This window comes from Oryzias latipes, chromosome 2 (assembly GCF_053564925.1).
Source record: "Oryzias latipes strain Hd-rR chromosome 2, Olatipes_Hd-rR_3.1".
Classification (NCBI taxonomy): domain Eukaryota; kingdom Metazoa; phylum Chordata; class Actinopteri; order Beloniformes; family Adrianichthyidae; genus Oryzias; species Oryzias latipes.
The window spans coordinates 1,310,664-1,380,833 of record NC_136238.1 but is presented as its reverse complement, the minus strand read 5'-3'; the positions used below and the strand labels follow the sequence as shown (position 1 = coordinate 1,380,833).

At 51.5% G+C, this 70,170-nt stretch overlaps 1 protein-coding gene and 1 pseudogene across 4 annotated transcripts; one reads left to right on the top strand and one right to left on the bottom strand.

Moving 5' to 3' along the window:
* The first annotated feature begins 36,191 nt into the window (after positions 1–36,191).
* Positions 36,192–66,914, top strand: LOC144990071 (uncharacterized). Of its 3 annotated transcripts, XM_078942611.1 has the most exons (5): positions 36,289–36,464; positions 36,835–36,936; positions 41,154–41,280; positions 64,463–65,044; positions 66,063–66,914. In XM_078942611.1, exons 3-5 carry the CDS (start codon positions 41,278–41,280, stop codon positions 66,897–66,899), a joined length of 1,422 nt encoding a protein of 473 aa, XP_078798737.1. In that variant the 5' UTR covers positions 36,289–36,464; positions 36,835–36,936; positions 41,154–41,277; the 3' UTR covers positions 66,900–66,914. The 3 variants fall into 3 exon arrangements, with proteins under 3 accessions (XP_078798734.1, XP_078798737.1, XP_078798740.1); XM_078942608.1 differs by lacking the exon at positions 41,154–41,280 and having other exon boundaries at positions 36,192–36,464; XM_078942614.1 differs by lacking the exons at positions 36,289–36,464; positions 36,835–36,936 and having other exon boundaries at positions 41,142–41,280.
* Positions 41,591–43,004, bottom strand: LOC144990073 (serine/threonine-protein kinase pim-3 pseudogene; annotated as a pseudogene). The gene has a single exon (XR_013654005.1). The product of XR_013654005.1 is annotated as a serine/threonine-protein kinase pim-3 pseudogene (transcript).
* Positions 66,915–70,170: the final 3,256 nt, after the last annotated feature.

Below are 70,170 nucleotides of genomic sequence, written 5' to 3'. Positions count from 1 at the left end.
GCATGGCAGGGAGTGGGGTTTCAAACCCTGGCACCAGACTGACAAAGGGGCACGAGCTTGTCAGGGGTTAAAGATTAGAAATTCACCGCCAAAGGCGGTGAACTTCAAGTGCATAGGCCTTCCCTCCGTCCAGAAAGCCAGAATCATCCGCCCCACACTCAAAAATTAGAATAAATGGACTTACATATTCAAAAATTAGGCTCTCATCGTCCTGGATAACTTGTATTTTCAATTTTGTCTCCTCTTCTTTTTTCTTTGCAGGAACATTTCCTCTATTTCCTCAGGTAAGTAGCCTTGTCTTTTCTTTGCAGGATATTTTTCAGGCTCCTCCTGGTATCACTTGTTGCCCAGAGTAATGCATTATATTTCGGACTTCCTGGTCCTTCTTCAGATGCTGAACTGAGCACATTTTGTTTGTATATCCCTTGTGCATGAGAGCTTGGATGGAATAAAAATCCTTTGTCCAAAATCCGGGTCTGATTGCCTTCTGTTTAATTGTGCCTCCGTATGACAGGGCTGCAAGGTGAGTGAGTGAGTTGGAAGAAGCAGGTCCTCTTAAATAGAGCAGGTGGGCGGAGTTAGCCTTTGTTTTGCTCCTGAATGGCTGTGGATCCATGCTTTTCCGAAATTGTCCGTAGCTTTATGGCTCTTTGAAATATAGTCTCACCTATTGTTTTTAGGAGTGGGAGCACACCCCCCCTCACCAAGATGAGGTCCAGACAGTTAAGGAAATCACCCAGCTTGCACAAAACATTTTTCTTTTTCCTCTTCAGTCATTTGTCCTCCAAAAATCCTCTCAGAATAGGTTTTTCTTACTTCTTCACTGAGGTTAGGTTCAGGATTAGGTGACTTGGAAGGTATGTATAGTCCAAAACATCATGTCTGAGAAAAAATCTTTTCTTCTACAGCATGGCAGGGAGTGGGGTTTCAAACCCTGGCACCAGACTGACAAAGGGGCACGAGCTTGTCAGGGGTTAAAGATTAGAAATTCACCGCCAAAGGCGGTGAACTTCAAGTGCATAGGCCTTCCCTCCGTCCAGAAAGCCAGAATCATCCGCCCCACACTCAAAAATTAGAATAAATGGACTTACATATTCAAAAATTAGGCTCTCATCGTCCTGGATAACTTGTATTTTCAATTTTGTCTCCTCTTCTTTTTTCTTTGCAGGAACATTTCCTCTATTTCCTCAGGTAAGTAGCCTTGTCTTTTCTTTGCAGGATATTTTTCAGGCTCCTCCTGGTATCACTTGTTGCCCAGAGTAATGCATTATATTTCGGACTTCCTGGTCCTTCTTCAGATGCTGAACTGAGCACATTTTGTTTGTATATCCCTTGTGCATGAGAGCTTGGATGGAATAAAAATCCTTTGTCCAAAATCCGGGTCTGATTGCCTTCTGTTTAATTGTGCCTCCGTATGACAGGGCTGCAAGGTGAGTGAGTGAGTTGGAAGAAGCAGGTCCTCTTAAATAGAGCAGGTGGGCGGAGTTAGCCTTTGTTTTGCTCCTGAATGGCTGTGGATCCATGCTTTTCCGAAATTGTCCGTAGCTTTATGGCTCTTTGAAATATAGTCTCACCTATTGTTTTTAGGAGTGGGAGCACACCCCCCCTCACCAAGATGAGGTCCAGACAGTTAAGGAAATCACCCAGCTTGCACAAAACATTTTTCCTTTTCCTCTTCAGTCATTTGTCCTCCAAAAATCCTCTCAGAATAGGTTTTTCTTACTTCTTCACTGAGGTTAGGTTCAGGATTAGGTGACTTGGAAGGTATGTATAGTCCAAAACATCATGTCTGAGAAAAAATCTTTTCTTCTACAGCATGGCAGGGAGTGGGGTTTCAAACCCTGGCACCAGACTGACAAAGGGGCACGAGCTTGTCAGGGGTTAAAGATTAGAAATTCACCGCCAAAGGCGGTGAACTTCAAGTGCATAGGCCTTCCCTCCGTCCAGAAAGCCAGAATCATCCGCCCCACACTCAAAAATTAGAATAAATGGACTTACATATTCAAAAATTAGGCTCTCATCGTCCTGGATAACTTGTATTTTCAATTTTGTCTCCTCTTCTTTTTTCTTTGCAGGAACATTTCCTCTATTTCCTCAGGTAAGTAGCCTTGTCTTTTCTTTGCAGGATATTTTTCAGGCTCCTCCTGGTATCACTTGTTGCCCAGAGTAATGCATTATATTTCGGACTTCCTGGTCCTTCTTCAGATGCTGAACTGAGCACATTTTGTTTGTATATCCCTTGTGCATGAGAGCTTGGATGGAATAAAAATCCTTTGTCCAAAATCCGGGTCTGATTGCCTTCTGTTTAATTGTGCCTCCGTATGACAGGGCTGCAAGGTGAGTGAGTGAGTTGGAAGAAGCAGGTCCTCTTAAATAGAGCAGGTGGGCGGAGTTAGCCTTTGTTTTGCTCCTGAATGGCTGTGGATCCATGCTTTTCCGAAATTGTCCGTAACTTTATGGCTCTTTGAAATATAGTCTCACCTATTGTTTTTAGGAGTGGGAGCACACCCCCCCTCACCAAGATGAGGTCCAGACAGTTAAGGAAATCACCCAGCTTGCACAAAACATTTTTCTTTTTCCTCTTCAGTCATTTGTCCTCCAAAAATCCTCTCAGAATAGGTTTTTCTTACTTCTTCACTGAGGTTAGGTTCAGGATTAGGTGACTTGGAAGGTATGTATAGTCCAAAACATCATGTCTGAGAAAAAATCTTTTCTTCTACAGCATGGCAGGGAGTGGGGTTTCAAACCCTGGCACCAGACTGACAAAGGGGCACGAGCTTGTCAGGGGTTAAAGATTAGAAATTCACCGCCAAAGGCGGTGAACTTCAAGTGCATAGGCCTTCCCTCCGTCCAGAAAGCCAGAATCATCCGCCCCACACTCAAAAATTAGAATAAATGGACTTACATATTCAAAAATTAGGCTCTCATCGTCCTGGATAACTTGTATTTTCAATTTTGTCTCCTCTTCTTTTTTCTTTGCAGGAACATTTCCTCTATTTCCTCAGGTAAGTAGCCTTGTCTTTTCTTTGCAGGATATTTTTCAGGCTCCTCCTGGTATCACTTGTTGCCCAGAGTAATGCATTATATTTCGGACTTCCTGGTCCTTCTTCAGATGCTGAACTGAGCACATTTTGTTTGTATATCCCTTGTGCATGAGAGCTTGGATGGAATAAAAATCCTTTGTCCAAAATCCGGGTCTGATTGCCTTCTGTTTAATTGTGCCTCCGTATGACAGGGCTGCAAGGTGAGTGAGTGAGTTGGAAGAAGCAGGTCCTCTTAAATAGAGCAGGTGGGCGGAGTTAGCCTTTGTTTTGCTCCTGAATGGCTGTGGATCCATGCTTTTCCGAAATTGTCCGTAGCTTTATGGCTCTTTGAAATATAGTCTCACCTATTGTTTTTAGGAGTGGGAGCACACCCCCCCTCACCAAGATGAGGTCCAGACAGTTAAGGAAATCACCCAGCTTGCACAAAACATTTTTCTTTTTCCTCTTCAGTCATTTGTCCTCCAAAAATCCTCTCAGAATAGGTTTTTCTTACTTCTTCACTGAGGTTAGGTTCAGGATTAGGTGACTTGGAAGGTATGTATAGTCCAAAACATCATGTCTGAGAAAAAATCTTTTCTTCTACAGCATGGCAGGGAGTGGGGTTTCAAACCCTGGCACCAGACTGACAAAGGGGCACGAGCTTGTCAGGGGTTAAAGATTAGAAATTCACCGCCAAAGGCGGTGAACTTCAAGTGCATAGGCCTTCCCTCCGTCCAGAAAGCCAGAATCATCCGCCCCACACTCAAAAATTAGAATAAATGGACTTACATATTCAAAAATTAGGCTGTCATCGTCCTGGATAACTTGTATTTTCAATTTTGTCTCCTCTTCTTTTTTCTTTGCAGGAACATTTCCTCTATTTCCTCAGGTAAGTAGCCTTGTCTTTTCTTTGCAGGATATTTTTCAGGCTCCTCCTGGTATCACTTGTTGCCCAGAGTAATGCATTATATTTCGGACTTCCTGGTCCTTCTTCAGATGCTGAACTGAGCACATTTTGTTTGTATATCCCTTGTGCATGAGAGCTTGGATGGAATAAAAATCCTTTGTCCAAAATCCGGGTCTGATTGCCTTCTGTTTAATTGTGCCTCCGTATGACAGGGCTGCAAGGTGAGTGAGTGAGTTGGAAGAAGCAGGTCCTCTTAAATAGAGCAGGTGGGCGGAGTTAGCCTTTGTTTTGCTCCTGAATGGCTGTGGATCCATGCTTTTCCGAAATTGTCCGTAGCTTTATGGCTCTTTGAAATATAGTCTCACCTATTGTTTTTAGGAGTGGGAGCACACCCCCCCTCACCAAGATGAGGTCCAGACAGTTAAGGAAATCACCCAGCTTGCACAAAACATTTTTCTTTTTCCTCTTCAGTCATTTGTCCTCCAAAAATCCTCTCAGAATAGGTTTTTCTTACTTCTTCACTGAGGTTAGGTTCAGGATTAGGTGACTTGGAAGGTATGTATAGTCCAAAACATCATGTCTGAGAAAAAATCTTTTCTTCTACAGCATGGCAGGGAGTGGGGTTTCAAACCCTGGCACCAGACTGACAAAGGGGCACGAGCTTGTCAGGGGTTAAAGATTAGAAATTCACCGCCAAAGGCGGTGAACTTCAAGTGCATAGGCCTTCCCTCCGTCCAGAAAGCCAGAATCATCCGCCCCACACTCAAAAATTAGAATAAATGGACTTACATATTCAAAAATTAGGCTCTCATCGTCCTGGATAACTTGTATTTTCAATTTTGTCTCCTCTTCTTTTTTCTTTGCAGGAACATTTCCTCTATTTCCTCAGGTAAGTAGCCTTGTCTTTTCTTTGCAGGATATTTTTCAGGCTCCTCCTGGTATCACTTGTTGCCCAGAGTAATGCATTATATTTCGGACTTCCTGGTCCTTCTTCAGATGCTGAACTGAGCACATTTTGTTTGTATATCCCTTGTGCATGAGAGCTTGGATGGAATAAAAATCCTTTGTCCAAAATCCGGGTCTGATTGCCTTCTGTTTAATTGTGCCTCCGTATGACAGGGCTGCAAGGTGAGTGAGTGAGTTGGAAGAAGCAGGTCCTCTTAAATAGAGCAGGTGGGCGGAGTTAGCCTTTGTTTTGCTCCTGAATGGCTGTGGATCCATGCTTTTCCGAAATTGTCCGTAACTTTATGGCTCTTTGAAATATAGTCTCACCTATTGTTTTTAGGAGTGGGAGCACACCCCCCCTCACCAAGATGAGGTCCAGACAGTTAAGGAAATCACCCAGCTTGCACAAAACATTTTTCTTTTTCCTCTTCAGTCATTTGTCCTCCAAAAATCCTCTCAGAATAGGTTTTTCTTACTTCTTCACTGAGGTTAGGTTCAGGATTAGGTGACTTGGAAGGTATGTATAGTCCAAAACATCATGTCTGAGAAAAAATCTTTTCTTCTACAGCATGGCAGGGAGTGGGGTTTCAAACCCTGGCACCAGACTGACAAAGGGGCACGAGCTTGTCAGGGGTTAAAGATTAGAAATTCACCGCCAAAGGCGGTGAACTTCAAGTGCATAGGCCTTCCCTCCGTCCAGAAAGCCAGAATCATCCGCCCCACACTCAAAAATTAGAATAAATGGACTTACATATTCAAAAATTAGGCTCTCATCGTCCTGGATAACTTGTATTTTCAATTTTGTCTCCTCTTCTTTTTTCTTTGCAGGAACATTTCCTCTATTTCCTCAGGTAAGTAGCCTTGTCTTTTCTTTGCAGGATATTTTTCAGGCTCCTCCTGGTATCACTTGTTGCCCAGAGTAATGCATTATATTTCGGACTTCCTGGTCCTTCTTCAGATGCTGAACTGAGCACATTTTGTTTGTATATCCCTTGTGCATGAGAGCTTGGATGGAATAAAAATCCTTTGTCCAAAATCCGGGTCTGATTGCCTTCTGTTTAATTGTGCCTCCGTATGACAGGGCTGCAAGGTGAGTGAGTGAGTTGGAAGAAGCAGGTCCTCTTAAATAGAGCAGGTGGGCGGAGTTAGCCTTTGTTTTGCTCCTGAATGGCTGTGGATCCATGCTTTTCCGAAATTGTCCGTAGCTTTATGGCTCTTTGAAATATAGTCTCACCTATTGTTTTTAGGAGTGGGAGCACACCCCCCCTCACCAAGATGAGGTCCAGACAGTTAAGGAAATCACCCAGCTTGCACAAAACATTTTTCTTTTTCCTCTTCAGTCATTTGTCCTCCAAAAATCCTCTCAGAATAGGTTTTTCTTACTTCTTCACTGAGGTTAGGTTCAGGATTAGGTGACTTGGAAGGTATGTATAGTCCAAAACATCATGTCTGAGAAAAAATCTTTTCTTCTACAGCATGGCAGGGAGTGGGGTTTCAAACCCTGGCACCAGACTGACAAAGGGGCACGAGCTTGTCAGGGGTTAAAGATTAGAAATTCACCGCCAAAGGCGGTGAACTTCAAGTGCATAGGCCTTCCCTCCGTCCAGAAAGCCAGAATCATCCGCCCCACACTCAAAAATTAGAATAAATGGACTTACATATTCAAAAATTAGGCTCTCATCGTCCTGGATAACTTGTATTTTCAATTTTGTCTCCTCTTCTTTTTTCTTTGCAGGAACATTTCCTCTATTTCCTCAGGTAAGTAGCCTTGTCTTTTCTTTGCAGGATATTTTTCAGGCTCCTCCTGGTATCACTTGTTGCCCAGAGTAATGCATTATATTTCGGACTTCCTGGTCCTTCTTCAGATGCTGAACTGAGCACATTTTGTTTGTATATCCCTTGTGCATGAGAGCTTGGATGGAATAAAAATCCTTTGTCCAAAATCCGGGTCTGATTGCCTTCTGTTTAATTGTGCCTCCGTATGACAGGGCTGCAAGGTGAGTGAGTGAGTTGGAAGAAGCAGGTCCTCTTAAATAGAGCAGGTGGGCGGAGTTAGCCTTTGTTTTGCTCCTGAATGGCTGTGGATCCATGCTTTTCCGAAATTGTCCGTAGCTTTATGGCTCTTTGAAATATAGTCTCACCTATTGTTTTTAGGAGTGGGAGCACACCCCCCCTCACCAAGATGAGGTCCAGACAGTTAAGGAAATCACCCAGCTTGCACAAAACATTTTTCCTTTTCCTCTTCAGTCATTTGTCCTCCAAAAATCCTCTCAGAATAGGTTTTTCTTACTTCTTCACTGAGGTTAGGTTCAGGATTAGGTGACTTGGAAGGTATGTATAGTCCAAAACATCATGTCTGAGAAAAAATCTTTTCTTCTACAGCATGGCAGGGAGTGGGGTTTCAAACCCTGGCACCAGACTGACAAAGGGGCACGAGCTTGTCAGGGGTTAAAGATTAGAAATTCACCGCCAAAGGCGGTGAACTTCAAGTGCATAGGCCTTCCCTCCGTCCAGAAAGCCAGAATCATCCGCCCCACACTCAAAAATTAGAATAAATGGACTTACATATTCAAAAATTAGGCTCTCATCGTCCTGGATAACTTGTATTTTCAATTTTGTCTCCTCTTCTTTTTTCTTTGCAGGAACATTTCCTCTATTTCCTCAGGTAAGTAGCCTTGTCTTTTCTTTGCAGGATATTTTTCAGGCTCCTGCTGGTATCACTTGTTGCCCAGAGTAATGCATTATATTTCGGACTTCCTGGTCCTTCTTCAGATGCTGAACTGAGCACATTTTGTTTGTATATCCCTTGTGCATGAGAGCTTGGATGGAATAAAAATCCTTTGTCCAAAATCCGGGTCTGATTGCCTTCTGTTTAATTGTGCCTCCGTATGACAGGGCTGCAAGGTGAGTGAGTGAGTTGGAAGAAGCAGGTCCTCTTAAATAGAGCAGGTGGGCGGAGTTAGCCTTTGTTTTGCTCCTGAATGGCTGTGGATCCATGCTTTTCCGAAATTGTCCGTAGCTTTATGGCTCTTTGAAATATAGTCTCACCTATTGTTTTTAGGAGTGGGAGCACACCCCCCCTCACCAAGATGAGGTCCAGACAGTTAAGGAAATCACCCAGCATGCACAAAACATTTTTCTTTTTCCTCTTCAGTCATTTGTCCTCCAAAAATCCTCTCAGAATAGGTTTTTCTTACTTCTTCACTGAGGTTAGGTTCAGGATTAGGTGACTTGGAAGGTATGTATAGTCCAAAACATCATGTCTGAGAAAAAATCTTTTCTTCTACAGCATGGCAGGGAGTGGGGTTTCAAACCCTGGCACCAGACTGACAAAGGGGCACGAGCTTGTCAGGGGTTAAAGATTAGAAATTCACCGCCAAAGGCGGTGAACTTCAAGTGCATAGGCCTTCCCTCCGTCCAGAAAGCCAGAATCATCCGCCCCAAACTCAAAAATTAGAATAAATGGACTTACATATTCAAAAATTAGGCTCTCATCGTCCTGGATAACTTGTATTTTCAATTTTGTCTCCTCTTCTTTTTTCTTTGCAGGAACATTTCCTCTATTTCCTCAGGTAAGTAGCCTTGTCTTTTCTTTGCAGGATATTTTTCAGGCTCCTGCTGGTATCACTTGTTGCCCAGAGTAATGCATTATATTTCGGACTTCCTGGTCCTTCTTCAGATGCTGAACTGAGCACATTTTGTTTGTATATCCCTTGTGCATGAGAGCTTGGATGGAATAAAAATCCTTTGTCCAAAATCCGGGTCTGATTGCCTTCTGTTTAATTGTGCCTCCGTATGACAGGGCTGCAAGGTGAGTGAGTGAGTTGGAAGAAGCAGGTCCTCTTAAATAGAGCAGGTGGGCGGAGTTAGCCTTTGTTTTGCTCCTGAATGGCTGTGGATCCATGCTTTTCCGAAATTGTCCGTAGCTTTATGGCTCTTTGAAATATAGTCTCACCTATTGTTTTTAGGAGTGGGAGCACACCCCCCCTCACCAAGATGAGGTCCAGACAGTTAAGGAAATCACCCAGCTTGCACAAAACATTTTTCTTTTTCCTCTTCAGTCATTTGTCCTCCAAAAATCCTCTCAGAATAGGTTTTTCTTACTTCTTCACTGAGGTTAGGTTCAGGATTAGGTGACTTGGAAGGTATGTATAGTCCAAAACATCATGTCTGAGAAAAAATCTTTTCTTCTACAGCATGGCAGGGAGTGGGGTTTCAAACCCTGGCACCAGACTGACAAAGGGGCACGAGCTTGTCAGGGGTTAAAGATTAGAAATTCACCGCCAAAGGCGGTGAACTTCAAGTGCATAGGCCTTCCCTCCGTCCAGAAAGCCAGAATCATCCGCCCCACACTCAAAAATTAGAATAAATGGACTTACATATTCAAAAATTAGGCTCTCATCGTCCTGGATAACTTGTATTTTCAATTTTGTCTCCTCTTCTTTTTTCTTTGCAGGAACATTTCCTCTATTTCCTCAGGTAAGTAGCCTTGTCTTTTCTTTGCAGGATATTTTTCAGGCTCCTGCTGGTATCACTTGTTGCCCAGAGTAATGCATTATATTTCGGACTTCCTGGTCCTTCTTCAGATGCTGAACTGAGCACATTTTGTTTGTATATCCCTTGTGCATGAGAGCTTGGATGGAATAAAAATCCTTTGTCCAAAATCCGGGTCTGATTGCCTTCTGTTTAATTGTGCCTCCGTATGACAGGGCTGCAAGGTGAGTGAGTGAGTTGGAAGAAGCAGGTCCTCTTAAATAGAGCAGGTGGGCGGAGTTAGCCTTTGTTTTGCTCCTGAATGGCTGTGGATCCATGCTTTTCCGAAATTGTCCGTAGCTTTATGGCTCTTTGAAATATAGTCTCACCTATTGTTTTTAGGAGTGGGAGCACACCCCCCCTCACCAAGATGAGGTCCAGACAGTTAAGGAAATCACCCAGCATGCACAAAACATTTTTCTTTTTCCTCTTCAGTCATTTGTCCTCCAAAAATCCTCTCAGAATAGGTTTTTCTTACTTCTTCACTGAGGTTAGGTTCAGGATTAGGTGACTTGGAAGGTATGTATAGTCCAAAACATCATGTCTGAGAAAAAATCTTTTCTTCTACAGCATGGCAGGGAGTGGGGTTTCAAACCCTGGCACCAGACTGACAAAGGGGCACGAGCTTGTCAGGGGTTAAAGATTAGAAATTCACCGCCAAAGGCGGTGAACTTCAAGTGCATAGGCCTTCCCTCCGTCCAGAAAGCCAGAATCATCCGCCCCAAACTCAAAAATTAGAATAAATGGACTTACATATTCAAAAATTAGGCTCTCATCGTCCTGGATAACTTGTATTTTCAATTTTGTCTCCTCTTCTTTTTTCTTTGCAGGAACATTTCCTCTATTTCCTCAGGTAAGTAGCCTTGTCTTTTCTTTGCAGGATATTTTTCAGGCTCCTGCTGGTATCACTTGTTGCCCAGAGTAATGCATTATATTTCGGACTTCCTGGTCCTTCTTCAGATGCTGAACTGAGCACATTTTGTTTGTATATCCCTTGTGCATGAGAGCTTGGATGGAATAAAAATCCTTTGTCCAAAATCCGGGTCTGATTGCCTTCTGTTTAATTGTGCCTCCGTATGACAGGGCTGCAAGGTGAGTGAGTGAGTTGGAAGAAGCAGGTCCTCTTAAATAGAGCAGGTGGGCGGAGTTAGCCTTTGTTTTGCTCCTGAATGGCTGTGGATCCATGCTTTTCCGAAATTGTCCGTAGCTTTATGGCTCTTTGAAATATAGTCTCACCTATTGTTTTTAGGAGTGGGAGCACACCCCCCCTCACCAAGATGAGGTCCAGACAGTTAAGGAAATCACCCAGCTTGCACAAAACATTTTTCTTTTTCCTCTTCAGTCATTTGTCCTCCAAAAATCCTCTCAGAATAGGTTTTTCTTACTTCTTCACTGAGGTTAGGTTCAGGATTAGGTGACTTGGAAGGTATGTATAGTCCAAAACATCATGTCTGAGAAAAAATCTTTTCTTCTACAGCATGGCAGGGAGTGGGGTTTCAAACCCTGGCACCAGACTGACAAAGGGGCACGAGCTTGTCAGGGGTTAAAGATTAGAAATTCACCGCCAAAGGCGGTGAACTTCAAGTGCATAGGCCTTCCCTCCGTCCAGAAAGCCAGAATCATCCGCCCCACACTCAAAAATTAGAATAAATGGACTTACATATTCAAAAATTAGGCTCTCATCGTCCTGGATAACTTGTATTTTCAATTTTGTCTCCTCTTCTTTTTTCTTTGCAGGAACATTTCCTCTATTTCCTCAGGTAAGTAGCCTTGTCTTTTCTTTGCAGGATATTTTTCAGGCTCCTCCTGGTATCACTTGTTGCCCAGAGTAATGCATTATATTTCGGACTTCCTGGTCCTTCTTCAGATGCTGAACTGAGCACATTTTGTTTGTATATCCCTTGTGCATGAGAGCTTGGATGGAATAAAAATCCTTTGTCCAAAATCCGGGTCTGATTGCCTTCTGTTTAATTGTGCCTCCGTATGACAGGGCTGCAAGGTGAGTGAGTGAGTTGGAAGAAGCAGGTCCTCTTAAATAGAGCAGGTGGGCGGAGTTAGCCTTTGTTTTGCTCCTGAATGGCTGTGGATCCATGCTTTTCCGAAATTGTCCGTAGCTTTATGGCTCTTTGAAATATAGTCTCACCTATTGTTTTTAGGAGTGGGAGCACACCCCCCTCACCAAGATGAGGTCCAGACAGTTAAGGAAATCACTCAGCTTGCACAAAACATTTTTCTTTTTCCTCTTCAGTCATTTGTCCTCCAAAAATCCTCTCAGAATAGGTTTTTCTTACTTCTTCACTGAGGTTAGGTTCAGGATTAGGTGACTTGGAAGGTATGTATAGTCCAAAACATCATGTCTGAGAAAAAATCTTTTCTTCTACAGCATGGCAGGGAGTGGGGTTTCAAACCCTGGCACCAGACTGACAAAGGGGCACGAGCTTGTCAGGGGTTAAAGATTAGAAATTCACCGCCAAAGGCGGTGAACTTCAAGTGCATAGGCCTTCCCTCCGTCCAGAAAGCCAGAATCATCCGCCCCACACTCAAAAATTAGAATAAATGGACTTACATATTCAAAAATTAGGCTCTCATCGTCCTGGATAACTTGTATTTTCAATTTTGTCTCCTCTTCTTTTTTCTTTGCAGGAACATTTCCTCTATTTCCTCAGGTAAGTAGCCTTGTCTTTTCTTTGCAGGATATTTTTCAGGCTCCTCCTGGTATCACTTGTTGCCCAGAGTAATGCATTATATTTCGGACTTCCTGGTCCTTCTTCAGATGCTGAACTGAGCACATTTTGTTTGTATATCCCTTGTGCATGAGAGCTTGGATGGAATAAAAATCCTTTGTCCAAAATCCGGGTCTGATTGCCTTCTGTTTAATTGTGCCTCCGTATGACAGGGCTGCAAGGTGAGTGAGTGAGTTGGAAGAAGCAAGTCCTCTTAAATAGAGCAGGTGGGCGGAGTTAGCCTTTGTTTTGCTCCTGAATGGCTGTGGATCCATGCTTTTCCGAAATTGTCCGTAGCTTTATGGCTCTTTGAAATATAGTCTCACCTATTGTTTTTAGGAGTGGGAGCACACCCCCCCTCACCAAGATGAGGTCCAGACAGTTAAGGAAATCACCCAGCTTGCACAAAACATTTTTCTTTTTCCTCTTCAGTCATTTGTCCTCCAAAAATCCTCTCAGAATAGGTTTTTCTTACTTCTTCACTGAGGTTAGGTTCAGGATTAGGTGACTTGGAAGGTATGTATAGTCCAAAACATCATGTCTGAGAAAAAATCTTTTCTTCTACAGCATGGCAGGGAGTGGGGTTTCAAACCCTGGCACCAGACTGACAAAGGGGCACGAGCTTGTCAGGGGTTAAAGATTAGAAATTCACCGCCAAAGGCGGTGAACTTCAAGTGCATAGGCCTTCCCTCCGTCCAGAAAGCCAGAATCATCCGCCCCACACTCAAAAATTAGAATAAATGGACTTACATATTCAAAAATTAGGCTCTCATCGTCCTGGATAACTTGTATTTTCAATTTTGTCTCCTCTTCTTTTTTCTTTGCAGGAACATTTCCTCTATTTCCTCAGGTAAGTAGCCTTGTCTTTTCTTTGCAGGATATTTTTCAGGCTCCTCCTGGTATCACTTGTTGCCCAGAGTAATGCATTATATTTCGGACTTCCTGGTCCTTCTTCAGATGCTGAACTGAGCACATTTTGTTTGTATATCCCTTGTGCATGAGAGCTTGGATGGAATAAAAATCCTTTGTCCAAAATCCGGGTCTGATTGCCTTCTGTTTAATTGTGCCTCCGTATGACAGGGCTGCAAGGTGAGTGAGTGAGTTGGAAGAAGCAGGTCCTCTTAAATAGAGCAGGTGGGCGGAGTTAGCCTTTGTTTTGCTCCTGAATGGCTGTGGATCCATGCTTTTCCGAAATTGTCCGTAGCTTTATGGCTCTTTGAAATATAGTCTCACCTATTGTTTTTAGGAGTGGGAGCACACCCCCCCTCACCAAGATGAGGTCCAGACAGTTAAGGAAATCACCCAGCTTGCACAAAACATTTTTCTTTTTCCTCTTCAGTCATTTGTCCTCCAAAAATCCTCTCAGAATAGGTTTTTCTTACTTCTTCACTGAGGTTAGGTTCAGGATTAGGTGACTTGGAAGGTATGTATAGTCCAAAACATCATGTCTGAGAAAAAATCTTTTCTTCTACAGCATGGCAGGGAGTGGGGTTTCAAACCCTGGCACCAGACTGACAAAGGGGCACGAGCTTGTCAGGGGTTAAAGATTAGAAATTCACCGCCAAAGGCGGTGAACTTCAAGTGCATAGGCCTTCCCTCCGTCCAGAAAGCCAGAATCATCCGCCCCACACTCAAAAATTAGAATAAATGGACTTACATATTCAAAAATTAGGCTCTCATCGTCCTGGATAACTTGTATTTTCAATTTTGTCTCCTCTTCTTTTTTCTTTGCAGGAACATTTCCTCTATTTCCTCAGGTAAGTAGCCTTGTCTTTTCTTTGCAGGATATTTTTCAGGCTCCTCCTGGTATCACTTGTTGCCCAGAGTAATGCATTATATTTCGGACTTCCTGGTCCTTCTTCAGATGCTGAACTGAGCACATTTTGTTTGTATATCCCTTGTGCATGAGAGCTTGGATGGAATAAAAATCCTTTGTCCAAAATCCGGGTCTGATTGCCTTCTGTTTAATTGTGCCTCCGTATGACAGGGCTGCAAGGTGAGTGAGTGAGTTGGAAGAAGCAAGTCCTCTTAAATAGAGCAGGTGGGCGGAGTTAGCCTTTGTTTTGCTCCTGAATGGCTGTGGATCCATGCTTTTCCGAAATTGTCCGTAGCTTTATGGCTCTTTGAAATATAGTCTCACCTATTGTTTTTAGGAGTGGGAGCACACCCCCCCTCACCAAGATGAGGTCCAGACAGTTAAGGAAATCACCCAGCTTGCACAAAACATTTTTCTTTTTCCTCTTCAGTCATTTGTCCTCCAAAAATCCTCTCAGAATAGGTTTTTCTTACTTCTTCACTGAGGTTAGGTTCAGGATTAGGTGACTTGGAAGGTATGTATAGTCCAAAACATCATGTCTGAGAAAAAATCTTTTCTTCTACAGCATGGCAGGGAGTGGGGTTTCAAACCCTGGCACCAGACTGACAAAGGGGCACGAGCTTGTCAGGGGTTAAAGATTAGAAATTCACCGCCAAAGGCGGTGAACTTCAAGTGCATAGGCCTTCCCTCCGTCCAGAAAGCCAGAATCATCCGCCCCACACTCAAAAATTAGAATAAATGGACTTACATATTCAAAAATTAGGCTCTCATCGTCCTGGATAACTTGTATTTTCAATTTTGTCTCCTCTTCTTTTTTCTTTGCAGGAACATTTCCTCTATTTCCTCAGGTAAGTAGCCTTGTCTTTTCTTTGCAGGATATTTTTCAGGCTCCTGCTGGTATCACTTGTTGCCCAGAGTAATGCATTATATTTCGGACTTCCTGGTCCTTCTTCAGATGCTGAACTGAGCACATTTTGTTTGTATATCCCTTGTGCATGAGAGCTTGGATGGAATAAAAATCCTTTGTCCAAAATCCGGGTCTGATTGCCTTCTGTTTAATTGTGCCTCCGTATGACAGGGCTGCAAGGTGAGTGAGTGAGTTGGAAGAAGCAGGTCCTCTTAAATAGAGCAGGTGGGCGGAGTTAGCCTTTGTTTTGCTCCTGAATGGCTGTGGATCCATGCTTTTCCGAAATTGTCCGTAGCTTTATGGCTCTTTGAAATATAGTCTCACCTATTGTTTTTAGGAGTGGGAGCACACCCCCCCTCACCAAGATGAGGTCCAGACAGTTAAGGAAATCACCCAGCTTGCACAAAACATTTTTCTTTTTCCTCTTCAGTCATTTGTCCTCCAAAAATCCTCTCAGAATAGGTTTTTCTTACTTCTTCACTGAGGTTAGGTTCAGGATTAGGTGACTTGGAAGGTATGTATAGTCCAAAACATCATGTCTGAGAAAAAATCTTTTCTTCTACAGCATGGCAGGGAGTGGGGTTTCAAACCCTGGCACCAGACTGACAAAGGGGCACGAGCTTGTCAGGGGTTAAAGATTAGAAATTCACCGCCAAAGGCGGTGAACTTCAAGTGCATAGGCCTTCCCTCCGTCCAGAAAGCCAGAATCATCCGCCCCACACTCAAAAATTAGAATAAATGGACTTACATATTCAAAAATTAGGCTCTCATCGTCCTGGATAACTTGTATTTTCAATTTTGTCTCCTCTTCTTTTTTCTTTGCAGGAACATTTCCTCTATTTCCTCAGGTAAGTAGCCTTGTCTTTTCTTTGCAGGATATTTTTCAGGCTCCTGCTGGTATCACTTGTTGCCCAGAGTAATGCATTTATATTTCGGACTTCCTGGTCCTTCTTCAGATGCTGAACTGAGCACATTTTGTTTGTATATCCCTTGTGCATGAGAGCTTGGATGGAATAAAAATCCTTTGTCCAAAATCCGGGTCTGATTGCCTTCTGTTTAATTGTGCCTCCGTATGACAGGGCTGCAAGGTGAGTGAGTGAGTTGGAAGAAGCAGGTCCTCTTAAATAGAGCAGGTGGGCGGAGTTAGCCTTTGTTTTGCTCCTGAATGGCTGTGGATCCATGCTTTTCCGAAATTGTCCGTAGCTTTATGGCTCTTTGAAATATAGTCTCACCTATTGTTTTTAGGAGTGGGAGCACACCCCCCCTCACCAAGATGAGGTCCAGACAGTTAAGGAAATCACCCAGCTTGCACAAAACATTTTTCTTTTTCCTCTTCAGTCATTTGTCCTCCAAAAATCCTCTCAGAATAGGTTTTTCTTACTTCTTCACTGAGGTTAGGTTCAGGATTAGGTGACTTGGAAGGTATGTATAGTCCAAAACATCATGTCTGAGAAAAAATCTTTTCTTCTACAGCATGGCAGGGAGTGGGGTTTCAAACCCTGGCACCAGACTGACAAAGGGGCACGAGCTTGTCAGGGGTTAAAGATTAGAAATTCACCGCCAAAGGCGGTGAACTTCAAGTGCATAGGCCTTCCCTCCGTCCAGAAAGCCAGAATCATCCGCCCCACACTCAAAAATTAGAATAAATGGACTTACATATTCAAAAATTAGGCTCTCATCGTCCTGGATAACTTGTATTTTCAATTTTGTCTCCTCTTCTTTTTTCTTTGCAGGAACATTTCCTCTATTTCCTCAGGTAAGTAGCTTTGTCTTTTCTTTGCAGGATATTTTTCAGGCTCCTCCTGGTATCACTTGTTGCCCAGAGTAATGCATTATATTTCGGACTTCCTGGTCCTTCTTCAGATGCTGAACTGAGCACATTTTGTTTGTATATCCCTTGTGCATGAGAGCTTGGATGGAATAAAAATCCTTTGTCCAAAATCCGGGTCTGATTGCCTTCTGTTTAATTGTGCCTCCGTATGACAGGGCTGCAAGGTGAGTGAGTGAGTTGGAAGAAGCAGGTCCTCTTAAATAGAGCAGGTGGGCGGAGTTAGCCTTTGTTTTGCTCCTGAATGGCTGTGGATCCATGCTTTTCCGAAATTGTCCGTAGCTTTATGGCTCTTTGAAATATAGTCTCACCTATTGTTTTTAGGAGTGGGAGCACACCCCCCCTCACCAAGATGAGGTCCAGACAGTTAAGGAAATCACCCAGCTTGCACAAAACATTTTTCTTTTTCCTCTTCAGTCATTTGTCCTCCAAAAATCCTCTCAGAATAGGTTTTTCTTACTTCTTCACTGAGGTTAGGTTCAGGATTAGGTGACTTGGAAGGTATGTATAGTCCAAAACATCATGTCTGAGAAAAAATCTTTTCTTCTACAGCATGGCAGGGAGTGGGGTTTCAAACCCTGGCACCAGACTGACAAAGGGGCACGAGCTTGTCAGGGGTTAAAGATTAGAAATTCACCGCCAAAGGCGGTGAACTTCAAGTGCATAGGCCTTCCCTCCGTCCAGAAAGCCAGAATCATCCGCCCCACACTCAAAAATTAGAATAAATGGACTTACATATTCAAAAATTAGGCTCTCATCGTCCTGGATAACTTGTATTTTCAATTTTGTCTCCTCTTCTTTTTTCTTTGCAGGAACATTTCCTCTATTTCCTCAGGTAAGTAGCCTTGTCTTTTCTTTGCAGGATATTTTTCAGGCTCCTGCTGGTATCACTTGTTGCCCAGAGTAATGCATTTATATTTCGGACTTCCTGGTCCTTCTTCAGATGCTGAACTGAGCACATTTTGTTTGTATATCCCTTGTGCATGAGAGCTTGGATGGAATAAAAATCCTTTGTCCAAAATCCGGGTCTGATTGCCTTCTGTTTAATTGTGCCTCTGTATGACAGGGCTGCAAGGTGAGTGAGTGAGTTGGAAGAAGCAGGTCCTCTTAAATAGAGCAGGTGGGCGGAGTTAGCCTTTGTTTTGCTCCTGAATGGCTGTGGATCCATGCTTTTCCGAAATTGTCCGTAGCTTTATGGCTCTTTGAAATATAGTCTCACCTATTGTTTTTAGGAGTGGGAGCACACCCCCCCTCACCAAGATGAGGTCCAGACAGTTAAGGAAATCACCCAGCTTGCACAAAACATTTTTCTTTTTCCTCTTCAGTCATTTGTCCTCCAAAAATCCTCTCAGAATAGGTTTTTCTTACTTCTTCACTGAGGTTAGGTTCAGGATTAGGTGACTTGGAAGGTATGTATAGTCCAAAACATCATGTCTGAGAAAAAATCTTTTCTTCTACAGCATGGCAGGGAGTGGGGTTTCAAACCCTGGCACCAGACTGACAAAGGGGCACGAGCTTGTCAGGGGTTAAAGATTAGAAATTCACCGCCAAAGGCGGTGAACTTCAAGTGCATAGGCCTTCCCTCCGTCCAGAAAGCCAGAATCATCCGCCCCACACTCAAAAATTAGAATAAATGGACTTACATATTCAAAAATTAGGCTCTCATCGTCCTGGATAACTTGTATTTTCAATTTTGTCTCCTCTTCTTTTTTCTTTGCAGGAACATTTCCTCTATTTCCTCAGGTAAGTAGCCTTGTCTTTTCTTTGCAGGATATTTTTCAGGCTCCTCCTGGTATCACTTGTTGCCCAGAGTAATGCATTATATTTCGGACTTCCTGGTCCTTCTTCAGATGCTGAACTGAGCACATTTTGTTTGTATATCCCTTGTGCATGAGAGCTTGGATGGAATAAAAATCCTTTGTCCAAAATCCGGGTCTGATTGCCTTCTGTTTAATTGTGCCTCCGTATGACAGGGCTGCAAGGTGAGTGAGTGAGTTGGAAGAAGCAGGTCCTCTTAAATAGAGCAGGTGGGCGGAGTTAGCCTTTGTTTTGCTCCTGAATGGCTGTGGATCCATGCTTTTCCGAAATTGTCCGTAGCTTTATGGCTCTTTGAAATATAGTCTCACCTATTGTTTTTAGGAGTGGGAGCACACCCCCCCTCACCAAGATGAGGTCCAGACAGTTAAGGAAATCACCCAGCTTGCACAAAACATTTTTCTTTTTCCTCTTCAGTCATTTGTCCTCCAAAAATCCTCTCAGAATAGGTTTTTCTTACTTCTTCACTGAGGTTAGGTTCAGGATTAGGTGACTTGGAAGGTATGTATAGTCCAAAACATCATGTCTGAGAAAAAATCTTTTCTTCTACAGCATGGCAGGGAGTGGGGTTTCAAACCCTGGCACCAGACTGACAAAGGGGCACGAGCTTGTCAGGGGTTAAAGATTAGAAATTCACCGCCAAAGGCGGTGAACTTCAAGTGCATAGGCCTTCCCTCCGTCCAGAAAGCCAGAATCATCCGCCCCACACTCAAAAATTAGAATAAATGGACTTACATATTCAAAAATTAGGCTCTCATCGTCCTGGATAACTTGTATTTTCAATTTTGTCTCCTCTTCTTTTTTCTTTGCAGGAACATTTCCTCTATTTCCTCAGGTAAGTAGCCTTGTCTTTTCTTTGCAGGATATTTTTCAGGCTCCTCCTGGTATCACTTGTTGCCCAGAGTAATGCATTATATTTCGGACTTCCTGGTCCTTCTTCAGATGCTGAACTGAGCACATTTTGTTTGTATATCCCTTGTGCATGAGAGCTTGGATGGAATAAAAATCCTTTGTCCAAAATCCGGGTCTGATTGCCTTCTGTTTAATTGTGCCTCCGTATGAGAGGGCTGCAAGGTGAGTGAGTGAGTTGGAAGAAGCAGGTCCTCTTAAATAGAGCAGGTGGGCGGAGTTAGCCTTTGTTTTGCTCCTGAATGGCTGTGGATCCATGCTTTTCCGAAATTGTCCGTAGCTTTATGGCTCTTTGAAATATAGTCTCACCTATTGTTTTTAGGAGTGGGAGCACACCCCCCCTCACCAAGATGAGGTCCAGACAGTTAAGGAAATCACCCAGCTTGCACAAAACATTTTTCTTTTTCCTCTTCAGTCATTTGTCCTCCAAAAATCCTCTCAGAATAGGTTTTTCTTACTTCTTCACTGAGGTTAGGTTCAGGATTAGGTGACTTGGAAGGTATGTATAGTCCAAAACATCATGTCTGAGAAAAAATCTTTTCTTCTACAGCATGGCAGGGAGTGGGGTTTCAAACCCTGGCACCAGACTGACAAAGGGGCACGAGCTTGTCAGGGGTTAAAGATTAGAAATTCACCGCCAAAGGCGGTGAACTTCAAGTGCATAGGCCTTCCCTCCGTCCAGAAAGCCAGAATCATCCGCCCCACACTCAAAAATTAGAATAAATGGACTTACATATTCAAAAATTAGGCTCTCATCGTCCTGGATAACTTGTATTTTCAATTTTGTCTCCTCTTCTTTTTTCTTTGCAGGAACATTTCCTCTATTTCCTCAGGTAAGTAGCCTTGTCTTTTCTTTGCAGGATATTTTTCAGGCTCCTCCTGGTATCACTTGTTGCCCAGAGTAATGCATTATATTTCGGACTTCCTGGTCCTTCTTCAGATGCTGAACTGAGCACATTTTGTTTGTATATCCCTTGTGCATGAGAGCTTGGATGGAATAAAAATCCTTTGTCCAAAATCCGGGTCTGATTGCCTTCTGTTTAATTGTGCCTCCGTATGACAGGGCTGCAAGGTGAGTGAGTGAGTTGGAAGAAGCAGGTCCTCTTAAATAGAGCAGGTGGGCGGAGTTAGCCTTTGTTTTGCTCCTGAATGGCTGTGGATCCATGCTTTTCCGAAATTGTCCGTAGCTTTATGGCTCTTTGAAATATAGTCTCACCTATTGTTTTTAGGAGTGGGAGCACACCCCCCCTCACCAAGATGAGGTCCAGACAGTTAAGGAAATCACCCAGCTTGCACAAAACATTTTTCTTTTTCCTCTTCAGTCATTTGTCCTCCAAAAATCCTCTCAGAATAGGTTTTTCTTACTTCTTCACTGAGGTTAGGTTCAGGATTAGGTGACTTGGAAGGTATGTATAGTCCAAAACATCATGTCTGAGAAAAAATCTTTTCTTCTACAGCATGGCAGGGAGTGGGGTTTCAAACCCTGGCACCAGACTGACAAAGGGGCACGAGCTTGTCAGGGGTTAAAGATTAGAAATTCACCGCCAAAGGCGGTGAACTTCAAGTGCATAGGCCTTCCCTCCGTCCAGAAAGCCAGAATCATCCGCCCCACACTCAAAAATTAGAATAAATGGACTTACATATTCAAAAATTAGGCTCTCATCGTCCTGGATAACTTGTATTTTCAATTTTGTCTCCTCTTCTTTTTTCTTTGCAGGAACATTTCCTCTATTTCCTCAGGTAAGTAGCCTTGTCTTTTCTTTGCAGGATATTTTTCAGGCTCCTCCTGGTATCACTTGTTGCCCAGAGTAATGCATTATATTTCGGACTTCCTGGTCCTTCTTCAGATGCTGAACTGAGCACATTTTGTTTGTATATCCCTTGTGCATGAGAGCTTGGATGGAATAAAAAATCCTTTGTCCAAAATCCGGGTCTGATTGCCTTCTGTTTAATTGTGCCTCCGTATGACAGGGCTGCAAGGTGAGTGAGTGAGTTGGAAGAAGCAGGTCCTCTTAAATAGAGCAGGTGGGCGGAGTTAGCCTTTGTTTTGCTCCTGAATGGCTGTGGATCCATGCTTTTCCGAAATTGTCCGTAGCTTTATGGCTCTTTGAAATATAGTCTCACCTATTGTTTTTAGGAGTGGGAGCACACCCCCCCCTCACCAAGATGAGGTCCAGACAGTTAAGGAAATCACCCAGCTTGCACAAAACATTTTTCTTTTTCCTCTTCAGTCATTTGTCCTCCAAAAATCCTCTCAGAATAGGTTTTTCTTACTTCTTCACTGAGGTTAGGTTCAGGATTAGGTGACTTGGAAGGTATGTATAGTCCAAAACATCATGTCTGAGAAAAAATCTTTTCTTCTACGGCATGGAAGGAAGTGGGGCTTCAAACCCTGGCACCAGACTGACAAAGGGGCACGAGCTTGTCAGGTGTTAAAGATTAGAAATTCACCGCCAAAGGCGGTGAACTTCAATTGCATAGGCCTTCCCTCCGTCCAGAAAGCCAGAATCATCCGCCCCACACTCAAAAATTAGAATAAATGGACTTACATATTCAAAAATTAGGCTCTCATCGTCCTGGATAACTTGTATTTTCAATTTTGTCTCCTCTTCTTTTTTCTTTGCAGGAACATTTCCTCTATTTCCTCAGGTAAGTAGCCTTGTCTTTTCTTTGCAGGATATTTTTCAGGCTCCTCCTGGTATCACTTGTTGCCCAGAGTAATGCATTTATATTTCGGACTTCCTGGTCCTTCTTCAGATGCTGAACTGAGCACATTTTGTTTGTATATCCCTTGTGCATGAGAGCTTGGATGGAATAAAAATCCTTTGTCCAAAATCCTGGTCTGATTGCCTTCTGTTTAATTGTGCCTCCGTATGACAGGGCTGCAAGGTGAGTGAGTGAGTTGGAAGAAGCAGGTCCTCTTAAATAGAGCAGGTGGGCGGAGTTAGCCTTTGTTTTGCTCCTGAATGGCTGTGGATCCATGCTTTTCCGAAATTGTCCGTAGCTTTATGGCTCTTTGAAATATAGTCTCACCTATTGTTTTTAGGAGTGGGAGCACACCCCCCTCACCAAGATGAGGTCCAGACAGTTAAGGAAATCACCCAGCTTGCACAAAACATTTTTCTTTTTCCTCTTCAGTCATTTGTCCTCCAAAAATCCTCTCAGAATAGGTTTTTCTTACTTCTTCACTGAGGTTAGGTTCAGGATTAGGTGACTTGGAAGGTATGTATAGTCCAAAACATCATGTCTGAGAAAAAATCTTGTCTTCTACAGCATGGAAGGAAGTGGGGCTTCAAACCCTGGCACCAGACTGACAAAGGGGCACGAGCTTGTCAGGGGTTAAAGATTAGAAATTCACCGCCAAAGGCGGTGAACTTCAAGTGCATAGGCCTTCCCTCCGTCCAGAAAGCCAGAATCATCCGCCCCACACTCAAAAATTAGAATAAATGGACTTACATATTCAAAAATTAGGCTCTCATCGTCCTGGATAACTTGTATTTTCAATTTTGTCTCCTCTTCTTTTTTCTTTGCAGGAACATTTCCTCTATTTCCTCAGGTAAGTAGCCTTGTCTTTTCTTTGCAGGATATTTTTCAGGCTCCTCCTGGTATCACTTGTTGCCCAGAGTAATGCATTTATATTTCGGACTTCCTGGTCCTTCTTCAGATGCTGAACTGAGCACATTTTGTTTGTATATCCCTTGTGCATGAGAGCTTGGATGGAATAAAAATCCTTTGTCCAAAATCCGGGTCTGATTGCCTTCTGTTTAATTGTGCCTCCGTATGACAGGGCTGCAAGGTGAGTGAGTGAGTTGGAAGAAGCAGGTCCTCTTAAATAGAGCAGGTGGGCGGAGTTAGCCTTTGTTTTGCTCCTGAATGGCTGTGGATCCATGCTTTTCCGAAATTGTCCGTAGCTTTATGGCTCTTTGAAATATAGTCTCACCTATTGTTTTTAGGAGTGGGAGCACACCCCCCCTCACCAAGATGAGGTCCAGACAGTTAAGGAAATCACCCAGCTTGCACAAAACATTTTTCTTTTTCCTCTTCAGTCATTTGTCCTCCAAAAATCCTCTCAGAATAGGTTTTTCTTACTTCTTCACTGAGGTTAGGTTCAGGATTAGGTGACTTGGAAGGTATGTATAGTCCAAAACATCATGTCTGAGAAAAAAGGGTTAGGGTTTGGGGTTAGGGTTAGGGTTAGGGGTTAGGGTTAGGGTAGGGTTAGGGTCGTACATAGGAGGCGCAGGCCAGTTAGGATTTGAAGGTGAAGCCCTACTCCAGCCAAAATTTGGGAACTTTGGCGCCCTCTTCCAGCCGGAGACGGGAAATGCACGGTCCATCCTATGGTCCGGTCGGCCCAGGTAATTAAAGCTGAGCGCACGGGGATTTCTGTAGTGTCTCCTCCCGTAGCGCACCGTGGTCCTAGCACCTCCATCCTCCTCTCCGTCGTAGAAGTGCATGGCAGGTGTTACGGTTTTTCCACCAGGCAAGAATGTAATCAAAAATAGAAAAACTTGCAAACTTTGAAAAAAGAAAAAAAGAAAAAAGCGGGACAATCACTTAAATGAGTGTTTTTATTCACAAAAATGTAAAAAAATAAATAAATAAACAATACAAAATTAGAATAAAGTGTGCTCGCTACGCGTTTCGGCAAATTCTGCCTTCATCAGGCTCTATGCACACCACAACAGCTACAACTTGGCTGGACAGGCGTAAAAGTGAAGTGAGAGACAAAAGGTGGCTGTTTTATTCACACTGTCTTACCAAGGAGCACGCGTCAGCCTCATGGGCCCTGCGTGTCCTGAGCCATGGGCCCTGTGCGTTCTAAGCCCCTCCCCTGCATGCATACTGCTAACCAGGCAAAAAGACACGTGAAACAAAACCTTTTCCTTCCAACCATGTTATTGCTTTATGTTTAGGATTATTTAAATTTCTAATAACTGATAAAGGGTTGGGATTAGGGTTCAGATTAAACTAAAGGTTAGGGTTAGAAACAGGACCAGGGGTAGGGTTAAAGTAATAATAATAATCATCATAAAACAGTAATAAGAACCATAAGAACAATAGCCATAATAACAGTAACAATGATAACAAAATCTCTCACACTGTTCACCATAAAGAAAAACCCTGGGTCATGAGAAAATGCTCCACCAGTGGGTTATGCACCTATCCATTATGAGCAATATTATATTTATGTTGTCACTTTCTTGTGCTAACAAAAGTTTCGGTTTGTCCCACCAAATGTTAATCCCACAAAGAACAGGAAACATGATTAATACAGTCTTGTGTTTTGGGTCTGTATTTTTTTTAAAAAGTTATCTATGGAAATAAAAGTTAAACCGTTTTTGAGGAGGTCACCTTGTTGTTCTGTCAGGGCATCACTTTTCAGTCAAAACCATGATATTGTGGGGCCATAAAGGGCTGTCCCCTTACACACTCTACCCTGAATGGACTTAGTGGGTATTCCACTTTAAAAAATACCTCCAATGTTCCAACATTGCTCTGGCCGTGTCCTCGGTCCAGTGAATTGCATCTTTTTCTGTTGCAAAATGCGAGTCCTCCAGCAGGGGGATGTGTCTCATATTTTTTTTTAATATGCTGATTTAGTAGTTTCATGTTGTTCTGCTCCATTGCAGATAAGTTACCAGAAAAATTAACCAAGGAAGCTGAAGGAATTTATATTTTTTGGTAAATTCATTAGGGTTTTCAGTCTTAAATTTTATTACATTGAAGATAAGTCATTTGCTGAAGTGTGTGCTTTAACATCATTTGAACCTTGAAGAAGCTTCTTTAAGTTGCATATGTGAGGGGCTTCAGGAATGCAGCTCCAACCTCCAACCCCCTTCAGGAGAAAACGGTCTTTGATCTTCTGGGGCCATTTGGTTGTAGATCTGACATGGACCAGAATTAAATTGTCTCCAGGATTCAATTTAAATCCTGGGAAACCCTGGAGGTGTCAACTCACATGAGAAGGACAAAGAGTTGAGACTGATTGCCTGCGGAGAAGGATCCGGGCGACTCTGCTGGACCCCCATGGGGACACAGTTGGTGGTCGGACAGATGTCCGTCTTTGAAATAACCCCCCTGGACGTTTGAAGCAGGAAGCTAGGGCCAAATGCTGTAACTCCTAACATGGGCTGAAGGAAGTAGGCGGGCTCCTCTGTCAGCCAATCTCCAGCGACCAGAGGCGGAGATTCGGCGGCCATCTTGCTCCCGGGGGAGGATGTTCTGACCACATGCTTAAAAGTCTGAACTCAAGGAATTTTCCTGTGTCTCCAGACAAGCTGCATGTGAATTCGGAATGTAACCTCTTGCGTATTGCAGGCCTTGATTTTGGACACCCAGATCGATCTGTTTTTACTCTGTTTTTAGAAATATTGTTAGGGAATAAATTTGTTAAACTTAATCCGGCCGAATCCCGTGCTTTTCTTCTTCTCGACTTTATTGAACATGCAACAAGGAAGGTAATCTCAAAGCGACAGATTATATTTTCCAACATTAATTGGTGACCCCTGAACGTGAAAAGTGGGGAAGAAACGCGGAAGCGCAACGCGGGTAAGAAGACCGATAGTGGATTATTATGAGATGAGATTTCTGGGACTTTCGGCGAAAAGTTGGTGACGCTCCCCCCACGTGCTTGACTTCCCTCGAGGCCTCACAAACAAAAGGTAAAGCAGGAACCTGTTCGTAAATTCTGCATATTGACCAGGTTATTCTCTTAGTGAATAACTCAAATTGTGGGGAAGTGAAGTATGTGGACGGCATAGCGCACCTGTATAAGTTTTGTGGGTTCACCTTCCTGAAACAGCAAATTGGACTGAGGAAATTTATGAAAATTAGAGCTGAGCAAATTGTGCAGGTTTTGTGTCTGTTTAGCCTGTCAAAATTGAATAAATATTAAATTGGGAGTGTGTGATATTTGGATTACGTTAAAATTTAGAAGGTTTTGCGTCTGTTTGAGCCTGTACGAAATCCCGTACGAAAACAACAGTGTTACTATAGGAACTAATTTTGCGCGTTTTAGGATTTTCGGAAAAACCAGGAAGGCAGCGAACCTTCACAAATTATTTTTAATGCGTAGAGAAACCACAGAGAGATTCACAATAAAAATGAAAGGTGCACTAGACAGAAGAAATGAGGAAACCGGTGAATTTTGTTTTGACGACAGACAACATGACGCTAACGACTTGACTTGACAACAGCGGTGAAAATGGCTTGAATGAGAATGAATGGAATGAAATGTATGCGATTTTGGAAAGAATGGGATGAAAATGTTTGAAATCTGTGTATTTTAACTGTATTTTCCACATTTCCCTGTGTATTGTCTGCTCTACGGGCGCAGCCATCTTGTTCATCATGATTACATCGAACGGACCAATGACGGGACGTTTTACTTGTTTTCGAATGTGTAGACGACTGTGATTGGTTTTGTCTGTACCACGTGGTAAGCGTGACGGAGTCTTAGCCAAAATGGCGACGGTGGCTGTGATTTGCTTTGTTCGTACCACGTGGTTAGCGAGTCGGCGTTCCTAGCGACCAACATGGCGGACCGGCGCTGAGAATTTGGGACCTAGTTTGCGGTACAATCATCGCGGGGATTGTTTTATTGGGCTTAATCATGACCTCGGTTGTAAAACAGCGTTGAAAAACAAATGTCAGTGGGTTTTCGGTTCGCCGAAAAAGGTTTTTATGTTGCACAGCGCCTCCGACGGGAGCCTCTGCCGCAACGGCGAGATCAACGTGCATGGTTGCAGGGTCTAATACATTTGGGGTAAAATAATTTTGTAATTATTTCGGTTTTCTTGTGAATACATGTCTCTAATTAGTTTGTATGTCCTAATAACCGCGATTAAGTTCAGTTTTGTTCGAAGAAGTATTATTGACATTTTTAATTTGTTTAAGTTCGTTTTCCTGTTTGTTTTGATCTTGTGCACTGCTGTTTGAATGAGAAGCGAATGAGTGGTGGTTTTGTTTGTTTGAATCATAATCAATAGTATTTGAAAATTGTTATCAGAATCGGGAAAAGGACGAGGTAAAGGAAAGGGAAACATGGTTTTTGAGGATTTGGAAGGATGTGGCAATGTAGACAAGCAGGAGAAATGAAAAGCATTATAAGTAAAATGGAGGGTCTGTGGGCATGGAAAGGTATGGTATGAAAGTGCAGGGTATGGTAGAACAGGAGAAGAGGGAACATGAATGTTAAAACGCTAGTTATGAACGATTCATTTCAGTGAAATGGTTTAATTTTGTTTGTGTAAGGTACCTAATTTGTTGTGTTATGTCTTTTGCAAAAACGGTTAAAAGTTCTTGTCTTTGTATTGATTGTCTGTGTTTTGGAGTGTGAATTGTGTTTTTGGTTAAATAAGGAAAAGCTTAAATTGTGGGATTTTGTTGCTTTTAGCACTTCTCCAAATTCTTTTTGTAGGGCAACAACAGTCCTTAATGGTAAGTCAAAACAATTTGTCTTTGTTTCTTGATTAAGAGTGAATGCTTAGCGGTCGGAATGCATGTAAGACAATATATTTTCCAAAGACTTTGCTCCATGTCCGTCATATCGGACAAAGAAAATTTTAGGGATTTTTCCCTTTGCTGGTTTTCATTACTGATCAACTGACGGTGTTGGAGACGGTGAAGACTGAACATGACTAATCCATTCTGAATCTCTTTCCAAGCAGAAGAGCAGACCTCATAAATCTTTACGCAGAAAACCACCCTCTGCTTTGTGGGTGAGTGACAAAAGACGCAAAAGTTTACCATCCTCCGCAGCTCTCTACCTTCACAGGAGGGAGCCGAGTCAGCAGTGACTGACCCCCAGAGCACATTTGAAGAAACAGGACAGGAGAGAGGGGGAGGTTGAACAGCTGAAGAAAAACAATTCTTTACCCTGCTGAAATGATTCACACAGGATAAAAGGTGTTTTAAAAAAGAAAAGGAAACTAACATGAATTTTGACTTTTGATGCCCTCAGAGACGGCAGTAGTGACGTGTCATGCTCAGCCATTCGGAGACCGAAACAGGAGGACGGGTGGAAAAATCTTGGGAGAAGCAGGCCACCCAGGGGACCCCAGCAGCAGTTGGAAATGGCATCTATGGCGCTCTGAACCCTGACAGCACACAACGAGGTGCCCAACAGCAGAATGTACAGACCAAGAGGCAGAGGGTCTGGAGGAAAAATGAACAGTACCCATGACCACTCCAAGCCCTCCTCCACCGTGGCGAGGACCACAGGGCAAGTCGGACAACACCACTTGATGCAGGAGCCATTGTCTTTTCCAAGCTCAAAGGTAACCACTAATGAGTCTACTGGACACTCTACCTGCTCTGACAAATGAACAAATGACTCCTCAAAACCTGCAAAAGACCATCCGACTGACTTTTGACCAGATGGTGGAACAGTCATGCGTGCATTCACCAAACACGCCTGTGAATCTGTTGGGATGGGACAGTCTTGTCAAAACAGGAGACAGCAGACTGGATGCCATGCCGGACACCACAGCCAACCCCCACTGCAGACATGTAAAGGGCCCTGAAACGCCAGGTGGTTTCGTTAATTTCAGGTTTGAAGCCTGGACTCCTGTGTTTGAAGCCTCCGAATGGTCTGACCTGTACACTCCATTATGACAGAGAGCATGATTAACAGTAAGAAGTATTTCAGCAGGTAGAAGACCACACGTGGCATTTGAACTACACTGACATATATTAACCCTGAGGGCGAGCGGCTTATTGTGCATTCATACACTCACAAATGCAATGATACTAGCTGTCAGACACAGCTGTATCTCACATAGGATTAGACTAAGCAGGATATTAACAACACATTGGTTAAATTGTGTTTTTTCAGGTGTTCACTTTCCTCCCTCAATAAAAATGTACAGGTTAATTTTGCCGTTCAACAACTGAGCAGAGAGGAGACGGCTCATGAAGATGCAGAGGTGATGTTAAAACGCTCTCTGATGCTTCATGGTCCACAGGTTCAGTTGATGTTGGTTCATTCTTCATCGTCCCCCCGGTGGTGATTCAGGTCATTGCAGGAGCACAGGTTTTCAGATCTCAGTGCAGCTGATTGAAAGATGCAGATGAAGGAAACTCAGTCTGGGCTGTAGAACTATAGTGTCATTGAATATTCGTATTCTTCATGGTGTACTTCTTTGAAACCGGTTTTAAAAGTAGATGGATTGCATATGATTTAAGCTAATGTTAATTTGAGTTGATGACGTCACCATTATTATAAAACCTATACGTCCCTGATCCATATTGCATGCTGTCACCTTTAACCTCACAAGGTGTTTGTTGCTATTGCTTTAGCACACGTTTTCTTTTAATGGAATCATTACATAAAAATAGCAGACCATTGTTCGCATTATAGTACAGAGGGGTTCATAAAATCCTTCTTGCATTTTTTGATCACTGTTTAAAGTTTCTCTGACAGAACATTATGCTATAAGAGGTTTGTGTTTTGCTAATGTAGGTTGATGACATCTGCCTGCAATTAATGAAAGATCTTCTGTTGCAGCTGTATTATTTCTTCTTGTGACCTTGCCTTTTACAGGAGCGTGGACAGGACGCCTCTTCACCTTATCGATGCACCAAACAGTTTATTGTTTTCATGATTTTGCTTTACATTTAATTCGTTTTGTGTTTGTGTCCTGGGGTTTAACCCCAGGCCAAGAGAGGGAGGTAGACAAAAGAGGTCTTAATGATTAAAAGAAGGACATTATTTTATCATTATCGTTTAAATGTATTTATCTAGAAAGAATGTTTAAATAGTAACACAGATTGACCATTTAGAAAGAATGTTTAAATAGTAACACAGATTGACCATTTTTAAAATTTTAAAGCTTTGTGTGTCTGTTCATCTGATTTTCTCTCATCCACAGCAAGGATGAGTAAGTTCTACGACTGGGTCATTAGACAACAGCCCATAATAAACTTTTTTCTTTTTCTTGAATTTGTATTTTCCCCACTTGTGTTCTTCATAGAACAGCACGAGGGGAAGCAGACCTTTGAGAAGAGAAATGTGGTGGACCTTTTCCATCATATTTTCTCTTACTGCGCATGCGTAAATTGATTCTTGTCTCATTGTCTTTTGTGTTTTATTGTTTTTTATTTTTTAATTTCCTGACCCTAACACTAACAAAAACTTAGACCCACAGCAGAATCATCTTGGCAGAACAGTACCACAGCAGTGGACACCCCAAGTCCTTTTGCAGCCGTTCTGTTGTATCAGATGTGTCACATCTCTAATAACAGGCTTATTGAGAAGTCCATAGGAGGCCAGGTCCAAGCTTGCCAGAGCTTGTGGGACATGCAGAAGGAGGACGCGAGTGTTCGAGGCCCGGAATGACCTTTTTTGGACTTTGTTGCATTTTATAAAATTGCTTACTGTTATGTTTGACAATTTTCTTTTCCTTTTCATCGTCTGTGTAATTTTGTTCTGCTTTAACATTTCTCAATTCCCCCCCCCTTAATTCCAGGTGTTCCTTTTCATTACAGGAAGTGCTATTTTATTGTCTTTGTATCTTTTACTTTTTAGAATAATTTGAATTTTTATTTGTGCATTTTCTTTATTTACTATTTTATGTCTTGTTCTTTGTAAACGCCAATGTGCCAAAGATCCAATGAAGCATGAGTGTCCTTAGGGACGGTCGCCGATGGGGCTCGGGGCCTTAGCATGCATTTTTCCTGTCCAACTGAATGTTTCTTGAAGATCATTAATGCAAGCTCCACAGGTTTTTCGCTGCTAAACTCATAAACGGATCATCAACACCTTTGAAATGCACATTGGTTCTGTTTATATATTGTGAGGGCTCGAGACCACAGCTGTTTTGATTGCATGATGTGATGTGTTTTTATTTTTTGTGTGACCTCACTTCGTGAGGTCAAGAGAGGGAAGCTGAAGGAATTTATATTTTTTGGTAAATTCATTAGGGTTTTCAGTCTTAAATTTTATTACATTGAAGATAAGTCATTTGCTGAAGTGTGTGCTTTAACATCATTTGAACCTTGAAGAAGCTTCTTTAAGTTGCATATGTGAGGGGCTTCAGGAATGCAGCTCCAACCTCCAACCCCCTTCAGGAGAAAACGGTCTTTGATCTTCTGGGGCCATTTGGTTGTAGATCTGACATGGACCAGAATTAAATTGTCTCCAGGATTCAATTTAAATCCTGGGAAACCCTGGAGGTGTCAACTCACATGAGAAGGACAAAGAGTTGAGACTGATTGCCTGCGGAGAAGGATCCGGGCGACTCTGCTGGACCCCCATGGGGACACAGTTGGTGGTCGGACAGATGTTCGTCTTTGAAATAACCCCCCTGGACGTTTGAAGCAGGAAGCTAGGGCCAAATGCTGTAACTCCTAACATGGGCTGAAGGAAGTAGGCGGGCTCCTCTGTCAGCCAATCTCCAGCGACCAGAGGCGGAGATTCGGCGGCCATCTTGCTCCCGGGGGAGGATGTTCTGACCACATGCTTAAAAGTCTGAACTCAAGGAATTTTCCTGTGTCTCCAGACAAGCTGCATGTGAATTCGGAATGTAACCTCTTGCGTATTGCAGGCCTTGATTTTGGACACCCAGATCGATCTGTTTTTACTCTGTTTTTAGAAATATTGTTAGGGAATAAATTTGTTAAACTTAATCCGGCCGAATCCCGTGGTTTTCTTCTTCTCGACTTTATTGAACATGCAACAAGGAAGGTAATCTCAAAGCGACAGATTATATTTTCCAACAGAACCCAGATGACAGCAGATGGAAATCTGTGTTTAGCCATCTTCAGAGCCCGCTGGAGCTGTTTAACTGCAGTTTCTTTAATGTTCTGACCTTTGGCGTTAATGCCGGCTGCAATGACCACATTCTGAACCACCAAATCCCACGGAACGTGGGCTATCTCAAATAAAGCCTGCATGTGGCGAAAATTAGCACCTGGACACCTCTCAATCTGTAGATCTGGGATGGAATATTCAGGGATTCTGGATAAATTTGAGTCACCAACAATAAGACACCTTTTCTCCACTTCCAGAAACCAGTCAATCAATTCTCTGTTTGTTTCAGGGTGACGCTTTACCTTGAAAACCTGCCGCTCTGGGGCAGGTAAGTCAACACGGGCTACTGGTGGCTCAGCACCGTCACCTGCTAGCTCCAGCCCTGTAATACAGCGTTTCTCCGCTGAAGCTGGAGATGCGCTGTCCTCCTGGCATTCTGTCACACCCGGGCTGTCCGAAATATTGTGATGATGTGGGGGGATTGCATGTTGTAGGGTGTTTTTCTTTTGCATGTTTGTGGTGCTACCTGTTTGTTGCATGCTTTCTATGGACACACCCCCCTTGTAACATAGCGCGCCGATCCACCGCACCTGCTCCTCATCAGGAGGGACTTATAAAAGTCCTGAGGAGGAAAGCCAAAGGCAGTCGCACACCGACAGCAGGCGCATGCACGCGGGGCGCGAGTGGGACGCCGGGACCGCCAGACGTCGGGAAGACTCGCTGTGATCGGGACACACACTCTGAGAGCGCTGGGCGCTGGGACCATCAGTCTGCAGAGCGATCGACACGCAAGGGCAGGGCAGGGACCCTGCCTGTGTGTAAGTAGCCGAACGGGCTTCAGCAGACTGGTGGAAATAGGTGGGAGGGCTAGTGGCAGCCTGCATCAGGAATTGCTTTTCGTGCTGCCGCTTGCCTGTTTCCACAGATTCCAGCGTGTCCAGGAGAGCCAGCTGGAGGTGACGCGGAGGAGTGCCGGTCACAAACCCCAGAGGCGGAACGGAGCCCGCCCCCCAGGTCTTTGTGTGTATGACTGGAGGGATCCTCGGAACAGCGTCGGGGGAAGAGAGACGTCTCCTGGTTTGGGATCAGTGATTCCCCCCTTTGAGCTGCATTTTTAAACCAGTTTTAACTGTTCTTTGGACTTTTAGGTCTCTTTTATCCTTTTTCAACTGTTCCTGGGATTTTTATCGTGTTTTACTGTTTTAATCCGTGCCTAGAATTTTTAGACGCATTTTATGCTTGTTTTAAGTGTCTTTTAACTGGAACTTTTTGGCCATTCATATGTTTTTTCCATCGGAATAAATTGTCATTGTGGCCAAGAATTTGGGTCCTCTTTGGTGGTGTGCGTGCGCTCTCCCCAGATCATTCCTCTAGCCCTTCAATACCCTCATTCAATTTTTTGTTGTTTACCCCATCTTTCAACCCTCCAGGCCTTACAATATGATCCAGCCCCGAACTACCTGAAGCTGGGGGGTCAGCGTCCGTGTCCGCCTCATCCCCATCTTCCTCGCTGTCGTATTCATTATCGAACTCCTCCTCCTCCTCCTCCTCGTGAAGAACCTCCCCGCCGCGGTTCTCCTCTCTATCGGAGCTTTCCTCCTCCTGGGAGCTGTCCAGTGCTGAAATTCGGGAAGGTGGCGCCCGTGCTGCCGGTCTGGGAGCAGAGGGTGAAGTTATCCCCACAATCTGAGGGAGAAATTCCTCACGCGCCACGAAGGGGTGGCGGCGGGTCGCCGTTCGCGGTCCACGCTGCTTCTCGGCAGCGGCTGCTGGAACTGCATCTGGAGGCCAAGCTGGTCTCATGTCCGTCATAGTTCCAACTGATCGGTTTGTGGCCTCGTAACATTCAGCTTGAATGCTCATGGAGACCCGCTCAGGTTGACGGGTCCTCTTTTTTCTTCCTCCTGATGTGCGCGGCCCCCGGCGGCTATCAGACCCTGCCGGGGGGTGGTGTCGTAGCCGCTGGACTTCGCCGCTCCGAGTCTGATCTGCAGGTGATGATCAGGGCCTCTGCCTGATCGAGAACATCCTGCGTGATCCGAGGTAGATTTCTGCAAGCCCATCGTGTCGCCACGATGAAGGCTTCCCTCCAATCTCGGGTTAAATCACCGGGGAGATCCTGTAAAAGTTTCTCCAGCCTCTTTTGGTAGTGATCCTGGAGGATCTGCAGTGTGTTCTGTCCCCAGTTTTTTGCGTTGCCCTCAATGAGGTCTAACACATCATCCGTGGGATCAGCGGGTTTAATCAGTGAGGTTAATGAGTCCACTATGCGAGCGATCATCAGAGGTTCTGGTCTGTCCGGCGTGATGGTCACGTTTTGTAAGTGATGCACCATCTTAATTACAGCATGTAATTTGCGGATAAGCTGTCCAAGTCTTTCATCTGCAGGTCGCCGGAGGTCCTGCCTAACATCTGCTGGGGGTCCAAATCTTGTCGCTCGTCTGGTAGGTGAGCCCCGGACCGCTGCTGCATAAGAGCGGGGCTGTGGAAAATAAGGCCGGGACCCGTCGTACATAGGAGGCGCAGGCCAGTTAGGATTTGAAGGTGAAGCCCTACTCCAGCCAAAATTTGGGAACCTTGGCGCCCTCTTCCAGCCGGAGACGGGAAATGCACGGTCCATCCTATGGTCCGGTCGGCCCCGGTAATTAACCCTTGTGCTGTCTTAGGGGGAAAGAAAAGCATGGATTAAAAAAAAAGTAAGGAGGGGGGGTCATTTTAAAAACGCATACCCCCCTTTGGTATTGACCCCAGACAGGTACACCCCCCTACACCCTCCCGCAATCGAAGAGGGTCGAGTTCCTGAAAAAATTTTTTGTACGTTTCAGGCACCCTCTATATCCCCGACTGGTAGAGGGCGCCAAACCCCCCTTTTCTTTTTTGTCCCCGTCCAGCAGAGGCCGCCATTTCTCCATTTTAGTTATACCCCCCGACCACCAGGGGTCTTGTTTTCCACCGTTCATTTCTATACCCTGCCTCTAGGGGTCACTAATACCCCATTCTCTTTTATTGCCCTCAGCCACCAGGGGCGCCACTTTTTTAGCAACCACCTTCCTCCCGCTGGTTCGTGGGGTTCGATTGACCCCAAGTTTTTTTTTTTTTTTTTGTGTGGCCACTGAGGGGATTGGCGCTGGCTCATGGGGTGCGATTGACCCCAAGTTTTTTTTTTTTTCTTTAGCATTCACTCTTCTCTCATGGCCCACCACCTGGGGTCTCGCTTTACCGGTTCCCTTTCACCCGCTGGCTCATGGGGTGCGATTGACCCCAAGTATTTTTTTTTTTCTTTAGCATTCACTCTTCTCTCATGGCCCACCACCGGGGGTCTCGTTTTTCCGGTTCCCTTCCACCCGCTGGCTCATGGGGTGCGATTGACCCCAAGTATTTTTTTTTTCTTTAGCATTCACTCTTCTCTCATGGCCCACCACCGGGGGTCTCGTTTTTCCGGTTCCCTTCCACCCGCTGGCTCATGGGGTGCGATTGACCCCAAGTATTTATTTTTTTCTTTAGCATTCACTCTTCTCTCATGGCCCACCACCGGGGGTCTCGTTTTTCCGGTTCCCTTCCACCCGCTGGCTCATGGGGTGCGATTGACCCCAAGTATTTTTTTTTTTCTTTAGCATTCACTCTTCTCTCATGGCCCACCACCGGGGCTCTCGCTTTTCCGGTTCCCTCCCACCCGCTGGCTCATGGGGTGCGATTGACCCCAAGTATTTTTTTTTTTTCTTTAGCATTCACTCTTCTCTCATGGCCCACCACCGGGGGTCTCCCTTTTCCGGTTCCCTTCCACCCGCTGGCTCATGGGGTGCGATTGACCCCAAGTATTTTTTTTTTTCTTTAGCATTCACTCTTCTCTCATGGCCCACCACCGGGGCTCTCGCTTTTCCGGTTCCCTCCCACCCGCTGGCTCATGGGGTGCGATTGACCCCAAGTATTTTTTTTTTCTTTAGCATTCACTTTTCTACATCACCCTTGAGGCTTTTCGAAGTGTACTGTTTGTGTTTACGTTTCTTTTTTTTATGTGATCAAGAAAGGTCAAGAGAAACAAATGAACAAACCTAAATGGTTTTCTGCTGCTTTTTTTTTAAAAAAAAATAACCGGAAGCAATTTCGGCTTCCATAGTTTTCTTCTTCCGTTACTAGCTAGTTAGTTCAAACCAATTTGGTCTCCAGAGAAGATGCTCTGGTTGTTTTTGCTGTCCTGCAGTCTGGTTCTGTCCAATTCCGGACAGACAGTCAACGGTGAGTGGCTCGACCCGTTTGACATGCTAAACTACGAGGCGAGGACCAAAACAATGAAGAACTCTGAGGTTGGTCAACGTGGGATGTTCGTCAAATCCAACTTCTTTGAAACAACTTATTTTTTTTTTTTTTTTTTTTTTTTTTTTTTTTTTTTTTTCAAACATGATTGAAATTAATAAAGTTTGGCCTCAATTACAAAAGGGGTTTATTCAGACATACCTTTGGTTTGTCTGAAGATGAATAACCCCTCTTGTTAGAATAAAATATGTCCAACACAAGAGGCCCTCAGCTCTCATCTGTTTGCCTAGCTGTTGGACAGGACAAGTTAAAAAAAAAAAAAAAAAATAAAAAAATAAAAAAAAAAAAAAAAAAAAAAAAATAAAAAAAAAAAAAACAACTTATTTTTTTGATATTCAGTTAATCTTACTTGCCCCACAGTCACAAGCCAGCAACACTGGTGCTGCTGATCCGCAGCAAAGGGAGAAGGTAAACCAGCCTGTGGCCCACTGTAACCCACATGTCATGGATCTACAGAAACAGGTTCGTGTTTGAGCTTTCAAAGAGAAACTGATGGTTCCAACTCTGTACGGGGTCTCACGGACCCCGCGAGACAGCGCGAGGTGCCACTGTTTGGTTCCAAATCGGTACGGGGTCGCTGGGACCGTGCGAGACAGCGCGCGGAGCCTGTGTTTCGTTCCAACTCTCTACGGGGTCTCACGGACCCCGGGAGACAGCGCTCGGAGCCTGTGTTTCGTTCCAATTCTGTTCGGGGTCTCACGGACCGTGCGAGACATCGCGAGGTGCCACTGTTTGGTTCCAACTCTGTACGGGGTCGCTGGGACCCCGCGAGACAGCGCGCGGAGCCTGTGTTTCGTTCCAATTCTGTACGGGGTCTCACGGACCCCCGAGACAGCGCGCGGAGCCTGTGTTTCGTTCCAATTCTGTACGGGGTCTCACGGACCCCGCGAGACAGCGCGCGGAGCCACGGTTTGGTTCCAACTCTGTTCGGGGTCTCACGGACCGTACGAGACAGCGCGCGGAGCCTGTGTTTCGTTCCAATTCTGTACGGGGTCTCACGGACCCCCGAGACAGCGCGCGGAGCCTGTGTTTCGTTCCAATTCTGTACGGGGTCTCACGGACCCCCGAGACAGCGCGCGGAGCCTGTGTTTCGTTCCAATTCTGTACGGGGTCTCACGGACCCCGCGAGACAGCGCGCGGAGCCACGGTTTGGTTCCAACTCTGTTCGGGGTCTCACGGACCGTACGAGACAGCGCGCGGAGCCTGTGTTTCGTTCCAACTCTGTACGGGGTCTCACGGACCCTGCGAGACAGCGCGAGGTGCCACGGTTTGGGTCCAAATCGAGATGGGGTCGCTGGGACCGTGCGAGACAGCGCGCGGAGCCTGTGTTTCGTTCCAATTCTGTACGGGGTCTCACGGACCCCAGGAGACAGCGCTCGGAGCCTGTGTTTCGTTCCAATTCTGTACGGGGTCTCACGGACTCCGCGAGACAGCGCGCGGAGCCTGTGTTTCGTTCCAATTCTGTACGGGGTCTCACGGACCCCGCGAGACAGCGCGAGGTGCCACTGTTTGGTTACAATTCTGTACGGGGTCTCACGGACCCCGCTAAACAGCGCGCGGAGCCTGTGTTTCGTTCCAATTCTGTTCGGGGTCTCACGGACCGTGCGAGACAGCGCTCGGAGCCACAGTGCGCGGAGCCTGTGTTTCGTTCCAATTCTGTACGGGGTCTCACGGACCCCGCGAGACAGCGCGCGGAGCCTGTGTTTCGTTCCAATTCTGTACGGGGTCTCACGGACCCCGCGAGACAGCGCTCGGAGCCTGTGTTTCCTTCCAACTCTGTACGGGGTCTCACGGACCCCGGGAGACAGCGCTCGGAGCCTGTGTTTCGTTCCAACTCTGTACGGGGTCTCACGGACCCCGCGAGACAGCGCGCGGAGCCTGTGTTTCGTTCCAACTCTGTACGGGGTCTCACGGACCCCGGGAGACAGCGCTCGGAGCCTGTGTTTCGTTCCAACTCTGTACGGGGTCTCACGGACCCCGCAAGACAGCGCGCGGAGCCTGTGTTTCGTTTCAACTCTGTACGGGGTCTCACGGACCCCGCGAGACAGCGCGCGGAGCCTGTGTTTCGTTCCATATCTGTACGGGGTCTCACAGACCCCGCGAGACAGCGCGAGGTGCCACTGTTTGGTTCCAATTCTGTACGGGGTTTCACGGACCACGCGAGACAGCGCGAGGTGCAACTGTTTGGTTCCAAATCGAAACGGGGTCGCTGGGACCGTGCGAGACAGCGCGAGGTGCCTGTGTTTCGCTCCAATTCTGTACGGGGTCTCACGGACCCCGCGAGACAGCGCGCGGAGCCACGGTTTGGTTCCAACTCTGTTCGGGGTCTCACGGACCGTACGAGACAGCGCGCGGAGCCTGTGTTTCGTTCCAACTCTGTACGGGGTCTCACGGACCCTGCGAGACAGCGCGAGGTGCCACGGTTTGGGTCCAAATCGAGATGGGGTCGCTGGGACCGTGCGAGACAGCGCGCGGAGCCTGTGTTTCGTTCCAATTCTGTACGGGGTCTCACGGACCCCAGGAGACAGCGCTCGGAGCCTGTGTTTCGTTCCAATTCTGTACGGGGTCTCACGGACTCCGCGAGACAGCGCGCGGAGCCTGTGTTTCGTTCCAATTCTGTACGGGGTCTCACGGACCCCGCGAGACAGCGCGAGGTGCCACTGTTTGGTTACAATTCTGTACGGGGTCTCACGGACCCCGCTAAACAGCGCGCGGAGCCTGTGTTTCGTTCCAATTCTGTTCGGGGTCTCACGGACCGTGCGAGACAGCGCTCGGAGCCACAGTGCGCGGAGCCTGTGTTTCGTTCCAATTCTGTACGGGGTCTCACGGACCCCGCGAGACAGCGCGCGGAGCCTGTGTTTCGTTCCAATTCTGTACGGGGTCTCACGGACCCCGCGAGACAGCGCTCGGAGCCTGTGTTTCCTTTCAACTCTGTACGGGGTCTCACGGACCCCGGGAGACAGCGCTCGGAGCCTGTGTTTCGTTCCAACTCTGTACGGGGTCTCACGGACCCCGCGAGACAGCGCGCGGAGCCTGTGTTTCGTTCCAACTCTGTACGGGGTCTCACGGACCCCGGGAGACAGCGCTCGGAGCCTGTGTTTCGTTCCAACTCTGTACGGGGTCTCACGGACCCCGCAAGACAGCGCGCGGAGCCTGTGTTTCGTTCCAACTCTGTACGGGGTCTCACGGACCCCGCGAGACAGCGCGCGGAGCCTGTGTTTCGTTCCATATCTGTACGGGGTCTCACAGACCCCGCGAGACAGCGCGAGGTGCCACTGTTTGGTTCCAATTCTGTACGGGGTTTCACGGACCACGCGAGACAGCGCGAGGTGCAACTGTTTGGTTCCAAATCGAAACGGGGTCGCTGGGACCGTGCGAGACAGCGCGAGGTGCCTGTGTTTCGCTCCAATTCTGTACGGGGTCTCACGGACCCCGCGAGACAGCGCGCGGAGCCTGTGTTTCGTTCCACTTCTGTTCGGGGTCTAACGGACCGTGCAAACAGCGCGCGGAGCCTGTGTTTCGTTCCAATTCTGTACGGGGTCTCACGGACCCCGGGAGACAGCGCTCGGAGCCTGTGTTTCGTTCCAACTCTGTACGGGGTCTCACGGACCCCGCGAGACAGCGCGCGGAGCCTGTGTTTCGTTCCAACTCTGTACGGGGTCTCACGGACCCCGCGAGACAGCGCTCGGAGCCACAGTTTGGTTCCAATTCTGTTCGGGGTCTCACGGACCGTGCAAGACAGCGCGCGGAGCCTGTGTTTCCTTCCAATTCTGTACGGGGTCTCACGAACCCCGGGAGACAGCGCTCGGAGCCTGTGTTTCGTTCCAACTCTGTACGGGGTCTCACGGACCCCGCGAGACAGCGTGCGGAGCCTGTGTTTCGTTCCAACTCTCTACGGGGTCTCACGGACCCCGCGAGACAGCGCGAGGTGCCACTGTTTGGTTCCAATTCTGTACGGGGTCTCACGGACCACGCGAGACAGCGCGAGGTGCCACTGTTTGGTTCCAAATCGAGACGGGGTCGCTGGGACCATGCGAGACAGCGCGAGGTGCCTGTGTTTCGCTCCAATTCTGTACGGGGTCTCACGGACCCCGCGAGACAGCACGCGGAGCCTGTGTTTCGTTCCACTTCTGTTCGGGGTTTAACGGACCGTGCAAACAGCGCGCGGAGCCTGTGTTTCGTTCCAATTCTGTACGGGGTTTCACGGACCCCGCGAGACAGCGCGCGGAGCCTGTGTTTCGTTCCAATTCTGTTCGGGGTCTAACGGACCCCGCGAGACAGCGCGCGGACCCACTGTTTGGTTCCAGTCGGCGTTGGGTCTCACGGACCCCGCGAGACAGTGCGCGGAGCTACTGTTTAGTTTTAGTTAGTGTTGGGGTCGAACGGACCTACAAGAGAGCGTGTGGAACTTTTTTTTTTTTTTTTAGTATACATTTTTAGCAGATTTTCACTGAGACTCTTTTTGTGAGAGATTAGGGTCCAAAGCTTCCTCTGATGGTCTGAGTCTCAGAACTCAGGTCAGTGTCCCTAAACTTGGGCCGGAGCCTCTTTGTAAGCCCCCTTGTATCTAACGCTACAACTAATTGTGTTTCTTTTGGTATTTGGTAAGTAAATACCATCGACTTCTGCTGACTTTTCCAACACACTCTTGTTTTGTTTTTGTTTTTCTTTTTGAGTAGAGCTGCATGAAGGTTCTTTGGACCGTTTCATTTCCACCCCACTCTGTTGGTGCTACGGCGAGCGGGAGGTCTGGGTCATCAAAGTAACGTCACAGCAGACAGCTCTGGCTGCCATTCCTTGTATATGGTAATCACTTCATTTAACCTGTGTATATGCTGACCAAAATCATGTAACCTTTGTGTGTGGTAATCACTTTATCTAATGTGTATATACTGACCATTATACGATTAAAAATGTACACACCAATGTATTTTTTTTTTAATTTTTCAATCTTTAAAAACCGAGATTGTGTGATGTATCCAATAATTAGAAAAATATCTCTTCAAATAGTCATGTTGGGACAAAACCCATGAGCAAAAAAGAAAGCGAATATGCAACGTTGAGGTTCCAGTTTGACTTTTATTCGAACAAGGCAAAAAAAAACTGTACAGTAGGCATCAGGGAACAAGCTCTATTGAGTTATCATGGAACTGGCATCTATACAACATGAGCAGTTAGCCATTTTGTTCAACATCCTACATCCTACTCCGTTTTTGGGAGCTCTCCCTGACCCGGACGATGCGCTCCGCTCTGCGAGACCTCTGAGTGGCAACGAGCCTCGGTAAGTCCTGTCTCTGCGGCGATACTCCCCTGACGACTGGGAAGTCGGTCGAAGGACGGCAATCTCCTCCAGATTGATTCGAAGCCCTCGGAGCAGAGCGTCGCCATCGCCGGACGAAGCTGCTTTTCGTTTCCCACGGACGAGACGGACCCTCGACGGGTCGGCGTGTCGACATCGTGGGCTCGGGCCGCCAGAGCAGAGCCGGGCTCCGATTGCTGGAGATCCCCTCGCGTGGGCTTCGGGGCTCCAGCCGTGGCGTCGCCTTCGTGCGCCTCCGAGCCTCGCTTCAGCATCCAAGGGTGGGCCAGTATGTCTTTCAGCATCGGTCTCTCTTCGGGCGTCCTGCTCAAACACCATTTTATCAGGGCCACGCAGTCCTCAGAGAGGTCTTTTTCGAATCTAAGCTCGCCCAGTAGGAGCTCCCTGTCGTTTCCAAATGGTATGTCCCCGTGCACCATGTCGTACAAAAGAATCCCCAACGACCAAACCTCAGATGGAAGAGCTTTGTAGCATCCTTGTGTGAGCCGTTCGGGGGGCCCATATGCCGCAGTCCCGTGGAACATGTCGTACACTTTGTCGGGTTCAAGAAATTCGGCGGAGCCAAAGTCGATGAGTTTCAGCTCGAGCGTCGTCAGGTCCACCAGCAGGTTTTCGTCTTTTACATCCATGTGCACAACACCGCGGCTGTGACAGTGGAGCAAGGCCTGGATGACCTGACCTAAAAATTCTCTGGCCGTGTCCTCGCGCAGACGCTTACTGATCGTGATGTATTCGTACAGATCTTGCGTGTTCTCTGGCTTCTCCGTGACTATCACCCAATTATACGGGGTCTTGTAAAAGTCCAGCATGCGGATGATCCCAGGAAACGGAGGGTCTTTGGAGACCATTTCCAAGGCGACAGCTTCGAATGGCTTACTGGTCCCATCAACCTCGCAGCATCTCGTACGCGAGAGCGGGATAATCTTCAGGGCCACGGAAATCCCGTCGCTTCGCCTCTTTCCCAGAAACACTTTGCCGAAGCCCCCCTTGCCCAGGCAAAAGCTGGTCTTCCAGTACTTTTCCATGGCAGAAGGATTGATTTTTCTTTTTCTCTCTCTCGAACTGTCGCGCTCTTCACGGAGCAACTTCCCTCCAGTCTTTGTTAAACTCGCGTAAGGTTACTATGACCTCTCTTGGTTTGCACGGAACAAGTTTTAAAGGGCCTGTGATCCAAATCTTCTGGTCTAGTTTCCGTTTCCGGTCCGCCGCACTCCCGTCAGACTTCAGCGAGGCAGAGTCAGACAGAGAGGGAGAAGGAGGACACTGGAAGAAAAAGAGGAAACGTTAGAAGGTGGGGCCTTCATTCTGAAGGAGGAGGAGGCTGATTGTAAGCCCCCCCACACCCGCTGCAGGGAAAGAGGGAGGGGCAAAGAGGACAGTGAGGTCCAACCACAGAGATTAAGACTCAGTGCAGCGTGGCAGATTTCTACCAAGGGCCCGTGCAAAGCCAGTTGTCACGCTGCAAAGAGCAACACAGAGGAGGGCAATCTTTCCTTTGCATACTCCCCTCTTTTTCCACTTTGCAGAATCTCACAAGGCTTCGTGTTGCTGAACCTGGATCGCACAGCTTAGAGCTCAGGACCACGTAAGTGAGTTCATACTTTAAATCCTAATTGATCAACGGTTGGCTTTTCTCTTTTTTTTTTCTTTTACAAAACAGTCGCCCTTTTCGAGCACAGCTTATCGTACCTCGAAGAGTCTAAAGCTGCCTTTGTCCGGGGTGAATGAGGGTCACTGCTCCAGAGGCGTCTCTGTGTAACATTTCCAGCATGTGTCTCCAGTTGTAGTAGAACGCGGGCTTGTAGCTTCCCACGGAACCTTGAAAGTTGACAAGGAACCCTTGGTAGTCTCTCACCGATACCTCAGGCAGGCCCACGTCTGGTGCGAACTTCACGTTGAAGTAGTACACGGGGTCCGTGCGGGGGGTTTCGAGCCGGAGGCCCTGCGAACCGCACATCTGCGCGACCGCGGCGGACTGATTAAACAGCAGGCACAGGACGCAGCAGGAAGGCTGCGGCACGATGTTCGACTCGCCGTCGCCCGAGCGCTGCACCTTATCTCGTTCCAGAACATATTGCTTGTAAGCCTCTGGGGACATCAGAGTCGTCAAGGGGCCCGTCCGCACGTTGACCAGCATTCCTTTGCAGGAGTTGCGATTAGCGCACCTAGGGAGCCCTCTGTCATTCAGCATCTCCGTGAGCAGGGCCCTGTCGTACGTGTTACGGGCCAGGGCTCGTCCCGGCACCGCGAGCTCCGCGAAAGATGCCATGAGCGGTTTCGGGTTCCTGGCCAGCAGCTCCAACACGGCCAGCACGGGGGTGCAGCGTGGGCACATGGGATTGGGGTCGCCGTTTGCCTCGCACGAGCATCTGCCCGGCCGAGGCTCGCACTCCGGGAAGAGGACGGCGAGGTCGGCAGACGACAGGTGTCTTCTCTCTGCCGCACGCTCCAAGACGCGAGCCTTGATCAGCTCCCTGCCGTCTGAGACTTTGCCCTCGTCCAAACATGGGGCGTCCGAGGGAGGCTCCGCAGCCCGTCGACCCGGATCCGCCGCTTCGCACCAGAGGGAGCGACGCGCGGATGGCTTCCCGCGAGGCACGGGTTTTGAGCACAGCGAGCAGGAGACGCCCTTCTCTCGGACCCCGTCCGAACAGCCCGGGCACATCCAGAGGCAACATGGTTTCTCGACGAGTCCTGCAAAACAGGCGCACGCGGAACAGATGAACCCGCGGAGGGACGGGCAGCTGCTGAAGTGAGGCTCCGTCAGGTACCAGTGTGGGTCATTCACGAAACAGGTCTCGCACACCCTGGCTTCGCAAGGACATCGGAGCTTGACGCCGGCTCTGCTCCTTTGCTTGCTGCCTTTGACCAAGGTCACCAGACACGACAGGCACTTTGCGCACCCCGACCGCTTGTCGACCCTCGCTCTGCCGACCTTGGACGCTCCGCCGACGTAGCTGATCGTGGAAACTCTCCTGTATAGATTCGTAGACTTGAGAGCGGCCTCCACCGAGGCCTTCTGACGCTTTCTTTTACACTCCATCAACAGTTCGACGGGTACCCTCCCTGCAAAGGCGTCGTGAGGGCCCTCTTGAGGAGCCTCCCCCCCTCCTCGCGACATCGTTGACGTAACACCCGTGGCCCCCTCCGCCGTCCGAGGAAGCTCAGTCCACGATGGAAGCGAAGCGGGAGCTGTGCTGCTCCCTGTACAGGGCCTTGGCGCTAGACCCCGTGCCGGTGATCGGCGGCGTGCTGTACGCCCCCGGAACTGAAGGCGTGAGCCTGAGGTCTCTCGGAGAGGGCACGACCAACTGCTCCCACCACAGGTTCAACTTTAGGCATGCAGTAGACGCGTTGCTGCGACATGGCACGAAAGAAGGGCCCTGCACTTGCGCGCAACGGCTTAGCGCGTCCGCGGAACAGCGCTACAGAGGGGGGGACGGCGCAGATGTTCCGAACCCCGAACGCCGCCGACGGGGCGCCACCAAACCGGGCGGGCAGGGCTCCTCCCGCGAAATCGCCAGAGCCCAGTCAGAAGTCCTGTGGGCGTACGAAATGGAGCCGGTGGCAGCGGCGTACAGGTGGCTGATGTGCAACCGGAGCGCGAGATACCCCAAATGCTGCGACTCTGTGTTGGTCTACCAGGTAGACCGTTCCAGGACCCTGCCTCCGGGACTGTACGTGTACAAATCACGCCCATCCCACTTCGGATGCACCGCAGAGAGACCCCTCTGTGTGGTGGACCAGTTTAATTTTCGTGTCCAGAGACGGGGACCGGCTTCGTTGGAGGAAGAGCAGCATTGCTTCGAGAGCGCGCTGCCCAAGGAGATAACCCTGGAGCTCTTCCCGGGCCGCGACAACTTCAGCGCCCTGTACGTGATAGGGCGCGCCATCACGGCACCCACGCCCGAATACGGAAACAGGCTTTTCGGAGAAGCCCTGGCGCTCGACCTGGTGTCTCCGGAGTCATGCGAGAAAGCCGTCGCCTGCAAGCACCACCTGATCGGCATGAGAACGGAGCAAGCCTGCGTGATAGACCTCCGCTGGAACTCATTCGACGTGATGAGCGCTTGCATGAAGGCGGTTCCGAAGATCAGGGGAATGCAGGCGGTGGTCTGGTCCAACCACGTGCCCGACCCTGTGAAGATCGAGTCCGATGTGCTGGCCTGGCTCTTCGGGTACGTCACCGTGCTGCCCGCGGCCGTCCGCAGCGTAGACTACAAAAACGAGACTCTCGGCGTGCGCTACATCATCGTAGACGTGGATGGTTTTTCGGGGACTCTGCCCGAGCCACCCGAGGGTGAAGCCTCCTGCTTCGCGCACACGTACTTCGAGGGAGATGTCGGGCTCGCCGCGGCGGCCATCGGTGAGCTCCCCGAGGCCTCGAGCAGGATGGGCTCCCCGCGGGCAGGATCTCCCGCTTTCTGGTACGAGCTGCCTGCATCCCTGGGCGCCCTGAAGCCCACGCCTTTCAGCAGCGGCTCCAGGTCTCGCCGTGTGTGTGAGCCGCAAGGCTTTCGGGACCAGTTCAGGACCTGGGCTCTCAGGAAGACGGACGGGGCTTGCTGCCTCGCCATAGCCGTTCAACACACCCTGTACTACCGCGCGAGAGACAGAGAGTACAGACTGATGGTAACGCACACAGTGTTGGACGGCGACACCTCGCTGAACATTTACAAACTGTGACGCCGAGTCAAGATGACAGGGGGGCGCTCGTGATGCTTACATGGCGGGCGTCACGTGAGGGATATTAACAGACTTTTTAGACTTTTCTTCGAAGCGCGAAGCGATCCAGTGAAAAGGACGAGGCAAAGTTATAAAAACGCAGTGAAAAAAAACAAAACTAACCGCGTCTGTGACAAATCATAATCATTATCATCATCATCATCATCTGAGTCCTTTCCTCTGTCTCTCACCCCTGCCCAACCATTCCTCTGTGTTATGTTTTTTTTTGTCAGTTGCGCAGCTGAGCCCATGGATCCAAAGGACGGCGTCTCCAAGTGGCTGGTGGCAGCCGCAGCACTGCACGCAGGTGCTCTGGAACTCCACGTCGACCGAGACTGCTTCGAATGCGTCGAAGAGGCCATCTGTTACCTCTGCAATCGGGCTACGTGGGAGATTCCACCGGGGGAGCGGGACCGCCTCGCAGCAGAGCGCAGAGAATACTTCTACCACCCGCAAGACCTAAGGGGCTCGATCGGACTAAGTTCGTTTTTCGTCTCAGGCCAGTGCAAAGATTGTCAGCTGTGCAGAGGGGTGAAAATACGTTTCGAACCAACGTTGTGTCGCCACGTGCTGGAGGTGGAAGATCGCTGCGATAACCGCGCACCGCAAGAAGTGGGGCTGAACCTGCGGCGCTTGGAACACTTGGCCACCCTCCACACTCCGTACTTCGTAATGCTCTTCGTCAGCCTGGCGAAAAGGAGGCGCTACACGTTTTACAGATCCCCCGGCGAGTTGAGGGACGTGGCCAGGCACCTACTTCTAGCGCTAGGTCCCGACGCATCCCGGCGCTCGCCTCACGACCCAGAAGAGGAGCTTCACCTTCATGCCAGCATCCTCAAGCTCTGGTGGAGATATCAGGACAAGCAGAGCACCAGGCTAGGCGTTTCGATTCCCTACTACTTCAACGTGGGCTCGGAGCTGGAGAGCTGGTCGTGGACCCCGTCGACCGACCGCTTCGAGCTGAGGATGCCCGAACCCCTCTACGGCTTCGTGAGGAACCATTGCCTGTTTCACGAGCTGAGGGCCGCGCCCGGACCCGAAATGACGAGCCAAAGGACACAGAGTAAGCCGCTGGTGAGGGTGCGCGAGGTGCGCACCTCGCTCCACGGGGACGTCTCCGTCGTCCTGAGTGTGTTGGTTTCCAACAAACACCTGGAGCAAACCTTGCACGAGGCCGCGAGGGCTTACGGGAACCAATGCAGAGCGAGGCGGAGGGTCAGGCTGAAAGACGAAGGACAGGTCTTTTCGCCGGGGGTCGGGCAGCACTACCCGCAGCTCGATTGCATCGCGCTGGAGCAAGCGGGAGGAGCGGGGTCGACTGTCATGCACGTGGTGACCACGTCGGGGGCCGGGTGGCTGCCGCTCCACAGCTGGCTGAGGGAGACCCGAGGAAAGCAGGTCCGCGACGTCGTGGTCCGCAGAGCGCTGGTCTGCGTGTTGGACTCCCTGAGAGACCTCCGCTCCACCGATCGCCATCCTTGCAGAGTTCTGTACCAGAACGCAAAGGATGACGACTCTCACAGCCGCACCTCCAAGCTCTCATGCGCCTTCGTCATCCACCGACACACAGGGGAGACGATGTCGCTGCTCCCCTTAGTTTCCATGCCCGGGCTTTACAGGGCCTCTGCACTGACCGATGACGAAGACAGTTTTCGTGCCGCGTGCTCCAACTTGGCGCTGAGCGTGCTGCGCGCCGGAGCGCTCCCGGAGGATGGCTCGACAACGGAGGCCGCCATCTCTGAGTTTTGCAGGACGGGCATGGCGGACGCTCACCTCTGGTCCACGGTGCTGGATTGCCTCGGGAGACCGCCGCGGTCCGAAGAGACGGGCCGCTGGCCGCGAACCGCGTGGCTGGGGCCTGGGTCCAGGGATCGCAGCTCTTTGAGAGAGCGGTTCGACTGGTTGACGCGGTGCGACGGGGCCGCAGCGGCGCCCGGGCTCGCCTGCATGATAGAGGTCCTGAAGGAGGACGAGTTGTCCTCGCTGGGACCAGCGAGGAGGACACCGGAGCGCTGTAAGACCCTCGCGGAAATTCTATCTTGCCAGGCTTCGGGACGCGCCCGTGCCACCAGTCCAGCCCGAACCAAGACCGGCAGGAGGAAGCGCAAGAGTAACACGCTGAGCAATCCGCACGTCACAAAAAGCATGACGATGGATCCCTGTCAGCCGCTTTTTCCAGAGGCATCCCAGTCCGCGAGCCAGCAGACGCTGGAAGAATGCTGCGGCCTGGAGCACATTCTGAAGATGAGCAGCGATCTGACAAGGGAACTGGCTCTCTCTCGCGGGTCGTCGAGCGAACCTTCGAGCAAGCCGCGGACCGTGACCTACCTAGACGCGGACGTGAACCCCGTGAACGAGGGCCTCCTCTCTGCGGAATGGGAGAGATTGACAGACTGTGACAGAGGCTGCCACAGTTCGCCCAGTGCCAAGGTCGAAAAGCGGGACGCCCTCGCCGAGCTGCAGGACTTCGGACTTTGCGGCGAGGACGAGGCGAGCTCCCTTCGCTCGACCGGCTCCCTCCACACGGCAGGCTCCCTCCACACGGCAGGCTCCCTGGACTGCATTGTGACAGACAACACTACGAATCTCTTCTTCGCCAGAACTGACATCGACAATTTCCAGAGCACCGACATGGTGTACAGAGTCTTACAAGAGTCCTTTTACCCCGAGCAGAGCACGAGTGCGGACACGACTCTAACCCTTCTTCGCCTAAAATCGGAGGACCCCTTGCCGGAGACGACCCGGTGCGACGGAGAAGAGGCGCTCGTCGCTTCGGGAGGACTCAACCCCTCGGGAAGCGCAGATAGGCAGTTGCTTCACGGCCCCATCCGAATGGAGGACAGTCGCGGCGAGGAGGACAGTCTCAGCTCGGCCAAACGCGAGCGGGTGCATAAGGCTAATTGCATGAGATGGAGGTCCAGAGGGCTCTCGCGGCGGGAGAGGCAACTGTCCGACTGCGCCCGCTTTCACCCCGTCACTTACCTGGTTTCGAGGGACATAACCGATTTGATCAGCAACCTCACCGTGAAACGTCACTCAGAGGAGGACTGCGTCAGCAGGCCGTGCCACGGACTCAACAAGCCGGAGCGATGGGACGCGTGGGGCCAGGGCGCAAAGGACAAGCAAATGCAGCGGGGGCCAGCTGTGTTGGACCTGGTACGCGGATCAATCACTTGCCAAAGGTTTCTGTGGAGGATGGGCAGAGAGTACTCGCACAGGGACGGGGACATGACGAGACGGGGGCACGCCCGGTGCACGAAGCTCTCATGGCCCACAGGGTTTGCCTACGTGCCGGCGGTGGAGCGCACCGTGCTCAACTGCGAGCTCTCGGAGCAGTGGTACTTCACCGTGGACCTCTCCGCTCCGCCGGACCGGGGTTTCAGGCTCACGGAGATTCTCGTGGACAGTTTGCCGAGCTTGTGCAAGGAGGACACGCCACATCTCCTTCGAGTGCTCGGGAAAAAGACCAACTACCTGGGTGCCGTGTGCACCGTCCAGGACGTCCAGGGCTTGATCATACACAGGATTCACATGGCCTACGAGTCTCTGGTGAATCTGCTGGACATGCACACGCGCCTGCAAGTCCACTCCTTTGCTGCACGCACCTTCGCCCTACACTGCGTGACCAAAGACACGGAGGAAATGGCGCTCGGGGTGTTTGTGGGCGAGAGCCCCGGGTCTGTGAACCTCGGGTGCTCCAAGGGGTCACTCGTGTCGTGGTTCTACGACGACAAGGTACTGCTGGCCTACCACGTGCTACAGTGCCTCCTCAGAGTTCAGATCCTTTCCCTGAGGGTTCTCGGCTTCACCATGAAGCGCATACAGCCGGCTCGCATTTGGAGGGTCAAGACGGGATTTAGGGTCGACCTGCTGGCGTGCCTTGTCGACACGCTGTACGTCTGGGACGGGAACGGGCCCGCATGGGGTGCTTTGGAAGGTCTGGCCGCCGTGTGGGAAACCCTCTCCCAGCTAAACCTGCGACAATACGTGCCCGACGCGGCAGCTGACACGCTGAAGCGGGCGTACATCGCCGTTTTCGGAGCGTGCCCGCACTCAGCCTACGGCTCTCCGATGTGCTCAAAGGGCGGCCGCAGTAAGGAGCGCAGCTGCGTGTCGTGGCTCCAGGCCGGGGATATGAGAAACTACTTCAGAGAGTGGACTTTGCCCGAGGACGAGGAGCTCATCCACCAAGTGTACGGGCTGTGCGGCTTTTCCGAAAGAGCCACGGGACCGCGAAGCCCGCTGGAGGACGTGCTGGGTAGAGACGGACGATACGAAATGCTTTCTCTGCCCACGGAACAAGGCTTCGAGGTGCAACCCTACGGCCCGTTTGTCATACGGATACAAAATCAAGTCATCAAGTGGAATCGGGTGATTGTGGTCGAGCCCGCTGTCGCCGGGCCCGTGACCCTCGCTCAGCTCAACCCGTTGGAGAGGTACGACCTGGTCACCAGAGCGCTCGCCGCCGCCTTTGCCAATCAGAACGAAGAACTCGACGGGGAAGGAGTGGTTGGAGACGGGTGGACCTCGAGAGAGTCTGAGCACACGCACGGTGACGGGGCGGGGGAAAGCTCTCTAGGGCTCCCTCAGCGGGAAGAGGACACTCAAAGCAGCATGTACTATTAGGTTTCATCCACTTCAATTTGCTTCAATTTGTAGCGCACGCACCGTCTCTCACTCGGCAACGGGGCAGTGTACCGAATGTTCCTTCTGACTGTGTAGTGACCCGTGTCGCTTCTACCGAGAGCAGTTGCCATGTACCATTTTTGCAGTTTACTTTATCTCGCATGAAGCAAAGAAACTCACCCTCTGACTGCATTGCGGTTGTGTTCATGTACTTGTGTTCATGTACAGTATTTCCAGTGTATTCCTTTTTCACAAAATAAAGAATTCAGTCGTGCACCACAGAATTTGGTATGTCTTTGATTTTTATTTCCATCACCTCATCGAAACAACAAGGAAAAATAAAAAAAAAACATCTGACAGAAAACAGCATAGCTCAGCATCGTAACACTTTGGGTTTCAAGGGCTCGTAATGGTTTCGGGTCCACACGATGTGAGCGCAAGCCCTATCGTAGATCGGGTACGACGTCTCCGTGAGGAGTCCCAAGCGTTTGCCGTGAGCTTCTAGCATGTATTTTACCTCCTGTACACTGAGCCACCTCTTCTCCTCAGACAAGAGTCGCTTCAGCTCAGAGACGTTTTTGGGTCCGTTGATTGTCAGGTACGTCTCTCTGACGTCTGCCCTTTCCGCGTTGAGAAACACAAACTCGGCCGTCCTCGTCACCAGGGACGCGCGGGTTTCCCCTTTGGCCGTGTCATTGAACAGGAGCTGGGCTACGCTGTGGAATCCACAGTAACCGTCCGAAGGAACCTCGATCACATCGAGGTCGTGTAGCCTCGCGTAGGCGCGGAGCGAGCCCGCTCTGTGATTCGGTCCACTCTCGAACAGAAGTTCGATTGGAGTCGTGTGCGGCGGCAGGCCCCTCAGCTGCCACGATGATCCGTCGCATTCCAGAAAGCCCTGCACCCACGAGTTCCCGTGATGGCTGTTGCAAATGTGAAAGAAGGTCCCCTGCGAGCAGACCGTGACGTTGCGCCCGAACAAACCTGCCGCTATGGAGACGACGGGCAGAAACTGTTCCTGCGCTGCGTACATGTCGCCGCACAGGGCCTTTATGTCTTTGCAGGGCCCTAGGCCTGAGGTAGAATTTCTATCGATGATCTTCGAGGCCAAGTGTACAACAACCGCGAGGGCTTCCACCGTCAGGGCAGCCGAGTCCGACTCTCGGCGTCCGTACGCGCCGACGAACATCAGCCAGAGCGCTTCCGCCAGGGTTTTGCACGGGCGCGACGCCGAGCTGCATACGGCAGGTTCTGAGCTCGGCACGGCGTCCCTGCGCGTCTTGGCGAAAGTCGTATTCCACACGTTCGTCAGGCAAGGCTTTCTCAGACTCGGAACCGAGCTCACCCCAACAAAGCCCGGCCATTCGTTCGCGTCCGCGGTTTCGCTGGGAAAAACCTTTTGGTGCGCAAAGCCGAGACTATCTGGAGAGTCCACCACCAGCAGCGTTTCCAGCGTCGACCGAGGGCAGTCACGCTGCGCGAGTGCCGCGCTCGGAACGTCTTGATCTCCGGAGGCGACCGGGGGGTCTCGAGGGGCGCTCTCAGAGCAGGTCGCTACTCGTTCCGTCCCGTCTGCAGTGCCTGGATGGCGAGCGGTCGAATCGACGTACTGGTTCCCTGGTTCCACCTCGTTTTCCCAGCAATCTGGGTCGCTCTGAACAGACATGCTCTCCAGGTCGCGCGTCGCGCAACTGAGGATAGAACCCCAGTCGTCGTCGCTCTCGCTCAGAAACAGGAGGCAGCCGTGCCAGGGGTCTGAGGCTCGAGCGTCGAGGCTCGCCGGAGGAGCCGCGACGGGTCGCTCGTCGCCGCGATCTAAGGCGCCTCTCAGACTGCTGCGAATCCCGTGGGCAATGTCGCCCAGGTAGGCGTAAGGCGGGTCGTCCGGAGACGACTCCGCGTTGCCTAGGCGGGCAGCGAACCACGAGTCGCGTGCCTCGATCGCGCTCTTCACCGTACAGGGAACGACGTTTAGGGCCATGAAGAAAGGCAGCTGAGCCGTGAGCTCGGGCACGTACAGCTGTGCCGCGCGCAGCACGGTTCGAGCATCGAGCAATCCCTCAAACACGATCAGCATGGCTCTCACGATGCTGCGGTCGTTGTACCCGCGGACAGAGTAGCGGCAAGACGGGTCTGGGCCGACGTCGTCCTCTCCCCAGTCTCCTGTCGTGGCGCGTCGGTCGATCTTCAGTTCCATGGCCGCACGCAAGTGCCTGTCTGCGTCCGTTCCTCCCGGGTTGCGAGCCAGAACCTCGAGAGCGCTGGGACGAGAGTGCAGAGCGTTACCGTACACCAGCACGTACCACGCCGCAAAGTACAACAGACCCGCCACGGTGACTCTCACCGCGGACCGGCCGTCCGCCTCTACTCCTCGCCGACCCCGCTCTACTCCTCCAAGGTGACGAGGCGCAGAGAGTCTCAACCCGCTGGCCGCGAACGATAGCGCCAGGGTGGAATTCACAAGCGCGTCGGGTAAGCTTTCCCCTTCGGCCGCGAAGCACGGCAAAACGCCTCTCGCCAAAGCCTCTTGCATCGCCTCCTTTTCGCTCTCACTCGTCAACCCTGCGCGCGTCAAGAGGTCCAGGGGGTCCTCGAAATAACGTTCGTAATGCTCGCGCTCCACAGCGACCCACCCTCCGGAGGCGGTGGACAGAGGCGAGTCTGGCCGCACGAGGTCCTTCACCCGTCGCCATCCTCGCGCCAACGTTTCTAGCGCGTAAGCGGGACTCGGAGACGCGGGCAGAGCCAGGGCCTTGAACAGCTTGTGGCAGGACCTTGTGGGGTTGACAAACACAGGCCAGAACAAGCTGGCGTCAGCCCTGAGCGAGCTGGGTCTAGGCACTTTTAGGCTCAGACGGTAGAGAGCGCACGGCGACACTTTGGGAAAGTGAAGCGCTATGGCGGCCGCTATCGCTTCGGGATCCTGAGCCAGGGCCTCTGTGTGACTGGGGATCTCCGCCAGGGCGACCGGGGTCCCGGAACCCGAGCGACGGAATGTCCTCGGCGCAGGGAGCTCGTACAGCACTTCTCCGGCGGGGGGGACCCGCATGTCCCGCTCCTCGAGGCGATCCCTCGGGTCGAGCCCAGGAGAGACGAAGCCAGTGTTCAGCGCTGCCGTCTCAAACAGTCTGGGGTCCGGCGACACGCTCGTCGTCAGGATGCCTTCTCCCCGGGCGTCCTGATCGTCGAGGAGCATGGGGAGATGATCGTTTGCGTACAGCACCACGATCTTTTCCAAATCCAGCGAGCCGTTTCGCTCGTAGGTTTGAAACGCGACGCAGTGCGCGGCCACCGAAAAAGCCCAAGCGTACATCGCAGCAGCACCCGCTTGCTGGCGCGTCTCGCAGGCCGGCAAATCATCTTCTCCTTCCCCGTTCCCTCCTTCTTCTCCTCGTCTGGGGATTTCTCCTTCTCCTCCACCCCCATCTTCTGATTCTGCAAAGTTTTCCGATACGCAGCAGGCGCCCGAAAGGTCCGTCGCAGGGAACGCGGCTTGCTTCTCGAGCGGAAGGAGGGAATGAACGACCCAGCACAGTTGAATCACGGCCTCGTTGCGGACCAGCCAGTCGCGTTCCCGAGAAGCCTCGACCGCAGCGCACTCCATGAGAAATGCGCAATGGGTAAAAATCACCCGACGGCACTCGGAGCACGACAGCTCCAGCATGGAGCTTTCGCAGCGCCGCACCGCCTGCACAGCGGACCAAGGGGTGTATCCGCAGAGCCTCATCTCCCTCACAATGGCCCGAGCCACGACGCCAAGGTCCTTCGCCTCCCCCGGCTTGCAACAAGGACAAGTCGGGTGGCCCACGAACCTCATCTCACTGTCTGGCGAGCGCGGGACCTCGCGAGCGTCGTAGAACTCCTGAGCCCAGCCCGGTTTCAGTTCGTTGCAGGTGCCACAGTTCCATTTGCGCATAACGAGCCAGTCAGATCTCAAGATCTTGTGAAGAACCGGCGCGAAAGCCACATCGACGAAAAAGGGCCCGAACATCTCGATCCCGACGGTTGCGTGTTCGCCCCGCCTGAGCCACTTGCTGGCGAGGTGCAGCAGGCCATCGTCATTTTTCTGCTCGAGCACAAATCGTTTCAGGTCGGGCAGGTGAGAGCAGACGTGAGCTGCGCTTCGCAACCGGCCGAGTGCCGCCGCACACTGGTCCACCTCTGACAGCCAGGTTCCGTATTCCGCCGCGTCTCTCAGGTGGACGCTGCCACGGATCGAGGCGAGGCAGTTCCGCACCGTGTAGTAATGCGCGGTCTCGTCCCCGTCCTCCGGGTCGATGCCGCGACCGTACCTTGTCTCGTGCGACAGCACGTAGGGGACCATTCGGCCGGACGAAGCCTCCTCGAAGGTGACCGGCCTGACCGAAATGGATGCCGAGACCCCATCAGATTCCTGGTGCACTGGCTTGTACACCAGGGCCCTGCGCAGGAAGCGCGCGGAGGAGCAATGCGGACAGGGGTCATTCCGGCCGTCAGGTTCAGCGTCGACACCGCCGACCGTCAAGTAATCGCAGTCGACGTCCATGGTAAGGGGGGTGGTCGAGTTGGGCCCGCTGCCGGCCGCGTTAAGTATCTCACCGTGTCCCGTCCCACCCCCATAGGCACACCTTCAGAACGCGAAGAAGGAGCCGGCGGCCTCAAGCCGGCGCCTCGATGCCTGGGCCTCCGTGAGCTCACCGCGTGCCTTGCTCAGGCTGAGCTCCAGAGAGCCTTCGTTCCTCACGACCTTTCTCAACTGAGATCAGTAGGGATCTCTCGTAAAGCAGGCTCTTGACGGAGATGTTGCCGATTCCGATTAGGCTCTCGAGAACCGCCAGGTCGCTCCTGATGTCAAAGTAGGCGTCGTTCAAGTGAAAATCCCAGCTCCACATGCCGGAGCCTGCCTCGTCAAGAAGCTCGCGCACGTCTTCCACGTGCCCTACGAGGACCCTGTCCCGAGCTTCTGAGCTTCGAGGTCTGGCTCGGGAAAGTTCGCCGTCCAGCATCCTGAGCGTCCGGGCGCAATCGTCCCCGACGCGCCTGGGCACCAGCAAAGACGCCTTGACAAGCAAGCGACCCACGTACGCTCTTGCCTCGCTCCACGGCTCGCCGTGGCTCACCCCGGGTCTGTCCCGCACGATTTCCACAAATTCCAGCGGCGTAACATCCCTGGAAATCTTTGCGCACATCCCCCTCCACACCTCCATGTATCTCACGTACAGGTCGGTGTAGCGCTCCAGGATCATCCGCAGCGCCTCGCCGTCCGTGTAGCAGGAGTTCAGCGCTTCGCACACGGTCGCCGCCGCCGACGCAGACTCTCGACAGGACTCTCCCTGCCCGGACTCCCCACGCGTGCGATCGTGAGTCCTCCTCGCGGAAAGGCGGACCATTTCTCGGACCAGGTTGTTACGGCCCAGAGCAGCTTGAACCATGAAGTGCAGGCGTTCGTCGCCCGTGTCGACCCTCAGCTCGGGATACCTCTCCAGCACGGTTCTAAAGCCCAACATGAGCTCGGACACCGTTTTCGTGTAGCAGCCCAAGGTCCGACTGTAGCTCTCGGCAGCGGACTTGCAGTGGGCGTCGTAGGCTTCGCACTTGAGGCACCGGGCAGGCCCTTGTGGTGGATCTCCCGGACCGAGGCCTCCGTCGCTCAGAGAGTCTTCGCGCCGGCGTCTTTCCCGTCTCACGGGTACCCAGGAAATGCTGTACTCGCGTTTGTCCGCGGGTTCGCCCTCAGGTTCGCCTTCGCTGCCTTGAGAGTGCACAGACATGCTCTCTTCGCTTTCGCTGCGCCTCAGGTTCACTAAGGACCTCTCGGATGGAGAGTCCAGATCGAGCGACTCGCCTTCTGTGTACATTTCTACGTCGTCTTGTGGGAACCTTCCGGCTCTGCGCTCGCCGCGCTCCCCTCCGCTTGTCTCACGCTCCCTGCGTTCCACGCTCTCCCTCCGAGCCCTTTCCTCATACCTCCGAAACGCAGACTCCACAGCCTGGACCAGCGTTGCCTGCTGCGATCCGCTGGCATGTCCGGCGGCCCGGCTCCACGCGGAGCAGAAAGTCGCGGTCATGTCCATGGGGTAGAAGCCTTCGGGAGCAGCTCCCTCGAAGCCCGTTTGCCTCCGAAACGTTTGGGAGGGGGCCGTTCGGGGCCAATCGTCCGCATGTGTGATAAGTACATCTGCTACATCTACGCGTGCCTCTGCGCTGGCAAAGCGGAACTCTCGGACGACGAGCTGGCCTACCTGTTCGGGACACGGGGTCGAAACCTGCGAGCCCGCCTTCATCCGCAGTGGCTCGAAGGCTACCGTTTGAGGTGCCGCCACGCATACGAGCAGGAACGTCGGCGGCGCCTGCGCCAGAGCCCCCTGAGCTCCTCGTCGACGCTTTATGCGACGCGGCTGGGTGACGGTGCGCTGATCACCGCCGACGAGGATGGAAGACTGCTGAGCATCCAGCGATTCGCGGAGCCCCGTCCTCCCAGGAGGCTGCGGCCCGCAGACAGCGCATTCGCCGTGTTCAGGGAGACCCTGTCTGTGTTCTCGGATGTGGCCTTCAGGGCGCTCGCAGGCGGTGGGGCCGAGCCCGCTTTGGTGATCTCGAAGCGCTCAGAGATCGAATCGGGCGGCTCTTCCCACTGGTGGCCAGAAACGAGCGTGGGCTACGAGGTCGAGGAGAGGGACGTGAGCGGAGCCGAGGTCGTCCCGGGTATCATCTACGCTTCAGATGGCCTGTCGCTCTACCAGGTGGTGTCTTCTTGGAAGGCTCGCGTTTGCCTCGTCTTCTCGCCCGACTGCCGCGAGGAGGTTGTCCGCACGCTCTGCGCCCTTGCCTTGGGCGACTGCGGGCTGGGGACGCGGTTCGCCCTGCGGTGCGTGCTACCCGGAGAAGGCGACCGCGCGTTCGACCTGAGGGAACTGGAGCCTAAAGATCCTTGGTTCCCGGGGCCCGCGCTAGGCCCCGGCGCCAGCGGGAGGCAGGGATTTCTACGGGAACTGGACGGAACGGCGGAAAGTCGCCACGGCGCATTCTCCGGCCTTGCGGCTCTGAGGGAGGTGATCTCCACGCCACTGGCGTTCTCGGTGCTCGCCGAGAACGACCACGTCGCCGTGCTGAGGCACCTTCTCAGGGATGCTCTGGTGATCGTGCCCAAGTCGAGTCCGAACGCCAGAAGGGGCACGGGCCGCCAGGACACTGCAGGTGTGAGCAGAGGCGGGAAGACGACAGCACGGGAAACCCGGGAGGCCGAAAGCAAAAGCGAGAGCAGATTGAGGACGAGGACAGCTGCGGAAGGCCCGAGCGGACGGCTCACCGAATGGTTTCCCAGCGGGCACTCTGTGCTGGAGATCGAGACAGGCGCGCCAGGGGCGCCCCGCCTGCTGATATCCTCGCCGAAGGTCGTCCGAGGGAACTCTAGATCACCGTCTGCAAGCAGGACGCCCACGTTGCGTGTCTACAGGACCCCTCGGTACAGCGGTGTCATGCCGCAGGGCTTCAGGTCAGAGGCGTACCTCTTCGATCGGGCCGTGTGTCTGATCCCCGGGGGCATGGACGTGATCGCTCCTCCTCAGCTCGACGGCGCGAGCTGCGCGGCAGTGCTGTACGCGCTGGAAGTCTTCGCGAGGCTGGCGGGCCCAGACGTACCGACGAGCCTATGGTTCTCGGGGCCCTTGGAGTGGACAGAGGCGCGGGCACTGGTCCTTTCTTACCTACGCATGGAAAACGCGGGCTTCGAACGAGGTTCCAGGGAAAGCAGCATTCGCTTCGAGGCGAGCGACTGCTCCATTCTGTCGAAGCTCAGGCAGATCGTGTCAGAGCACGTACCTGGCACCTGTCCTCGCCTAGCGAGTCTTGGGCCGTCCGAGTCGCCCGAGCGCCCGATGCACGAGGATTTGGAGGGGGACCTGGCTCTGCTGCGGGGCACCCCGAGCAGGGCGCCGCTCTCGTACGCCAGGGGCATCAAAGAGGCAGATCCGCCGGCCCGCGTGGATTCTCCGTCGATCTGCGAGAGGACCACGGGCCACATCGTCCTTTTCGGGAGGGGGCTCGGGCCGAGCTCTCGTTTCAAGTGGGTCACGATAGGCATACGCACGCTGGGGCCCGCCGACTTGAACATACTGAGGGTCTGCGGGGTGTTTCACTCGAGACGCGGCCGTCACAGGGCCCTCCTGAAGATTCCCGACACGCAGGGCGTGCGCCCGGGCTCCCGCGCATCAGGTGGCGCCCGTTGCACGAGGCTCACCGAGGACTTGCGCGAGATCGCCGCCTCCTCGACTATCCCGCTGCCCGACTGCTACTTTCAGCTGAATTACGCCCCGGAGACTATCGCGCTTCTGGTCGAAAGGTCCAAAGGGGTCATACCGGTGAGACACCCTGGCAACTTGGTGCTGCATTCCGAGCCCAGGACCCTAAGGGCCGCAGCGATACGGGGCGATCCCGGCCTGCACGTGCTCGTCAGCGCACCCGAGGACGCCGAACCATCGGAGGAGCAGCAGGAGACTCTGCGAATGCGCAACAAAGATTCGCTCATGGCCTTCTGCGAAATGAACGGAGTGCCTGGGGGGATACGAGGCCCCGAGACCTGGAAGGACCCCTCGCCGTGGTCAAAGAGACAGCCAGGATCGTTTTGCTCAAAGGTGGCCGAGCTGAAGTTCAGGTGGGAGTCGGGAACCGAAGCGCCGCTTGAAGCGCCAGCTCGAGGACCTTGCGAATGGCTTCCCCGTCTACGTTCGAGCCCTCCGAGATGGCAGAGGAGCCCAGACGGTCGACTCGTGCTCAAGCGAGACAGGTTTTGGCATTCGGTGGACACAAAGGCGTCGCTCGTCGAGATGAGGCGCCGAGCTGCCTCCCTGACGCTCAATGCAGAGGCGGGAAATGCACAGGTGCAGACCGAGAGAGCTGAAAACGATGAAGACGAACGGGTAGAAGAGGAGGATGAAGAAGAAGAAGAAGAAGACCAAGATCTAGAAGGGGTAGCTGTGGATGAAGGAGAATAAGGAGACCCTGCGGTACCAACGCCCGCGCCCCTGAGAGTAAAGTGCGACTTTCGAGAGAAAAGCCTTTCGAGTATCCTCACGTTGAACTCTCGACTGGAAATCGAATTGGTTCCAGACGTCCCTGCCGTGGAGGGCCACGTTTTTTTCGCACCCGCTCCCAACCCGGCCTGGAAAAGGCATTTCGATCTGACGGAAAGAGGCAAGCTCGTACGCTATTACAGACCCTGTTCGTTTTCACCCCTGACGTATCACGTTCACACCGTTTTGACGTTCGGCTGCGGCCTCAGGCCAGTGTTTGAGCACGGATCGGCAGACCCGGCGGGGGATAAGATCTTGGACCTGGTCCTTTGCGCTCTGGCGCTGGGCAACGTGCTATCGACGGACGCGCCCCCGGGACGGTTCAGTGTCACGCTGGTGGTGCGCGGAGGCAGAGGGGAGATGCTGAAGCGCGCCCGAGAGCTCTCCCGTTGCGTGATCGTGACGAAGGCAGGGGCCTACGAGTTCGAAGAACTGCCCGAGAGATTGGACCGCGAGTTGGCCGCATCGCCGTCCTCGTCGAGCTACGGGGCGCGACCCGTCTACGGCGAACCCAGGCGGTTCCTCTCAGAGAGCGGAGCGGCCACGTTCGCTCAACTAACAACCCTCTGGCCTCAGGCGGGGCTCAGGTCAGACGTGAAGCACCCGTCGTGTTCGGGGGACCCGCGATGGATAGGACTCATGGTTTGTCTGGCCGAGTGGCAAGGTCACCGGCTCGTCGCGAACGCGCTGGTTCCGGGCGCCCTGGAAGCCCTGATGGCTCCAGAGATGAAGCGAGAGCCGTGACGGCTCGGAGGTCCGTGGCCGAGCTGTACGACAGAGCCTGTGCGGCGCGCCTGCTGGGCCACGCGGACGCAACGCTGCTAGAATTCGCGAGGACTTTCTCCGAGCCCCGCACGGCCGCCTCGACCCCAGCGGACCCGGGCGGAGAGCGAGTGAACGAGTTCACCCTGTGGCTCGCGGTGCGAGGCATAGAAGAAGGAGAAGCCATCGCCAGGCGGCCGGGCCAACCCCTCACGTTCTCCGAAGCCCTGGAGGTGTACGCGAGGCTGAGCAGGGAGTTCGGCACAATCTCGACCGAAGAGTCGTTGCTCGCGCTGGACTCTCTCAGGGACTTTTTCGCGTTGGTGCTGCGCTACCCAATGATTCCGAGGCTGGTCGCAGACACCAAGGAGTGCCCTGAGTGCTATTTCGAAACCGTCATTACCCTGGACACTTGGGAAGAAACCAGGAGAATGTTTTCCTGCTGCCACTTCACGCTGAGGCACGAGGGCGCGGAGCCCCCCGTCGACCCGGACTCTGCCGCGTCGGCCGCGCTGGACTTGGGCAACAGCGAAGGCTTCGGGGAGGTGGCCGGGGCCAGGCCGAGCGGAGGCGCGTTTCCCGGGACGGAGCGGCCCGCGGAAGGTACGGGTGGTGGCCCGAGGTCCGTGAGGTTCCTCGAGCAGCTGGAGTCGATCAAGCGGCGGGACGAGATGGACAAACAGATAGCCCTAGGGAAAGAAGTGGTTCATCAGCTCCGATCGTACGTGCGCACGCTGGAGGAGCTGGAAGCCCCGAGGTACCTGAGCACCCATCCCGTGCGCTGGCTGCACCGCTTTTACGGTTCGCTGAACAGGAGCCGAGAAAGGGCCAGGCTCCTGGCGACGCGTTGCCCCGACCCGGCGAGGGAGGACTATCGCACGCGAGCGGGCCTCGAGGTGGAGCAGCTCAAGCTCTCTTTGGCCTCCGTTGCCTCAACGGGTACCAATGACAAACTGCTCTCATACGTGTGCATGGCCTCGCTGGACCCTGTCCGCAGATACACGGACAGGTACAACGGGACGGCCGAGAGGATCGTTCTGTTCAAGCACCTGGTGGCGTCGGGGCTGTCGGTGGAGACCTCGTGGAGCCTGGTGAGGAGCGTGTCTCGGGTAGCGAAGGTTCCGCTGATCGGAGCGACTTTGAGCGAGGGAGTGGACAGACAGCTAAAACACACGACAAGACCCACGCCCTATAACAGAAAGATCGCTTCTCTGGTCTGGCTGTTCGCTCACATCACATCGTACTGCACACTGCGCAAGCTTCCTCATGGATACGTGCTCATGGGAGACTCGCCCAAGGAACTGTCTCGGGACGGGATCTACGTGTTTGATGACGACCACGTTGGATTCAGGCTGTCTGCGAGAGGACAAAGAGGATCGGACTCGGCCCAACCCGTGGCCTCAGCCCACGTGCCCTTCGAGCGCATCGCGGAACTGCTTGCGATGCGAAATCGCGTTTGTGAGATTTTTCGCCGATAGGCTGGCGAGGGCCAACCCAGAAAGCTCGTGCGACGCTTTGGTGCGATTCGGACACGCGCCGTTGACCGGCCTGGTCAACCTCCAGTGGAAGAGGGAGGCGCTGCAGAAGCTCAAATCGGATCGTGCTCTGCGATTCTTAGAGCTGCCTCTGGAGAGCGCGGCCCTACGGGAGCAGGACGCGTCCGGCCACGTGGAGACGAGAGAGGCGAAACGCGCGAGGCGCAAAGGGGTGGAATGGAAGAGACCTCTGTGCTCCAAGCGAAAGAAAGGGAGGAAACTGAAAGAGAAGAGATATGGGGATGTCTAAGGCCCTCCTGTGTCTTTGTGCTGCTGTGGAACGTGTGCGAGTTGCTGGTTCTATGTTTGTTGTTTTGTTTTGTTTTTTGTTTCGTTGTCTTTCGTTTCATCGTTTCTTTGTATCATTGGGGTGACATGGTTGGGAAAATAAAGCCGATACACCAAACCTGAATTTGAACAAGCGCTGTTTTGTTTTTTTTCCGCTCTTTTCTTAAGGGGGGATGAAGGGGTAGAAAAGATGGCAAGGCATGCAAACCAACACATCAGACACATTTTCGTTGGAGATTTTATTGAAGGTAGCGTAGGTACAACACAGCAGAGAAACAACAGCCTCGAGGTACAATGTTCAGCGTGAGATGCGAAGACATCGAACGAAAGGTAGCATGTCGTCATCCCACGCGGATTTGTCTGGATCGCTGCGACGAGGGCGACTCGTCGCTCACGCGGATTCTCTTCTCCTCGACCCTGCCTCTGTGGACCTCGTAAAAGCCCGCCGGAGAGGGCATCCCCCTTTTGCCTCGGGAGTGGCATCGGAGCGCGTTTCCATTTTCTCCGAGCGAGGCTCGGACTGGCTCGCGGCCCTTACTGTGGCCGGGAGGCATTTCAGCTCGCTGCTCTGACCCGATAGAGAAACGTAGTCGTCCAAGGCGGCCTTCACGACCAGTGGCAGGAGTCTACCCGGGTCGGCGTCGGCGAGCGCTCTCTGAAACTGAGGCCATTTCACGTGCAGGTGGACGTTGGTAGAGAGCATGGACCACTGGTTGTGCCTGGCGAGGGTCTTGTCGAAAAACATGAGCACCAGGGTCCTGTTGTCGAACATTTCGCTCAGCACGGCGAGTTTTAAGTAAGGGAAGAAGCAAAGAGAGGCCATGATCACCAGAGTGTAAAAGCCGTCTCTCCTCGAGTGCTTGTCGCTTTGCTTGTTCACCATTTTCTTCACGAAGCGCTTGATCCTAGCTTCGGGTGAGCAGAAAAGGGTGGACACGGCGGCTGCGCTTTTGAGAGCGGCGTCCCTCACGGTTCCCAGATCTCCTAGGTCCGCTCGGACCCGCTCGCCGACGGTCCGGAACTCGATACAGCCCGCGAGCCTGAACACTCGAGATGTCCATCGGCAGCGCTGCGACGGGACTTGACCCTCTCCGCGCTCAACGGTCCGGTACTCATCTGCAAATTCCCGCGTGAGGATGGTGGAGAAAAGTGCAATCATGGCCGGCAGGCAGGATTTCAGTACCCGCGCCGATACGCCGCACTGGTCTTCGACCCACGGACCTCCGCGAGGTCCGCCCGTCCGCGGGTCAACTTCCAATGCTCCATAGCCCACCGTCGCCTCCGTCCCAGAGTACCAGGGCCCCCTGAAGTCAGGGTCCTCCCTGCGAAATGCGGCTAGCCCCACCACGGGGCAGGAAAATTCCCCCGACGCCGAGGCGTAAGAAACTCGGGCGGCCATAGCCCGCACGAGGGCGCAGTCGAATCCCGAGCACGAGTGCTTGCTGAGGTGCGCTGAGCATACGTAACAGCCCGGGATGTATCGGTCGTCAAAAGCGCATTCCTCCTCCACGCAGTGGCTCACCCACTGCGGATCGTCTATTAATTCTGAAGGCCAGCGGTCCATCGGCGCTTCCCTTAGCGTCTCTCGATTCTCCTCCTCTCCCTTCGTATTTCCTTTCTCTGTGTTCTTCTCCTTTCCCTTTTCTTTGTTCCTTATCAATTTTTATTGCCTCTCTTCACAGGCGAGCAGGGGACAGAGCGCCGACCTCATCCTGGTGGACGAAGTAGGCTTCGTGAATTCCAAGGTGCTTCTGGCCGTCCTGCCCAACATCGCGTTCAGAGGACGGAAACAGGTTCACATCACCAGCCACGTCAACAACACGCCTTGGCTGAACAAGGTCACGGACATCCGCGACGACCGGGGAGGCCCCGCTTACCACGTGGTGTCTCAGAGTTTCAAATGCGCATACCACGAAAGGGATCCGGGGCTCACCTGCTGCTGCCTCGGCGTCTACTGCCCGCAACACATTTCGGTGGACGGGCAGCTCAAGGAGCTCATGAACATGGTCTCACCCAAGGGTTTCGAGAGCGAGGTCACAGGCAGCAGCAGCACTTCGTCCGAGGACATCAAGACCGACACCACAGTCCCGTTCGAGGCTTCCGTCATCAACAGGTTCCTGTCCAACAACTGTTGGGCCCTGGAAGACGTGGCCCGATCGATCGTGACCAAGGCTTACTTGTGTCTGGACCCAACCTTCGGGGGAGGTTCCAGGTCCTGCGCCGGAGTGTGTTGCGCCGTGGAGATCGCTGGAGGCAAGCTAGTGGTAGGTCTCCCGCCCACGATCGGCGCCTTCCTCCTCTGTCCCCCCTAAACCGGACACCAGAAGATCTCTAAAAACGTACCCGTAATCGGGAGCCGGCCCGGGAAGAGCTCGCTCCTGGGGCCCGGGCTTCACGTCCATCAGGGTGCAGATGTACGCGCTCACGCGGTTCTCGTCCTGCACGCTGAGGGAGGTCTCCGCGTCTGGCACGGAGCACGAGATGAGCTCCAGGGCCTGTTCCCAGACCCCGCACTCGCAACTCCCCACGCTATGCCCCGACAGCTCCATCAGCCAGCCCGTAATGGCGAGCGCCACCACCGTGTGCAGAGAGGCCACGTTCCGGGAGCTGGCCTTTACCAGGGCCAGGTACTTTAGGGGCCCGCCGCGCACAGACTCTGCAGAGGCGAAGGCAGAGAGAACCATCTCCTCGTGCCCACGCCACTCATGCTGGCTCATGCAATCGTGCACAAAACGTCTCGGCACGCTGTTTCCGAGGGCAAGGGTCACTGCCTCCGAAAGCTCCACGGGGACGCGCGGGGCCGAAGCCAGAGCTTCTCGTCCCGAGTGCTCGTTCCTCGAACTCAGCACGTAATGAGAGACGAGCGAGTCTGTCACCAGTATCCTCGCGGGCGAGAACGACACCACCTGACTGTACGCCGTCCTCAGTTGCCCGATGTCCATCTCGACGAACAGGTCCATGTTGCGGCGGAACGAAGCGAGGGCTACCATGAACTCGTACCGGGAGAGTAGCAGCTCCCACGGCATGCTCATCAGGCTCAAGAGTTGTCTTCGAGCCCTGCGGCACGCGGGGTAGAAAGACATGTTGACAAAGCGTAACCTTAGTCTTACTCGAAAGGGTGATATTGCAACAAGTGATGATGATGATGATAATGATGATGATGATGATGATGATGATTAAGAAGCTGAATGTGATCGTGTTGAGCGCCCAGCGGTTTCCTATGTGCAATTCGTTTTTCGCCACAAAGTACCTAAACCCGCTTTCTCCCCCGTCTCTTTGCAGATCATGTCACTGGACGAGCTGGAGATACGTGACCTAGATCAAGTCACCAGGGTGTACGCGGCCCTATTGAGCGCTCACGTCAGGCTGCTCAAAGTCCTTTTGCCCTCAGCGCACTGGAAAGAGGTGCCGGTGGTTGTGGTGTTTGAGCAAAACACCTACGTGAATGCGCTGGCCGACCTGAAGGAGCTGCTCGAACACGCTCTGGCACGCGCTGGCTTCAGGGTGCTCTTTTACAGCAAGTGGTCCCAGGTCAACTCCAGGTACATGCTGGGGAAACACGTCAGTGCCAAGACCAAACTGGCCATGGTGCTCAGCACCGTGTCCGCCATAGAGAGGGACGATCTGGGCTACTGTGAGTGCGTCATGTCCCTCGGCTGGGCCGTGCTGGCCGAGGCTGTGGGGAAGGGCAGAGCCGTGGAAGCCACCCTGGGCGTCTCTCGGGGCGCCGGCTCCAGCACGAGAACCGGCTCCTCCATGGCCGTGCACATGTACAGGAGGTCGAGGAGCGGTATCAATTTGGCCACGGACGCGACCGCTCGAGCTCTGGAGATCCGAGACACCAGCTCCCTACCCGACAGCAGGTTGGCCGACAGGTTGCACGCAGAGCACGGGAAGCGGCTCTTGGGCAAACTGAGGGAAGAAATGGCTACCGTCTCGATCAAGGAGTCAGCCAAGGGCGGCGGGGGGACCGTGGTCACCGGAGGCAAAAAGTCCAAGGGGGGCGAATACACCAGGGACGACGTGCTCTCCGCGTTTCTGCTCCTTTGCCACACAAGAGACGAGATTCACGGGGGAGAGAGCTCCGTCAGAATATGCGGAGAGGTTCATTGTACGTGAAATGCAGCTGTGCTTTGTTTTGTTTCACCTCAATAAAATGAAAAGGGAAAAGGCTCAAACGCTTGCTGTTGCCGGTGGTCACGTTTCTTTATTTCATTTTATGTCCCCCATTTCAAACTCCCGGCGTCAGGGTTTCGAACCCATGCTCTTCCTAAACCTTTCACTGCACGAGCGTCGGGAGCTCTCGACAAACCCAAGCACACTGGTTATCAGATAGCAGAACCTTTATTGAGTCTTGTAAGATAAAGATGGTAGCGAAAATGTGAACAGACACACACACACAGCAAGCAGAACTTCAATCGTCGTCTTCAAACACGACGCCTTTAGGCTCAGAGAAGAGGGGGAAGGAACCCGGATGGAACCAGTATCCATCTTCGTCGATGGCCAGGCCCAGTCCTCGCATGTGGTCTACGACGTCTGGGTGGTGCCACCGGAGTGCTGGGTCGTAGTGATCATAATCTTCGATGCTGCTGTCTTCCTCATCGTCATCGGAGGAGCTGTAGATCTCGCTTCCCGATGAATCGGACGGGGGCTCGAAATCGATCCGCGGCTCTGCGATCCCAGGGTTCGACGAGAGCTGGAGGTAAAGGACGCTGTCCGGTTCGGCCTCAGTCTCCCCAAGGCCCGAATCGCCGTCGTGCTCCGAGCGGGCCATCTGTCTGGGCGAGAATACGGGAACAACACCGTCTCCTTTGGGACTGCGGGCCGTGGTGAACGATTCAGTGTCCGTTGTGATCGTGAAGGACGATGCCCTGGTGCGCGTCACATCCGAGGAGTACAAGTCTTGTTCTGGAGTGGTTGACATTGCTGCAGTGGCGGATGGGCTTGTTGTATCAGACTGCTTTCGTGTGAGTGTACACTCTAGAAACAGACAAGTAGACAAGACCGAGGCTTCGTCTCTTCGCTCTTATGCTGCGTCTGTCCGCCGGGGCTCAAGTAGACGGGAAAGGCTCGTCCGACCTCGTTCATCTCCACGGAACATAGACCGGAGCTCTGAGGTGTAAAGTGGTTCCGATGAAAATGGGTAGAAAATGAAATAAAATAAAAAAAAATTATTACACACACTCTAAATTTCTAAATTCAGCCCCGTTGCCTTGCGCTTGTACGGGTGCTTGCTGCGACGCTCAGGACTTGTTATCTCGGCAGCCCCACGCGTATCCATCCTCTTCGCTGTCGTACTCCGATGGACCTTTCGAATCCGTGACTTCCTCGTCACCACAATAGATCGAACGGATCCTCCTGGCGAAGAGGCGCTCCACGGGTTTCAGGTCTCGACGGACTGGAGGGGGGAAGCCAGGCCAGCGTCTTTCGGATGGGTCGAGGTCCCAGTTAGCCAGACTCGGGCTGACGGGGCGAGCGGCATGGCGGTGCTGGACTTTCACACGATCCGTTGCCCCGAGCCTGAGGTTGCCAAAGCTTTCCCGCAAGCGGTCTCGCTCATCGCCACTCTCTTCGTCCTCGGTCGATCGGTCGCCATCCTCGCATCTCCGCCCCGAGTTCAACCACCCCCCGGCCCTTCGATAGTCCCCGACGTCCGGGATCGTCTCTCCCTGGGGGCGGCTGTCTTTCTCGCGCTCCAAGAGCTTGCGTATCACTTCGTAGTCGTGCCGCGACGCCTCGTTCTCATCCTCGTTGTCCTCCTTCCCCACCACCTCGTCCTCCCGTTCGTCCTCTTCGGAAATCGTGTCCTTCACGCACAGCTTAATCACGTCTTTCGCCGACTCCCCCAATATTCTGGACTCGGATTTCGAGTAGGCGTACCACCCGGCCCCGTCCGGGCGCTTGCGCACCTGGTACTGGACCGTGCAATCTCTGCCTCGCACCCACACGTCGCACGCAGCTTGCTTGAAGACCACGCGGTAGCTGCCAAAGCGGGTGCTGAGCATGGACCTAATCGTCTCTTCCCTGTCTTCGAACTTGGAAGGGTCCATGTCTTCTGTGAAGCGAGAGCTGATCACGGCGGCCTTCGCGGGTCAGCGTCCAGGGTTAATGAGCGGCGGTTTCTGCGCCCAAAAGACCTGCCATGCTCAACAGTCGGAGAGAAAGAAAGCGCAGGCGAACGCCAATCTCGCGAACCGACTGTCGCGCAGCCTGACGGAGAGGCTCAGCTCCGAAAACTCTTCTCGAACCAGCCACCTCGCCCCGAGGAGATCCACTCTGCGCCAGAGCTCATCCAAAGCCGGGTTCCCCTCCACCAGGGCGAAATACGTGGCGTAGAGAGGTGCGAGGATCGAGAGCAACTCCTGACCAGAACGTATCTCTCGAGCGGAGACGTCGCATTCCTCGACGGGGGCCCTACGATTCTGGGGAGGTGCGGAAGCGAGGCCGCCTCTTTGCTTCTCCACGGGCAAAGGGTACCTGGCGTACAGGTTGTAGAAGCGGCCTCGGCTCAGGCGGCACGCGTCCCCGCAAAGCCCGATCAAGGCTGAGTGCGCAGCGCTCGAGTCCTCGGTGAGCCGGGAGCACAGCTCAGGCTGCACTTCCCAGAGAGCCAGGGCGTCCGTGAGATTGCGGTGCCTCAGCAGAGACAACTTGGCGTCTTCGAAAGGCGAGTCGACGACGACCAACCTTCCGTCGGTGGTGAGCCAGAAAGATTTCATCCCGAAGACGTCTGAGAGCCTTCCCTCGCAGCAGAATTCGGGATCGCCGTCTCCCGACATCATTACGCGGTTGAAACGAACTCTTTCGAGATCTGTTAAAACTCCCGGCAGGCACGCGTCTCTCGGTCGCGCCGCATCGCTGATGGGAATCCCGGAGAAGAGCCAGCAGTACCTGAAGTGGATTTTGAGCGGCAGCACGAACTCGCTCACGGCGGCCTTGCAGGGACGTCTTTCTGCGTCGCGGGTTCGGCGAGCCCAGGCACTGTGCGCGATGAGCTCCGCCGGACACAGCGCCTCACCCGCTGCCCTCTCCTCGAGCAGCGAGCTCACGCGTGGACCTAGGCCATTGCGCCTCGCGCGCCCTGGCCTGTCGAGAGCTCCGTGGAGAGCTCTGTCACCAGACCCTGATGACATCCTTTGGTTGCGAAGAGAAATCGTGCGCGATCCCGTGCCTGGCTCCAGGCCGCCGGTGCCTTTGGCTGTGGCTGTGGACTGCGTACGGCTCAGGCTCTACAAGGAACAGGTCGAGGAGGAGAGCAGGCGCTCCGAACGGGAGAGGGTCTCGGAATACAACCGGCTGATGACAGACCGAGTGGCGCAAGCCGTCTTGATTCGCGAGCTGGGTTTGGAAGGCGCGAAGGCGAGGGTGCGCGAGATACGGGCCTGTGGAA

Coding starts and splice junctions, on each gene's coding strand:
- LOC144990071 (XM_078942608.1), top strand. CDS start 36,333: ATGCTCTGGTTGTTTTTGCTGTCCTGCAGTCTGGTTCTGTCCAATTCC. Junction 36,937..64,462: donor TCATGGATCTACAGAAACAG/GTTCGTGTTTGA, acceptor CTCTCTTCACAG/GCGAGCAGGGGACAGAGCGC. Junction 65,045..66,062: donor TCGCTGGAGGCAAGCTAGTG/GTAGGTCTCCCG, acceptor GTCTCTTTGCAG/ATCATGTCACTGGACGAGCT.